At 48.6% G+C, this 72,089-nt stretch overlaps 1 protein-coding gene across 1 annotated transcript; it reads right to left on the bottom strand.

The window, feature by feature from the left end:
* Positions 1 to 44,890: 44,890 nt before the first annotated feature.
* Positions 44,891 to 63,885, bottom strand: LOC128724001 (potassium voltage-gated channel protein Shaw-like). Its single transcript, XM_053817766.1, has 11 exons — positions 63,762 to 63,885; positions 61,354 to 61,503; positions 60,587 to 60,719; positions 59,689 to 59,868; positions 58,299 to 58,730; positions 54,482 to 54,778; positions 51,253 to 51,462; positions 45,722 to 45,890; positions 45,440 to 45,535; positions 45,175 to 45,282; positions 44,891 to 45,006 (listed from the first exon to the last, which is right to left on the bottom strand). Exons 1-11 carry the CDS (start codon positions 63,803 to 63,805, stop codon positions 44,891 to 44,893), a joined length of 1,935 nt encoding a protein of 644 aa, XP_053673741.1. The 5' UTR covers positions 63,806 to 63,885.
* Positions 63,886 to 72,089: the final 8,204 nt, after the last annotated feature.

The raw sequence follows: 72,089 nt of genomic DNA, 5'->3' as shown, positions 1-72,089 counted from the left end.
ACGATGGAAAGAACGCGAGCTACCTTCTAGCACGTTGGATTTGGTTCGTTTAATGAAACAACGATTGACGCCTAGGAATCTGTTAAACGGAAAACTCATACCAACTTTGAAAGAACCGATTTATGTTTGCAGCGCAAATGCTTGCGGTTTCGTGTCGTGTCGCGAAATTACCAACAGTCTACACGCCTCGTTTCTTGGTAATCAAAGCGTGCGAAGCAACTTGGGCTTCTCCGCTTTCCGGAACTACCGCTTGGCCATTAATCGGATAATGGTTACGAGGCTTGACACCAAATTTTGTCATGGGACTGCGACGGAAGCGAGAATGTGGTTTTCATTTCCACCTAAGCGTACCTTCGCAGATTGGCACGTTTTTTCTCACAAAAATAAAAGAACGCTTCATCATAGCCCAGGATGAAGTAAGTTCAGTGTTTTTGGTCGTTGTGGTTGTCATGTTTTCGACTGCGCTTTTGCTCCCTTTGAAGGTGGGGAAATGTCGGTCACAAGCATTTCTATTCGTGGAAAAACGTTTGAAGCTGATAATGCTTACATGAGCAATCGGTCACGGAGTTTTAACGAGATCACGATTCTGTGAAAAATGTTGCTTAAATGATCTCCACCACGATCCTTTGATTCCTTCCGGTGCAAATGTTATTTTTGATGTTACGCATCCAAACAATTACATAATGATCCTTAGTAAATGACGCTCAAGCTTAGCCACTGCTCAGAGGGCATCGTTTTCACTGATAATGAACGCCATCATAATCACTACAGTTGATTATTGCTTTTTACGCAATGAGCAGCGTCGTGTCAGCTTGATGCATAAAACATTATAAAATGCATTAAAAGCGTCAGTCCCAAACAAATTAGTCTTCTCAAAATGTTTTCCTCACGCTATCCAGTGAGCTACCGTCAGGGGTGGGGACAAAATCGGATTGTTTTATGCATTCAACGAACGATGCTGTTCCTCGCGCAAGCACTGAAATGATAAATCCGCTTTCCACTTTGTAAACCTGTTTTCATTTTTCAGACTTCTGTTGGAGCACTTTAGGAAAAAAAATTACTCAGAAACAGAAAGGACTTCTCTTTAGAGCTGAAAGCATAAAACGTGAAACATATACAAACGAAACACAAACAGAAAGCGCAATATTCGGGGCGTCTTTCGAAAGGAATATAAGACCGAAGGGGATTCTGAAAAATAAAACAAAATCATAAAAAGCAGGTTGAAAAGCTTTCGCAAACATTTAGCGGGGAAGGCGAAACCCAAAATCCCTTTCAATCGTTTTTTTTTGTGCGGAACGGCGAAACTAAAAGGGTCAACTTTGCGCGGGGCGCATTTTCCTATTATTTTCCGCAAAACCTTCGCGTGACCTTCGCCGGAAGTCTCGGATTTCCCTTTTTTTTACTCGATGTGCTGCTTCTGTTCATCTTTTCGTTTGTTTCAGCTTGTTAGAGGATTGCTCTATCAAGCCGTCTCTAGTTGAGGACGAATTTCAAATAGGTTCGTGCTCGATTCAGAAAATCAACGAGCAGAAGCAGGTGCAACTGGTATCGCAGTACTGGTGAATATTCGAAATAAAAAGTGCGTGCCTTCTGTTGGCAGTTAATGCTTTCGGTTGATTTCCTCTGATCGCTGAGTACGGATGGAGATAGACAGTTATTGAAGTTTCGAAATTTGATTACGGTGCTTAAACATAGCTAGCACAAAAGTCAATCTAAAACTTTGTACGTCATTTAGCTCAGGTTAAATAGATACCTCCTACATCTCTGCATTTCCAGGAACGCCCGAAACGGAGCAGTTGTATTTGGTAAAGCGCGCCTAATACGAATTAAATTCATTCAATCTGCCAACCGTCCGTCCCACACGGGTTCAGGCAAATCCCTTCGCTTCCCGGGAGGGATGTTTGATTTGGTTTTTGCTCTCAAATTGTGGCTCAAGAAATCGGGTAGCTTATCGGCCAAGGGTATCCGGGCTGAATGCTGACGGACAGCAAAAGCACAAAACCAATTTTGGTTGCTTAAATTCCTACCCTCCGCTCGTTTGCTGAAACATGCGACCCGTGGCACAGTTCAAAGGTATCCTTTTCGTCGTTCCTTCGTCCTGCGGTGGTGCCTGTGTTTGCACCTGTCCGAAGCTCCAAATTCAAAATACGAAAGGCATGGCTTGTTCCGCAAAACTCACCACGACCTAGCTGCAGAGCCGTGTGGCTTCGATTCTTTCCGAGCCGGCTCAGATGCTTTTCTTCTAATCATCCGCTGACCAGCACCAATGATCCGGATCGTTCCTGGGTCGTGCATAAAAAATGGGAATGAACAAAAAAAAACCCACACCGACCGATCCGAACTGCAGGCCGGATTAAGGCTTTAATGGAATCTTGGCCCCACTTTTGGCGCTCGGTTCGAATGGGAAGGCTTTGGGATGCCCGTGCGAGGATCCGGTGCCGGCCTGTTGGTTCGGCATCCGTTGAAAAGATTGAATTATCGACCTTTGGTGCCGTCTCTTCGTTCGTGCTCTTTGTTGCGCCGAAACACTCACCTGCCGGATCCTCCATCCGTGTTAGGACGGGTTTGAGTTCGATCAACCCCACGGTTTGTTGCTTTTCCAGTCCCTCGCACGGTGAATCCGAAGCATTCGTCAGTTTTCGATCTGACTCAGCCTTGGGCGGTCTCCGTCGGAAGCGTCGGATTTGTTTTTCACCTCAAATTAACTCCGGTTTCGGGGTGTTGGGTGCACTTTCTCACGCCCACTGCCGGGGCGTTTAAAAGGGGTTTGAACGTAAATCAATTATTTGAGCTCCTTTTTAGGTCGGGTCTTGGAGGATCACCCTTATGGGCGGATGAGTGGTGCAAAAATTTGCGCTCAAGGGTGAGTTTAGTCAGTAAATTACGGTCTCCCGATGGAGAAGCAGTGAATTAGGAGTTTGCCGACCAACGCTCTTTAATCATCGCTCGCCAAAGCAAATAGGTAGACGAACACATACAAACAAATTTCCAGAGCGACACGTGAAAAGCTCAACAGCATGGTTTACATTTCGATTAAGCTCGTGCATCGATGGGAAACACCCGTTGAGTATTTTCCCGCGGCAAACATTTGCGAACACCCGATACGTGTGCAGGTTGGGTTCAATATGGCTGTTCTTAAGCTACCACCACCAATCGTGTGGAACGTGAATCGTGCAAAACGTGACAAAATGGAGCGCATCAGCTGCGGGTGCATCGAAATATTCCTCCCCGTTTTTCCACCGGAAGCAACGCGCGCTAGCAGGGTGCTTCTGTCACGCTTGCATTTCACCGGTTAACAACAGCATGCCATGAGAAAATGGCTCCCATATCGAATGAATCGATCGATTCAATGCACGTGAGCTTTTTTTTCGCTCGTAAACCAGCGGGAAAACCCGCTTTCGCTGCGTCACGACGATACGGAACGCAGCACACTTTCTTGGCGCACCAAACGAAGTGCACCTTTCCCTAGTCCTCATGTCACCACACCCAAGTGGTTGACCGAGAGGTCCTTCGGCGACGAGAGCCACCATCTCAAGCACCGCATGTTTACCCATCGCGCGAAGAGGAAAAGTGGTTTGACATTAAAGTCCTTTTCGTGTTTTTTTGTTGTGTGCACCCTCAAAGGGAGGACATTCCGCACCGCGCGACACCACAATCGCAATCACTCCTAGCAGCCAGCACATGTCACTTCCGCTCGGTTCCTGCGCTCCATTCAACCGGAAAGCAACCGTGGCACCGAGATCGGGAGCAAACCGCTCGAGTGCCATTCGCGTTCAATAGCCAATCGTGAGGGTGAAACGCGCGTGTGTGTGTTGGTGTTTTTTGTTATCATGTTTTACTTGCGCTTATGACGAGTTTCCTCCGGTGGTGTGGATTTTCTATTACGTCCTCCCATCAGCGTGGTGTTGGAAAAAAAAAGAGAAGAGCTTCCCAATGTCGACCCAAATATCGGTTCGATTGAGCACCACTGGTTCACGCGAGAGGTGAGCTGACGTCCCTTGTGCGCACATTTTCACGGTTATTATCACATGAAGCGCCTTGTTCGATGAGTTGCGGTGCTTTGTGCGGAGCGCATTGTTTCGACGCTGGTGCATCGATCGACCGAGTTGCATCTTCTCGGTGCATCACGTAGCGAAGCAAACGAGCTTGCTGGCAGCTGTGTCATGGGTGTTCGTTCAGGCGCAAATCCGGCGCACTCGATTTGTGTGTCTTCTTTGGTTTCGAAACGACAAGGGAACATCCGCCCATCGGTGCGAGTGGTCCCAGCTGCGGCGATCCAGCACTCCATCCCGATCGGCTCCATTGATTTTAATCGATAAACATGACACTGCGAGCGGAAAATGGGTCCCGCCAACAACACCGTACGATGGGGATGAAGTAATTGAGCCGATATCTCCCACCGGGCCCCTTCGGATGCGCTGGTTGAGTGGCAAAGAAAAAAAAAAGAAAACTAACACGATACTCAACAAAAATCAACCACCAGCTCGAGCACGGAACGACCGATGGGACGAGCAACATGCAGACGAGAATATTGAGCGATGGCTCAGAGTCGGTCCAGGAACGGCACGAAACACGACAGCCCACCAAATCCGGGTCAGTACCGGTAACCCACCGCATATCTCTTCGCAAACCGAGCCATTCGGACGAGAATGTATACCATTGCAGGGTGCGCTCGGTGCAGGCAGCAAATAACTGTGATTTACAATGTTCTTTCGGTTGAACTATCCCACCCCGACGCGCGGCACGGAACTGAAAGAGTGGGCCTTTTCCGGCCGAAAGGGCGCGTGCGAGTGAGATGTGATTTCAATTTAGTCACGCAAGGCCGAACCAGGCCATGCGGGTTGAGTTGCTAGAGCCACTCGAACTGCTGGCGCTGTGGCAACCGGGCCAAATTTAATTGAGTACCATCCTTCGGCCCATTCTGGAGCCGCACTCGGTGGCTTGTGGGTGGAGATGCTTTTGGGGTTGTGATTTCAAATTACGAGTACCCGGTGCGCTCCAACGAGCGTAACGTCAGGCGATAGCTGTGTGTCGAGTTTCCTGCTCTCGATGAGGATATTCGGGATGGCACAGTTTCACAACACAAAAAAAAAGCTCATATTTAGCTTCAGCTGGCCTGGGCATCGGTTCGAATTGCAATGAAACGAAGCCACAATTTTCTACCCAAATACACTCAAATTGACTTTCGAATCCTGTTAGAAGGAAACGAACGTGAAAGGCTTCATCGTTCTAATGATTTTAAGTAATCATCTCTCCATCCTCCCGGGTGGATTGCTTCTTTTGGCCGCATTGATTGATCCCCACGCCCGCTCGCGAAAATGAACGTTTTAATGAGTTTGAAAAATCCTTTAATTAGCAGCTTCGATTCCCGGAGTTTTCCAAGAGCCATCGCGCTGCTCCCAGCTGTTCGTGCTTTCAATCATCACAGCCATTATCGTTCCGATCGTCGCTCAGGTGCGCTGCGAGAGATGCGCGCCAATATCACAAAACGAAACTAGAAGGGAGACGAACCCATAAGGTGAGCCTGCTCGAGCGGCGAAAAGCTTAATGAGTTTATGGTCGTACGATGAAGCTAATCCTTCCTGGGGGTTGGGCCTCGATTGGAAAGTTGTAATTACGGTGAGGCTCGAGTCGCGACCCGCGAACCCTGGGGAAATCGTCCGTGGACTGGCCTTGAATGGTAATGCCTCGTACGACGGCTTTGGGTGTGCCCCGGCCATGGTGTGGCCCACTTTCGGCACCATCGGGGGTCTTTTTTTATTTATTTCCCATCATGCCAACAAAAAGCGAAAACGTACGAGCGAAGCCGCACCATGTGAAGGAAAGTTTTCGGCCGCGTCCGAGGCAAACGACTTCCCCCTTAGGGAGGCCAAACGTCAGCGCAGCGCAACAATTTGCTGATGGGCAACTGATTGCGTGCCGGCTGGAGTTTCATTTTGGTGAGAGCGTTCCCGCTGCAAGGAGCTAATTGGCAAATGATGGGCGCATGCAACAGGAAGCTTAGGGGTACCCCGTTTTCAGGACGATGGTGGAACAATTCAGCGCTCCAGCTTCAGGTTCCGTGCGCGTGAATCCGAAAAAGAAGCGAGAGGAAATACTTTGACAAAACGTGCTAATTGCGAGGTAATTGATTTTGGCTCGCGTTCTCTCGCTCACTCGCTTGCTCGCTGATTTTCACTAATTTCCCGCCGGAATCGCTCATTAATGCTGCTTAAATCCGATGCGTGGAACGTTGCGAATGAACACTTCGTCTTGTGCCGCAAAAGAACGCGAAAAGAATCCTCCCAACTCGACTGGGATACGTGCTTCGCACACATGTGATGCGAAACGTGCGCAACACACGAAAACACGCTCGCTTCGTGGGCGATAATTTGCTGCTGCCTGACGACGCCATTGCTTTGGGCGTCCGGATTGACGGGATCATTGAGCGCGAAGGAAGGTTCTGAAAGTGGGTGAGAAATCCGCGCGAGGATGAGAAAGTTTTAATTGAATTTAGTTCGCAAACGAAATTCGCCGCCAACGGGGTTCATCCGAGCGAAAGCTTATGCTGGTGGTTGCCACGGTTTTTGCCGAAACCAGTTGGTTCACATTTGGATGTCTCGAAGTTTAGATGCACAGACGCAAATGGAGCGAGTGTCCGAGAAAACGCGATTGCCGAACGGTGCCGCAATCAACACGCCAAGCGTTGGTTACAAACTGTCGTAACAAGATTCGTGCAGCGATTTCCAATCGTTTGTGTTCGTTTCGCGGCAGGAAACGTGTCACGTGCAGGCTGCTTTTGGCAGTTGTATCGATGTCGGGAAAAGGATACGGTTTTGGAGCAATTTCAGTGTGAAGAGCACGCGGTATAGATGCAAGAAAAATCATGCACCACGATCAATTTTCGACCGGCTATGTGTGGCTAGCTCTCTATTCGATTTTGTTAAATTGAATCCAAGCAAAACCCGCGATATGCTAGCCCTTTGTGACATACGGTTGTAATCGAAACTAATTTAGTTGTCATAGCTGAATTACAGTCATTGTGATTTGTGTTGGCAAACAAACTTCTCCCTTAGCCAAGCTTTCATTTGATGAATATTCCCTAGCTTAAGACTCCCGGCGAACGGCACTCGTAGGGAAAATCGAAAGAGTTAGCTAATTTGATAATTTCCCTAATGAAAACGATCGCATTAAATTACAACTCGCGCAATGCCGTGCCCTGATTGATGTGTTACATTTTGACTAAAGCCCAGCGATCGTCGGCACAAGCTAATTGATTGTACTTCTGTTTTGTAATATTTTCGTTGCCGTGCAGTCTCCCTTCGATGGCGATTAACATGTTTCTCACATGGTTTGGTTGAGATTGCATCGCCGTAATGTATGCAACCATGGGTGCTGGTGGAAGAATTGGACATATTTACCGTTCGGTCGCTCGCTTCGTTCGTGTTTACATGTCGGGAAGGTCGTTAGGGAAAATAATAAAAATTGCCCCGCTCGTCTGCTATCGAAAGTTTTTCGTTTTATTTTTATCACCCTCGGATTTTAATACCCGTGCATAGTGTGGAGGGATAGAACGGGGTTGAGTACGAGAGAGAAAATTGCCATGTTCTGGCCCGAAACGTCAATAAACATGAATCCTAATTAAGCTTTTTCGGTTGCTGGGCTTCGGAACTTTTCGGACCGGTCGCAGGACCATCGTGAGAGAATGTGAACCGCTTGAGAAGAGAGATGAGAACCGGCCAGTAGTGCCCCGAAATGGGTTTTGGACCACGTGCCCACGCGAGGAGATGGTGTGAAAGTTGGAATGAAAATTTCGCCCATTTTTATGCGCCGCTGGAATGTGGAAGTCAAAACGCGCGGTACGAAAAATGACACGATGTACAAAAAACGTCCCGAAGCACAACACAATATGATCAACATGAATATGATCTGAACGAGAACGAGCATAGCCTGAACGTTGCGCAATACAGCGGGCGTTGTAATAAAATGGAACTGCTCTTAGTAAGGCCAATTTTTTTCACGTTTTATAGAATTCGCCAGCAGCTAGTCCTTTTGTCTAGCGTACGTTTGCGATGTTGTTGTTTCTGCTGCCCAATTTTACGGCCCCTGAGAGAGTGGGTCGCGCATAAGGTTTACATTATTCAAAATGGGCTACATGGGCAGCCATCATGCAGGCGGGCGTATTACTAGCACGAAGGCGATGAATCCTTTGTTTATTTTATCGACATCGACATGAAGTACAGGGATAGCTAACATTAGCCTTTTTAACAGGCAGGATTTCAATTTGTTCGTTCAAGATTGGGTGCAATTTCGTTTTCAAGTTGTTGTTTTTAGCGCGAAGGACACGCGGTACGTTTGTTAGCCATGTTTATTGAGTTTAACTACACGTGTATTAATACATGTCGACCGACTGCAGTTTTTGGATTCGAATTGAGATCTTTACGAATTTTAATTCAATTTCATTTTATGGATAAAATTATCTTTACATGGCTTAATGACTTGGCATGTAAAGATCTTTAGACTCATTCGCATGAGCAAAAATATTTGAATTTAAATTGAGGTAATTTAAAAGACTACTAATATCACACTCCCATTTCTTGTGCTCCGTTTTTATCGTTGAGAATTTTTAAAACTAATCCGTTATTCAAATGTGGTTTTTGATAGTTTTTCACTCAAGGCAAACACTACAATAGCATAATGGAACTATTCTTGTAGGAAAGAGATACGTGTTAACGACGAAATATTGTTTTGGTTGCCTTGGGAACTCTTTTCAAATAAACACCCTTCTTCTCGGGGAGAAACATCTGTCTCCATCGTTTGGATAAAAATCGAACCTACTCTCATGCATGTGCTATGTCCATGTCCACCATGGTGCTTGTTCTATTTAACCACACACGCCAAGAACGAACGCTTTCTTACTAAATCCATCACAATTCGGAATCCGTCTCAAATAGCCCCTGATCCGCCCAGTGGCGCAATGTCACACTATTATTGTGGTCCCGTGCTCCGCTGGGAGAATGCCGTCCTTTGCCGGCGGGTGGCTTCCGATAACCACCCGCTTACCGGCATTGTAACGAAGTCACACCGACGCAGTCACTGCCTCCGTTCTGTCACCGGCAGCCGAGCGGCTTGGACGAGCAATAAATTCAATCTGGTTTTCTGCCCGATTTGAGGATCGACTGTCGTAAATTTTATTTGCGCCACCGCTCCCTTTTCCAGGACATTCAAACGAGAATTCGCTCAGATTGGAACCAGATTTCCCACCGCATGGTAAGGAATGCGATGTGAAAACTGGCAGCTTGAGATGACGTGCCGTACCAGAAATGGCTTCTGCCCGTCGGCGGCAGCGCATGCAGCGACATCGCAGCATAATGCTTCACTCACAACGATCCCGAATACCCGAAATCGAGTCTCGCAACATCGGCTGGCGAAGCGGCAATCCGATTTCATCCATGACGCTTTTGCTCGTCCAGCCAGAAGCTGGCTGTGGTGTAGAACAGCTACCTTCCATAAGACGATACTGACGCAGCGAACATTCACTGGCCCGATTTGAGAGTCTTATCTCCTTGAGAAGCCAGCCAGTTGGAGACGCCAGCAAGAAGCGCAAGAAGCAGCAAGGATCGTACGACTGAGCACATCTCACCCCGACTGTGAACGGTCGGGAGTGCCCTCAGTTCGAATGCTTTCCAGGGGCAAACAAACCCCTTTCTTGTGGATCGATGTTCGATGCACAGTTGCTGGTTTCGAGGCGCTGGGATGGCTCGTAAAACGGGCCCTTAAATACGTTGTCCTTCGTGCTAACCGTACGACAGAAAGCTCTTCGCAAGGAGCTTCACGCGTTGGGCATGTTATTCGAGGAGATTTATCGATTCCCAGCATTCATTTTACAGGCCACCCTGCATCCGAGGTAGTTTGGACACGGGTTACTTAGCTTGTACGGGAAAAGAAAAACATCAACACTTTAAATCTGGGTCCTGGGCGAAATGATGTTGCTCTTGGGGTCGACTTATTTCCCAGAAGGAGCATATCGGGAGGGACATCTCTGACATCCATGATGTATTTTCTTCTTTCTTTTCGAAAACCATTTAATAGGATTTGTGTCGTGCAGCAAATGTTTTGTATAAGTAGATTAGTTTAGTTTTGAGTTAAACCGAATGGCGATTCACTTTTCAAGACAAAATTCTGAATTTTACATTTTGAAAACATATATTATGTCAAAAGCTCATGCGTGTCTTGTGCGTGAATTTAATTTGGAAACGTAGATAGAAAATATGAGCCAATGACTGTTTTAAAAAGAAACAAATTGTCATGAAGCATTGCTGATATGCCACTCTTGGTTTTGAAGTGCATAAATAGTTGGCATTTCCAGCTCTTTTTCAAACAAGCGCTGTTTTTACAAACAAGGAGAATATTCACATTGGCGCCCTCGGTAGAGCAAGCTCAATAACTCACGTCGTGGGTTGTCCCTTTTTATCAGCCCCAACCGTACAAATTCGCTCCCAAACACGCATGGTCCGGAACCGCATGCATGATGTATGATATTTGCCCCCGAGCTTTGCGGCCCCGTCCACAGTCACGACCCATTTTGTGTGATTAGTCCTCGCGGCAGGACCACGGTCTCGGACCAGGCGTTACTCATGCGATTTGAACATTACCCGGTAATTGCAGCGACATTACCGCTGGCGAGCCCCCGAGTCCTTGGAATCGACAGGACAGCACCGTTACCGGCCGGTGGTGGAAAATAATTGTCACTCATTACCCTCCCGGGTTGGTTTCATTATTCATGAGTCTTGTTTGTTTTGGGTTGCGTGCTAGAAGACACGTCGCCCAAGGGTCGCACCGAGCTTAAGACGACCTGCGACCCAAGATGCGTCCCCGAAACGGATCCGATTCCGGTTCACCGACAAATAGCGCCTCTTTTCCCCGGCAAGATCACATAAATCCAGCCGACGGACGCAACAAGCGACACCTCTCGGTGAGCTTAAATCCGGTGAGCAGCGATTAATAGACACCGGTTTCCTGAGATGCGTGACCGTGAGGACGTGCCGGTCGCGCACTGCCCGAATTTAATAAGCTCCAAACCCCTTGGAACGCCTGCCGAAAGTTGTTTAGTTGCGACGCGTTATGATCCTTGTGCACGTGATCGGGAAGTGCCCATCCTGGCGCGGCGGAAATCTCACGCAACGCCGAGTTTTCGGGTCACCAGGCAATACGGCAATATTCCGGGGCTGGCAGGTTCAAGTGCAAAATAAATAACCCACCCACCTTCACGCTCCGGTGAGCGGAAGCTTTTTTGGGCGCCCCCACTTCGACACAAAGGTTCCGCGCGCGAGTTGTTTAAAATTCAACCACTCCACGGTGGTACGGCGGTGTAAGTGGGCTCTTCAACGCACCCGGAGAGGGCTTGACAAATTGGCAATTAAATTACAATAGACTCCCGGAGGGACGGAGCTCGCATCTAATGAGGATACCTTTAGCCGTGTTGGTTGGAAATTCCACGAAGGATAAATATCGACGCAGGTGCCAGAAATGCAGATAAACTTCGGTTTCGAGCGAGCGAGCTCGAATTTCTCGCGGATGGCGAATGGTGGATTCGCGAAACCGTGGAAACTCACACCGATGAACACTCCGGATGCCGGGCAGCTGTCGATAGAATGTGTTGATTTTAATTTTACACCATCCACGCGGCGTCGTCTCGGTGCTTAGCAGCGATGGATGCCTATCAACCGATGGGAACCGCACCATCTGCGAATCCTTGCCATTTAACCTCACTCTGTGCGTATCTCTCTCTTGCTCTCTCTCTCTCTCTCTCTCTCTCTCTCTCTCTCTCTCTCTTCACCATGGGACGGATCTTTACGAGCATTCCAAGGCACGCAGCAGTGACGTGACGTACGGTCGGAGATGGTGCCAAGGGCAAACCTCTCGAAGGTCAATATTGAGTCGATGGTTAGTTTCGGTGTCGATTCCCGACCGAGGTTTGGTTGGGTTGCGCTCCATAAACGCCCGCCACTTGAGCTAACAAATTGTGCGAAATGAAGATGGCATTTTGGGGGGGGCGCAACACCGACCGGGCGAGAAATTGGATCCTTCCGAACTCACTCCCTCCGGAATGCGGGAACCGAGGAGCTTGTTTAGCTGCTGCCCCGTTAGGCACAAACGATTATAAATTATGAACGCCGGCACAGAAGATCAATTTTCACCCACTCGTGCCCGTCGGCGGGTGCGTGATCGTTTGCCCTTCGCAGGGTAGAGATTTTCTTTGCTTAGCCATTTAGCCGCCCTGCGCTGGGATAAAGCGAACGGGAAGCTTATTTTGCGAAAGCTCATTACACCTCTCGCGTCGGTTTGGGTTCGGGTGTGTGCGGATGCTTGAGAAAGTTTCGACGATGGAAGCATACGTTGTGCGCATTGGGTAGGATTTTAATGGATCGAACCAAAAGAGGGTTAAACAGAGGCCAGGCGAGAGCAATATTTACCTCCACCGGGTGGAAGTAGCCGGTTTGTCGTTCGGTTTTCATGAGACCAAATTCAACAGAACGGCAGAGAAAACCTAATGAACAGGAGCCATTTTGAAAGAAATAATTATATACGAAAAGAAAGGACTTGGAATAGGCTCCAAATGGGTCAGCCCTTTGCTGGGACATATTCTTATGGCGTCCTGTAATGGAGCCTTAATATACCGACCAGCAAACAGCACGGGTGGGTTTGCAGCCGGTATTGATTTAAAGAACTAATTAGTTTCTATTACATTTGCCTCCCCCAAATGCTAATGAATATTAGCGCACCCAGAAAGCACTTCCCTGAAAAGCGTTCAGTTTGAACGTGCTGGGCTTAGTGAAGGCTGCTAAGAACACCGAACGATGAGATGTGAGAAAATCCGATTTGCCTACACTGTGTTAAGTTTAAGTAACAGCTGAAGCGGTTGCTCTTCCGATGCCAAGCACACCTAACCTACACCATTTGAGCAGTAAATCGGATCGGCTTTTGCATTCGTCAAGCTTCACCGTTATCGTGGTGCTTAAAACAAACCACAATCGGCTTCTTGTCGGGGTGCTAGATGAAGAAGCAGACGCGATGAAACTAGCTGCCACAGAGCGAAGCAGAAAGCGCTTTGGCAGTTTAATGTGAAATGAAATAGCCGTAAGGATTGGTTGCTGTAAATCATGGCCGTTTACATGCTAGCGCGTAGTGCAAGCCAAGAAACCACCCTCGGGAGCTCATGTGGGAGCCAGCTTCCTGTAGAAAGCTACAGGTTAGGGCTTCGCTCCAGGAAATGCGGTTTCTTTCCGTGCGGTAACGTTCACCGTCTCTCCAGCGACGCCAGCTTACGAAGAAGTCATTCTATTCACTCGTTCTTATAGGAGAAACGTGCAAAGGCATCGCTCCTGCCAAGGCCCGGGGGGGAATAATGAAAATTAAATTGCATTCGTACCTCGTATCGCCGTTTGCGTTGGTGCATGGGAAGCGGTATTTCGCATAATTACAAATACCACCATCATTGGATGGTATTTATCTGGCGGAGGATTTATGCAACCGTTCATGCTCACACTGCACTGTTGTGGCCACCGTCATTATCGTGTCTTTGAGGTACTCTGTTTGGCATCCAAGACGCTACTCGAGAGACTTGTGCATGCAGAGCTAGTACAATGATAATGCCTCAGCTGCGCAAGGTTAGTAAAACACGGCGTTTTTTTCTTGTGGGGCACAATTTTACAGCGTGTTGCATCACCAGCGTGGTCGTAAGCGCCATAAACAGATACAGGAGCACAACTAATGTAAGACGTAATGGGCCGCAAATCGAGCACGTCGCTCCAATGTACGCTCTATTTAATGCGGGTGTCACACGACCTGGCACCGCATCCGGGCTCTGAGCGCTGGGAGTTATCAAACAGACCCGGGGACTTTTTCATCCCGTTCTAAGCCTGTCGAGGCCGTGCACGAGATGGGCCGGCAAAGAAACAGGAGGTTCACTTTAAACGAACCCAGCTCGAATCGAGACCTACGGTTGCCGACGACACAAACCGCCGGCGTCTGTGGAGGGTTCGTATCGATTTTTCCACCCATCGAGCTCATCGTGTGCCATGGTGGAGAAAGTATTTCCATGCTCACGTGCTGGAGCAGAGCAAACTGGGCCAGAGGATGATAGTTTCCGGCCGCGCAAACCGGCAAGGGTTCGTGCGAGATAACACATTTCTGGGCGACTCACCAAATCGACGTCCTTCAGCTAAATGCTCGCCCGCTGTGAGGACCCACGGTATCGAGGCGTTTGGACAGTAAAAAAGAGGAGAAAAGCCCTACGGTCCTCAGTAAGGAGGGCTCGTGGGAAGGATTTGAATCGTTGCATGCGGGCACACCCTTCGGGCCCATGGCCGGCTATCGTTCACCCTCAACACGCGGCCGGTCATTTGGTGATAATGTTTCGCCGTTGTCGTCGCTGATAAGAATGCCGCCCGTGGACCGGTCGTTAGGGTTGGGATCCTCGTCTGAATCGGGCGTCCCAACAGCGGCACGCTGGAGTGAGAACCGCAATTTGGAAACCGACCAAAAAAAAAAAAAAGGATTCCATGGGCCAGCCTGCTCTAGCTTCCCGATCGGCGGCGTAATTCACGACGCAAATGGACCTTGGCAGTGCTGGAAGGTGGCGCAAATGCTCTCCACCTGGTCGAATGACTTACTTTCGCAGGCCCAGTGCAATAAAACCTATTCCCAGCGCGCTAATGACCGTGAGCATTCAGCCTAATTGGGTACGTGGCCACGCGGGATTTAGGTGGAGAATAGCACGGATCTAAGCTGCAGCGTCTGTGGTTCACATTTTCGGCAACTTCCGTTCGATGCCGATCCTTGCGAGAAGAAGGGGTTCATCCTAACCCCCTGGATAATATGAACGGAAAGGAACCGAGCATGTGGCTATAAGCATAACGATAACGGGCTCCATTGAATCGAGCTATCATTGGCATTTTCTGCTAACGGCTGCGTTTCGGAAGAACACAGAGATAGCTGTATTTTATTTCATTTAAAATGTACAATCTTTTTGAGAGTTCTAGCACTATCTGTGCTGAGTATGCAAAGTTAACCGACCATTCAATAGGACCTTTATTTGCTTCACACATGTGACGAGATTTTACCGTGCCTTAAACCAAAGACACAACGATGTCTCTAAATCCACCCATCAGAGCTCCATGCTAGGATCTGCCATTTTCTTGCACCCGTTTAATTTTATCCTGATTTTCATTCACCGCCATTCGGTTGCGGTTGCACATTCAGCACTTAGCGACATGATAAACGACCCACTAACGCTTAATCGTCGTTTGAGACTCGTAAAGACCTCTTCCGCAGCAGCACGCGCGTAACGGAACCCACTCAATTTTAATGACACCACTATTAGTGCCATCGGCTGCTGGCCTCTTGGCCGGCAGCTCATCCACCGAACGGCGGTGGGCCGAGTCAAAGCAAAGCTCAACCTGGAAACCGAGGAAAAGAGCCACCCAGAGCCAGAAAAAGCACCTAGAGCACGGTTGTGGATCGGGGATCGATTTAGGACGATAATAAACTGCCGGAGCAAATCAACTCCCAGGACGGCACGAACCGATATGTTCGCCTACCTACTAATAGACTGCGCTCGCTTTTGCTCACTGATTCGTTATCAGCAACAGGCGGCATCAGGCAGCAGAAGCCGAACACCGAACACGCACGGACGGGAGTGAGCTGGTTAGTGGGAATTAATTTTAATCTCATCGTTTAGAACGGTTTATTTTTCATCGGTTTCATCATTCGCCACTGTCACGTACAATAGAGGGGTGAATTGGAATAACAGGAATGTGATCCTTTAGCATACAAACTGTCTTTTCATATGCTGCGTTTTTATATGCTGCTGATTGTCCATATGTTGTTTCTAAATAAGTATAAGTAGTGCAACAATGAACATACTTTAAAGCGTAATTAAACTATATTAAAATTTTATGATATTCAGTGGGTGGTTTATACATTTTTTGCTAGTAAATATTTATAAGGAGTGATTAACATGCGACAAAGAATCAAAATGCTCCTATAACACATAGAAAAGAAATATTTGCATCCGTTTGATCGTCATTCTCTTTATGCTTCTAAGAGAGAGAGTACTTTCGTGAATTGTATCCATGCATTTGGATCTCTATGCATTTGAAATCCACGTTGAAACAGTTGCATTGCGCAAGGCTCTTTTCTCTGACGGTGTCTGTGGAACAGTTTGACATTCCCAACAGATGCCCGCTTGCATACATTCATTTTTTAATTACCGGATGCACCAACATACCCAAGGTTTCCCTCTCAAAACTTGTGTATAATGGATCGTCCTGATCACATTCTCCGACGCATCGCTGCTTTTGACTCGATCCGATCACCATCTGCTTTACTGCTGCTAAAAACTGCTGTGCCAACGTGGTTTGTGCGAAAATTCCACTCCTGAAAGCTCACATTCACCAGCCGCTTTCCCAGCGGCCGCTTTCACCCAAGACACCACATCTCAGACCTACACACATTTCCGAGCCGGGCTGGACTTCGAAGTAATCTTGCGAGTGCGGGCGTGGCACAAAAATCCCAGCCCCATCGGAAGGATGTTGCGCTTGGGCAGTAGGGCAAAGCAGCAAGCTCCATTCTTCTCCGGCTTTTATGCGCTTTTATGTTTTGTGTGTGTTTCTAATCCCTCTTCGTTTCTTTTTACACTTGCTGGCTCTCTTTTACCGCCGTTTTCCCGGCCTCCTTCTTTATCTCTCACACGGGAACCATCGGCAGCTTCTAGCTACGCGGGGGAATAAAAAGCATAGCGCTTCCTTCGCATCCACTGTCTTGGGAATCCTTGCATACGTCCCGAAACATTCAGATATCAAAATGGACCAGCTTGCGCCTGTTTTGTTGTGCGCTTGAGTGAATGCTTTGTGTGCCTGCAAAAGGGCGGCCGTGGTTGGCATTCCACCTCCCGGGACAGGCCCGCGCCATCGGCGATGGAAAGCTCGCCATCTCAAATCGCTTCCAGCACATTTCCCACAACTGCTTCATTCATTCGACTGCTGCTGCTGCTGCTGCTGCGGGGAGATATTTTTATTTTCATTCCTCATTCCAACGCTTTTTGTTCGTCGCGTTCCGTCGCTATTGTTTCATCGTTTCCAAAGGACACAGCGAGTTCACAGCTCGGTGCGTAAGGAGCACGAACGCTAGGCCATCCGGCTATCTTGTGCAAAAGGCGCTGCCTGGAGCCCCATGAACTGTCTTAAAGGACACCTTCCGTGCCTTTAATTTCTTTTCTGTCCGCATTAACATGTCCAACCCCCCGGCTTACGGCCCATCCGCGGTTGCGTCTCATGGCTCCAACGGTGGTGAGGGTCGAATTGTTTAAGAAAGTAACTAAACTGGGCCGGGACAAAAACTTTCCACCATTACGTGGCTTTACAGGGGATGAACATTCCCTGGCAGGTGGCGATGCCGAAAGCAGGCGCGCCATCGCTTACATTACTTCTTGGAAGTAATTTCCTGGCTCAGGTAAGATTGCGGTGTTTTTCTTTTTGTATCTTTTTTCTGCGAATTCAAACGACAAACAGCAGCTTTGGGAGGGGGGTTTCAAGCAAGAAGCGAGATTCCTGAATGGTCTATTTCGTCTTATCAGCGCCATTGTCATCGGAGGCCGGAAGAGAGCGCCCGGAGCGCTGCGGGTAATGAAGGGAGAAAAAATCAATATCGTTCCGCCCGAATAGCATAATCAAAATCATGCCACAGCAGGTATCGATTTGGGTGGCGAAAAAGGTGGCCGATGACAAAGCACGGCACCAAACAAACGTCCAGACAAAGCCATGAGTAATGGCAAATGCCGTGGAATTTATGAATTCATTTGATGGCTATCGGTCCAGTCGAGTCGGAAGGAAATTTAATTTTGATCAATATCAAGTCCGAAGCGAGTTTTTCCCCCCCAAGGGAAATCGGACCCAATGGACATTGCTCTTTCCTGTTTCAATTAAAAACTTAATGCCAAAACCATAAACCAAACATGCGAAATGAAACCGGACGGCTGGGTTTCGAGAATTTATGAATGAGCAAAGCCACACACCGGCCGGCTTACACACATACAGGATGTTGTTTTAATCGATTATGGACCACGCAATCGATAAACCATCTATGCCAGCTTGTTTGCTGTTGTGGTTGCGGTGTTTTACTTTTTGCTGTGCTGTGTGCGTGTCCACCCTACCCAGCCGTTGTATTAAATTTTGTATTCGTATCGGGAAATTGAATTTGATGAAATATGCAGGTAATTGACAGGGTAAAGCATTCATTGCGGACGAGAGAAGCTTTTGGTTCACCGAAGGGAGTTACGATCGAGGGCCGGGATAATGAAAGCGGATAATGGAATTACTGATGCCGAAGAAAAAGAGTTATGTAGCACTGGGTGGCTCTGTTGGGCACCATTCGACAGACAAATGGTGTAAAATCATTCAAAATACATGTGAGGCTGTTGTATTTCCCGGCCAATCTGTAGCAAAATAACTAATTATTGATCAAACATGAATGCTTTAGTGTTATTATTTCACGAGCAAGTAACAAATGTACACCATCTCACGATATTTTACGAGCTCTTAGCTCTAAACAACCCACCATCCAAAACTTTTCCCAAGAGACGCCAACGAAAGCTATGTTGTGGGACCAAAATGACCGATTTATTGCACCGATTTGTTTCTCCAATCCTCAACCCATCAATTTATCTGTGTTCGCTTTTTTTATCGCTTGAACAATTCAAACTCCTCCGAGTACTGCGGAGTGGTTCGCTGCCCTCGAGCCGTACTCTTCCGGTTTAAAGAGTGGTGAAAAAGCGAACATGAAACCGAGACAGTCGCAGGCCATCTGAGAGATCTGTTGCGCTTCGTTTGTGTCGTTCGTGAGTTCTGTATTTCTGCGAGGGTCCGAGACGTTGCCTGGTGTGGTGTTGTCTTATCGTTAGTTTGCTCATCGGCTCGGAAAAGGATGTGATTAGCTTCGCTCTGGATGGTGACTGTTTCCGTTGCGTCGCCGTCGAGTGCGGAAAGGTTTCTGGAATGTTGGGAAGCAGCCACTTTCAGGGTGCTCCTGGAAAATCCTCAACCACTCCCCAGCTGTTTGGGATAAACCATTTCGTTTTGTCTCTTTCTTTTTTTTCTTTTTTGTGTGTTCGTACATGCCCTCTGCAGGTTCACCTCATATTTTAACGCTCAAGTACTGCAGCACTCCAACGCGACAGCAACCACAACGACACCGTACCCGTGTGGCTCGTGTCTCGAGCTTTAGCGTCCCGAAATCTCCTTGTATCTTCCACCTTTCTGGTCTTGGATCGGCTTCCCTACTGCGGCGTTGCAGATAGCTCACCAGAGATTACGTTGGACACAGGTATCCGACCGCACTGGTGCCGTGAATTGCGGTGAGGCTTCTGCTTGATGAGGTTATTAAAAATGAATTCACCTCTTTGGGTTTGGAAAGAAAAGCGGATCGAAAATATGACCCCGAGACAGCGATCTATTGCCACGTGACGCCTCGTGCCTTAGACGGCGAGCCGTTTACGTAACCAGAGACTAGGGCCTAGCGATATTTTTAGACGCGCGCTGTTGGGCTTGCTTTTTATCGGACCCGCCGCACATCTTTGCAAAAGGGGCTTTTTGGGGGTCGCGGGTGAAGCCGGTTTTCCTATTTTATGGCTCCCGAGAGAACCCCACGCGCGAGAAGAAGGTGAGCGCGGCAGAAAAGTGATTACTGAACGGCAATAAAACCCATGAACTTATCGGAGCGCTTTCGGAAAGGCTCGGCTATTGAAAGGGACGATCCGCTTTTACTATGGGTCGTTAAACATTTTCGAGAGCCATAAAGCCAGTGAATGAATACAGAAAAACGTGTAAAAATCGTGGCGACCAATTTTAAAGCGAGGCTTGCGAAGTAAATTGAGTGCATTAATTACAGATCTCAGCTTAATGTGTAGTGTAGCATTTTAACAACACAACAATTACTAGAAAATTAATTGTTTTTGATCTCGTTTGCTCGTTCAGATTCAAGTTTTAACGAATTTAAACCATTTTTTTTGTTTAGTGCGCTTGTAACAACTTTTTTTCTCAGAGCTTTCCGCTAATTTTAAACAACCATTTGCCAACTAACACAAAATGGAATAATTGGGCTCGCTTATTACTTGATTCGAGTGCAAAGCCAACGTATTGTTCCGCTACAACAACGGTAAGTCAGCGCAATCAAACGCGATTGGTTTCGCCTCAAGGACACCGAACATGGAAAACCCATCAAACCCGTGGGACAATTCCCCGCTGGTGCCCATTTGCACGCCGTTGTGATACTTCTGCTGGTGCCCCGGGAAGGTGAGCCGAAGCATGACAACCCGATCGGTGAAGTACATAAAATTGTTCATGTCCCCTTGTGGGAGGGGGAGATCCTGGGACGTAGAAATTGATTTCTGTGTCGAATTGATGCCTCCACTGAACAAACATGGGTCACGTGAAGGCATGGAAATGAAGGACAAAAAATTGGATTCAGTCAGCGCAATCATCACCGAATAAACGGACACAACGAGCCTAACGGGCAGTGCTTGTCACGCCACCTTCAACTGTGAGGACACCCTCACGGCCATTGCTGGACAAACAAACCATACATGTTCGACGGGGGGTTGTCAAATAATTGTTTCACTTTTTCCCTGCGCTGTCTTGTCGCTGCACTAGATTTGCACGGTCGGGAATCGGTGGCAGAACTGGGCACCCTAGTGATAATCAATTCCGAAGCTCCAACGCTCGTGACCGATTTTCATTCAATTACTCACATTCCCGACGGCCATGACAGGGGTCTGAAATTCGTTTTTCCAATGCAGGCGAGAAGCTTTCCGGAGCTATCCGAAACGACAGCGGCATTTTCCAGCTGATCGAACCGCCCGACGATGGGGCGCATTCCACCCGTGGCAGTGTCATCCAGTTAATTGTCGCTTCACGTTTTCTCCCGGTCATTCGTATTCGGGAGGTTGTGGGTGTTGAAACGAGGTTCCAAAATTATGACGACGCTGATGACGATGATGATGATGTTAATGACGAGGATGGACAGTTTGTCGTTGGAAAACACAGCGCTACATTTGTTTCGCGGTGCAATTTGTTGTACGAACGTGTCATGTTTCCGCATCTCCTTCCGAAAGGCCAATGCCATCGTAAAGTCATCACCCAAGGTATCGGTATGATGTTATTTTCCTACACACAACCTTCTGCTCGTTTTCGCATTCCCCGATCGTTCCGTCCCGGTGAATTTGAGATGTGAAATGTCAGCCTCGATTACTCCCCACCAAGAGCACTCACGACTTGCGACATTTCCGCCGACACCTTCACGCTGATGGACGTTTATTTTAGCGACAGAAGCGAATCTCGATCCGATTCCCCACACCATTGCTGGCTTTCCTCCTTACCGCGGGCGGTTGGTGTGAAAATTGAAATTAAAAACAGCAAATTATGATGCATCCCATCGTTCGTGTCACGCGCTCTCGCTTCCCAAGCAGTTCAGGATGGGTGAAAAAAGAAGAATTCATGCTAGCGAAGCTAAAGAAGCGTTACCGTGGGAAGGCAACCGCGTGATCGTGACCACCGTTTTACACCACCGTACGAGGTGGGGAACTGAAAAACTCAGCAAAAATAACGCAGCACACCACCGTCCGGCGGCAAGGCCACTCCGTCGGACGCTCTCTAAATCTTGCACCCTGGAAATGCGGGTAGCATGGTTCAACCCGCAGTAGAAAACACCATCAAAGCGAGTTGGTTCGCCGGCGTGGAAAACGAAAGCCGCTGCGAACACCTTCGCCACGTAATTGGCCGGGCCCGAGATGGGGACCCGACACCGATGGAGGCGCCTGGTCGGGCGTGTCGGATGCGGAAAATAGATTCTACCGCAACCACGCAACCCGGAGGTTCAAGCGGGATGTGGCCGTCCGGTGTGTGTATGTGTGGGGTTGTCTCTCGTTTTTCCTTCCGCTCGCTGTGACACCTTCTCTCCCTGGCTGGCCCATGGACGGTGCGGACGGTAAAAATAGAGCACGGGAGTATATATTTGTTTATTTGTCCATTTAATGGTCCGAGTATCTTTCCCGCGAGGATGCTGTATCGAAGCACGACCCACGCTGGAGCCGGTTTCCATCCGGTCGCCTCTATATCATCGTGCGGGAAACACACACACACACTCACACACATACACACGTACACGCACGTGTGGACATGCATACGGGGCCGGCAGGCAAGCAACCGTAAAGCGAGTGAAATTAAACATATTTAGAGTCGGCCTCGCCGCGTCCGCCGGACGGTGTTGAAGCGTGTTTACTTCGGTTGCACTTGGAGTGCCGGGAGATGATAGATAGTGCTGCCGGGCGTCTAGCACGGTTCGGTGCATTCGAAATGGACCAAACCAGGACCGTACCGTACCGGGCTGTGGCTGTGAAGAAGTGAACAGAAGCCGTGTCATGAAACCGTTCAAATCGCCTCTAATCTGGGAGCCGTGACGACACACGTTTCGTTTGCGAATGGCTGGTGAGCTGTTGGTTTGAGGCTAAAGATGATGCGAAGGTGGTGTTGCCACCCGCTCGAGACACTGGTGCGTGAAATAATCGACACATGGGTGCACCATTGTTGCCAATGCCAATGCAAGACTGCGCTCTATCGCATCAAAATCGATATGCTCTGTAGAAGCGTGCTATAAGCAATACATAAATCGTTCACTAAGTGTGCCATGGTTGAATTGCATTTCCACCATAAAAAAGCGGGCATTTCAACGGTTGTTTTGATCGGTTCTCATCGCCAGTTTTTATGTAAACGGTACTATTTGCCTCAAAATAAGAGCAGGACCACAAACGACTAAACTCACGCAGCAAAAGGGTCCATCAAGCTCGATCTATAAATCAGCAGTTATAAACTACGTCAGAGCCACTTTGGGCGATTTATATTCCATCAAATTTTTAGCCAACTTCGATCGCAGAATATATGCCCCCGTGAGCATATTTCGGTTCGTTTTCCACACAAAAAGGGCCAACCATCTTCACCACCTATATGGCCCCGCAATCATCGTAACGGGCTCGGAGCATAAAAATATCCATCCCTCGTTCATCTTAAACGCGCGTTCCCTACCGATTGCGACGGTGTTGGATCATTGACAAAAGTCTCCCACCCAAGGAAGGGTGTTTTTTTTTCTTCCATACCCCTAACGGAACACCCCTCCCTCATCCAACCCGCCCGGGTCTATTTTCAGCACCATCATTCGAATCGCGGCAATAGTACGGCCGAACGCCGAGAAAATCATACCCATCCATTTTAGTGCCCCCCCAAAAAACTCCACGCGCGTCGTTTCGCGCGAACAGAAAAAAAAAGACGTAACATTATGTTGTCCCATCGATCGCGGGTTTCGCGAGTGAGCACCCCCCGGGTTTGGTGGTGTCCCATTTTGGGTGAAATAAAAAGAAGAAGCAGAACGAGGGAATCCTCCCTTACACGCACGCAGGCACGCACCCTCGCACCGGTTCGTCGTTTCTTTTCGGGCGTCTGAAACCAGCAAAAAACCCGCCCAAAGCAACGGGCCGTCACGGCCGTAAAATCGTTATCAGAAATAAATTGCGTGCAATGTGGAAACTTTATTTTTTACGGTTATGTTCGCGGGCGGTGCCACGCCATCGGCTGCGAGCAACACTCCTCGTGGTTGGGTTGGAGCCCTGTGCTGTTCGAGTGCGACCGATTATGGTGAAGGCTCCACCGTGGCTCGCGGTGCAGCGCAAGGTTTGGCAGGTCTTGCCAGTTTCCACGAAAGGAGAGCGACCTGGCGTGTGTAAGCCATGGTGTACGTGCTGCTGGCTGGCGCGTCAGTGTGTTTGTGATAGGCTTCTTCGAAAGCGTGGTTCGCTTTTATCCTTTACCGGTTGCGAGTCGTTCCTGCCAACTGCCATGATTCGCCCTTGGCAGGCAGGTCGGAAAATTCAACCCCACGCCACGTTCGCTTTTGCCTCCCACAGTGGGCCAAGTGCGAGTGTATATTTTATAACGCCCGGGCTACGAAACCGACCGTTATGAGTGGCTTGCGATGACTTCCCGGCGCGGTACCAGCAGTGGGTTGACTTTCCATCGCTCACATTTCGCTGGCTGATACTGATAGCTGGCGGGAAAGTTACGTGGAAAAGAAAAGCTACGGACTGTCAACGAGAGGAAAAGCAAAATAATGGCAGAACGAAACCTGACAGACGAGGTTGGTCGTTGGTGGGGCTCGGTTTGGTCGGCGAGTAACTGCCGGCACATTACGACCGGCTCACGGTGGCCGGGTCACGGGATGAGTACCCATCTAACAAGCCGCCCCGGGGTTCGCGCGTGTGGGAAAATCTCATTTTGCCGGAAGCGAAAAGCAACAACATGATGACATAAAATTCCACCGACACGAAATACCGCGCCGTAATTACGCGTTCCGCGCTTGAGCTGGAACCAAGGTGGAGTGGTTCGCGCGTGGAATAAAATATCAGCCGCCACGAGAAAACGCCGCGAACAGGTCGCTTGCCGGGTCGTTTTTGGGTCCGTTTTTTCGCACTAATCGATACGACGTCGTGGGAAGCGCGATAAAAAGCAGCATCCGTGATCGCTCCGCTCCGGGACTGGCTTCGTTTCGCCAGGTCAAGCACACATGTCGTGGTTGGAACCTGTTCGACTTCAGCCACGATCCGACCAATGATGGATAAGCGCTCTGTCAGGACGACAAACGTGTGGGCGCGAGTGAGCGAGTTTTACAGTTAATTTGCTCTCATGCGATCAGCCTGAGATCGTTAATGGTGCGTGGCGAACGTGGCAACCGTGGGAGGAAATAAAATTGATGCCACTCTGGAACACCGCCCATTTACGTGCTCCGAAGCGCGCCAGTCTATCAGAGTCTACAACGTTGTGGGGGTGTACATTTTCCACACACGGTCGTCTTCAAATCTCACTCCCACCCACCTGAGGGTGATCACGTGACAGTGGCGTGATGGTGGCAGTTTTCGGTGGGAACGAATCACCTTGGGGAAATTAAAAACGACGTCCTGCCAAATGGCACACCATGTGCATCGCGCGCTGCGGGAGCTAATTGTTTATGAAACATTGGCACGCAAACTGACGCGTAGCGGAAACAAAGCGAGAAGATGAAAGAGCACGTTTTCGAATTTTCGTACCTACTTCGTGGAAAACTGAACAAAAAGTATTTGGTGCCACCGACAACAGCTTCAAAATGGGCTTAAATCGTTTGTCCTTTGTGTTATTATGAGCAGCCAATGCCAACAGGTGTTGCGGTAATTGAATTCATTTTATTTCAAATTTGCTTGTGAAAGCGGTCTTTTGTTCTTGATTGGCGATTTTACTTATGGTCTATATGAGAGTATTGAGAGAAGTTTGTCATCACTCCCGACCATGGTATCAAAATGTTCGTTAGTTTGGACGAATCTCGTTTGACATTCAAATGTATATCTTTTCAGATCGTTTCCCACATATGCTTCAGCTCATCCTGTTTTTCTCATTCTCAACCTCTAACTCCACGAGACGTGTATGCAAAGTCGTCAACCGATCGGACGAAATGAAGAAACATTCGTGTTTCGGCTCACACCACCGTGTCACGTCTCCGATGATGAACGCTCACAACGTGCCGACGAGTCATCCTGTGCACTGGCGGAAACCACACCCTGGCTCATATTTTCTGCCTCACCATCGCTGCCAGCCAAGCTGGTGTGGCTTTAGGCTTTATTTCGTTTCCATTTTTTTTTTTCTATACCAAACATTCTTTTCCGGTTCCATCCGGCGGTGCAGTGGCGCAGCGTTTATTAAACATTCAGCAAGACAAATCTCTCTCGCTTGGCTCGTCGGCTGTGCCGTCCACTTAGGCACCATCTTTGGCCGGGTTTTGGTGGTTCTGTTTCAAAGGTGCTTCGCTTCTTTTTTTTCCCCCCGTCACTGGGTGACGAGCCCGGGACGAGCCTCTTTTTGTTGGCATTCGCTGGCAAAAACGGAAAAAAGAAAATAAAGAACAACCTCATCATTTTCCTCCGCCCATCGGTGGGCCCTTGGCGCGGTGGAGTCTTTTATTATTCTAACCATGATGGGCTGGGCTCACCGACCACGTGGCTGCTTAGCGACAGTTTTTCATTATGAATCAGTGGCGATATTGCGATGGCGATGCGAGCGTGAGGCCCGGGCAGCTTGAAAGAGGCCATCTCTCGCTCGGTCGGATAAGATTACGCCTAACACGCCTCGGCAACCCACCGATTGGCAGGTGTATTATGCGATGAAGACAGCATAATAAGCCCGCTGTGCCCGCCAGCCACGCCGATGGCCAGTGATGGATTAGATTTCCTACACCCAACCCAGGGATGAAATTAATTCGGGAACCACATGGGGCTTCCCGCAAGCCATCGGTATGCAAATGAGTCGTCCTACGCGAGGGAAATAATTTGACGCGCGACAGTTTTCTTGGGGTGAGATGGAAAACAATCACGCGACAAACGGGAAGGAAAGAACGCGAACCGACCCACTCACCGAAAGCGACGCTTAATTAAAGTAGTAAAGTTGAGAATTAAATTCCATCTCGGCACAATTTTTGATTGAATTTCCAGCAAACTTTGTACGCGAGCGCACGCGCATAACCTTTGCAACCTTCCCTCCGAACGGGCGGAGATGGATTGTGAGCATAATTTAGCCCACCGCCAAACACATGCTGGATTCCGCTCGAATGCGCCTACCACCGACCGCTTGAGCCGCTCGGAAGTTCGCTGACAAATGGTTCCCCTTCGTGCTTCGTGCTGGGGTCGCCGTCTTCAGCGCCCATGCGATGGGGGGATGTAATCATGTTAAAATCACTGCAGCATTTTCCAACTCTTCGAGCGGGAGGGTTGGAATGGCGCTGGTGATGGTGGTTCAAGCTTTCCGCCGTCAATTTTTCGGGTTCCCGCGTCGTGCTCGACGGGTACTGGAGACAATTTGCCGGGCGTGTGCAATTGCAGCGAGCGAGCGCGTTTCCCATTACATTCGTCATTCGGTCCGGCCCGGCGGCAATGCGCACGAACTCGAGCCGGTGTATGGGGCGAAAAAAAAAAGTCTACTCTGATGAAATTGCACATGCAACGAGGCGTGTGCGCGCGGTGCATGTTGGAAAACGCTTTCCACCCTCGGTGTAGGAGTTGAAATAGAGCATACACGGGAGGCGGTAAAAATATGGAATGTTTCATATTTGAGCAAGAATGTTATTAATTATTTCGAAGCGGAACTCTTTCGGCAACATTTTCAGCGTGGAATCGCGGCCATAGCGCACCCAAACATCGTGAGAAATGGATGCTTTTTGTTTTCCCAACACCCCGGTGCATTTCGAGCACGCGTGCATTTCATCCCGCTGCAAAAGTGATAATAAATGTTCATGAATTTATCTCCTCGATGTGATGCATTCATTTTTCCACTTCCTGCGAATGGAACGTTCCGGTTGTGCACGCGAGTTCAACCGTTACTTCCGGCCCTCGGATTTTCCAGCCCGCGTCATCTGAAGCCTAGCTCGAATGCCACTTCTTCATGGTGTTCAGGCTTCGCTCGTGCTTACACACCCATGCTCGACACCAGACACGTACCGCCCTTGGACGGCGCACGCAACGAAAGGCACCATGCATTTGCATCACTCTCGTAACGATCGTGTCGAGAGACGCGAAGCAGCCCACACCAACCCCGGAATCAGCGTCGTGTCCTGGCGCCGGCTGTCGCCACACTAGGGCGGCTGTCCCATTCAGCGTGTTCCCTGATTAATGGGCATTAGAAAGTTGGCGGCATTTGGACGGTGACACACACAGAATGCATCGTAGTTACTTTTCTGTTGGTGGCTATTTTTTTTTTCTGTCGCGTTTGGGCGTTCCTCCGCCTTTCAGATGCAACTCTGTAGTCTTTTGAATTTTCAGACCCATTTCTGATGGGATGGCGTTTGTTTTCGCTACGCCCAGCCACGCCGGGGTTTGGTCGGGGTGCTTTGCAATCACTGGGATGGAGATTTTTTCATCTCTCTTCGCATGTGTTGTGTTTCTGTTTGCACAAAAATGCACCCAGCATGTGAAATTTGGAGTGAATGGAAATGGGAAAACTCGCTTTTGGCATCCGCTGTTTTGGTGGGTGTAAGCACGAAAGAAAAGAACAAGCAAAAAAGGGTTTGCAAAACGACTCTCGACGATGAGATCCGCGTCATGACATGCATGTATAATTTGTGCTATACTATTCACTGGGTGTGTGTGTGTTGAAAACATAACAAATGGTCGTTACTGTTTACGGTATGTTAAGTAATCCGATAGGAAAGAAGTCCCACCAAAAAGGTGTTTAGCTGCAAAAAAGGAAACCAACAAAAGAAACATTCATCAAAACCCGGCTTCCATCAACATCAGTAAATTACCATCATCAAATGCATTGCGACATTATCCTTGCGCTGCTAATTACGGCTACCGGTCCTTCCTTCGACAACGTTTTGTTTTCGAAATCCTACACCACCGTGCGCCGATGGCATTGCTTCTTCGCACACTGTCACTCCTCCTTCGAGGCGTCTGTTTTGTTTCCTCGCACTAACGTGGCATGTGGCGTATTATTTCCAATTTATTCCCCCTAAGCCGTTCGGTTCCGACCCACGCCTGCTGTTAGCGATATCGAGCCGGGATCGCGTTCGTGGTATCCATTCCCTGCCGAGTTGGCGTCCCGTTTTCTTGGACGCGTTTCTGCCTGCTTCGCGATTCGTAAAATCAATACTTCTCCCGAGCTTGTACACCAAATGCCAACGTAGGCGAGCCCCAATACCAAACCGCCGGCAGCATTCGTAAGCGAGACTGGAGGTCAAACTCTTCCCATCCATTCGAAGCGTGGTGCTATAATTTTTTCCCGCCCACCGTTCGTGTTTCGTAAAAAGCAAGTCTTCAGGGCGAAGCGCCCGTTCGGGCGTCCTTCCATGGCCCTCTGCGGTCACCCAACTGACGCGAGCCGTCACGGGGCCGCCCGAGAAACACAGAAAAGCTTTTTCCTGCTCCACGACCCAAGCCACCTTTGGCGTTACGGCCCCCTTTCTGATGTGACTCCATTTTCCATCGCTCCATCTCGCCGTTACAGCGTGGTTCGAGCGTAACAACGCGTGTTGCAGCGTTGAGCGTTGGGACTCAGGGATTTCTTTTCCCTTTTTACCCACGCGTCGTGCCCTTCCGGTGGCGTGTGCGTGGAGTAGTTGATTTGTTTCATCGACACACCATCATCGAGCGAACAAGACCACACGCGCGCAGACGGGCGTTTCACTTACGTGCGATATCAAACAAACGCAAACACACACCGATACCGGTAGCTTGAATGCGTGTGTATGTGCGCATTCGCACACAATGGCGTCCAACATGTGACCCGGTTGGGTGGATTTTCTTCCAAGCCCTACCGAGCTTTCGTCGTTTCATTTCGTCCCACATCCATCGCGTTTCAATCCCGCATCCGGACGCGCGCGTCTTAAAAAAAGAGCAAGCAGAGCTGGCAAAGTACGCGAGACTCAGGCCCCCGGATGCAATAATTCACTTTTGCAGAGCAAATTAAAATGCAATTTGTTCACCCGTTCGACTTCTGGGGGCCACCCCGGCTTGGGCCCGAGCCCGTGAGGCATTGTGACGCCCATTGCGGGTCGAGTGAAGCGAGCCCATTGCGAACCGATTGCGAGCCGGCTCTGGGTTGGAGTGCTTTTCTCGATGCGAGTCCTTGCAAGACGATGCTGGTGCTGACGCTGACGCTCAGTGAATCGGGCCCGAGAGACGCCGGTCTCGTAAGGGCGGATGCACAAGGGTTTCGGATTGGGTCGAATTAGTTTATAAATTGATTTCTTAGATTTACTATCACCGGCTGCAGGCGTGTGCCTTCGTCACTGGTGCTGCAAAGCGGGGATTATCCTTCCGTGCGGTACTTTGAATGACGAGCATGGTTAACTGGCAACCCCAAGGGGAACCGGCTGAGTGGGTGCTCGTATTTCACCCGGAATGGAGCTTTTATGTAGTTCAGTTCACGGTAGAAAATAACGGGTGAACTAAAAGCGCCCCCAAAGCGGGACTGTCCCTCGAAGGTCAACTGGTTTATGATTTGCAACGAGTTTTAATCCTCTATGCATCATGCTAGAGCTTTATGGTATCAAATGTGTGACTTTCGATTTATCAAGGAGCTACAATACTTGAACACTTCTTTGTGTGTTTTAAAGATCAAAGCCCCAGTCTAATGACATTATTTTTGGAAAAAGAACAATTGATCGAACGTCGTAGATTCTGTGTGTTTATTTAATCGTGAGAATGCTGTTCCAATAACAAGCTAAATATAATTGAAAACCATTGCATAGAGGAAAAGCGAATGATGAAAGATTAAAGGCACGTCTTAATGAGTAATTTAACTTCCATCTCCAGTACGGCACTGCGATAAATTGTTAATGAGTTCATTTGAAGGAAGAGTGAGCTTCTTGAGGCCATCATCCCACGAAAGAATGACATGAAACGATATGTCTGACGAATGAGAAATGGGCTGTTTTTAAAGCACCAAACCCCATGATCATTTGAAGATCATTTGGGAAAAAAGCAATAACACTGGTGGTATTATGAAACGCGCGTCGAAATGTATTTTTGTTTTTCTTCTCGGAATTTAACACCAATTTTATATTGCCGCTCCGTGAACATCATTGCCAGCGCTTTTTTTTTGTTGTGTATCTCCATTGGTGTGTAAGAACCACCATAAGCCGGAGAACTGTAAGGACATCTCGCTCGCAAACACATCGCACCGATGGAATGTTCCTTCGGCTTACGACGTCCCCATTATTCCTTCTCCTCGAGGCCACAGAAAATATGCCAATAATCCTGTGCCGTTTGCGAGCCGGGCCGGACAATAAATACCGCCCGAGAACGACCCCTCAGCAACAGGAACGGCCTTCCACTGTGCTGTCGTAAAATCGATTTTATCGACCCGCGAACGTAGGTCCTTGCGTGGGGTCGTCCTTGCGGCCACCGGTCCCACGCTTCGTGGTTGTGGTTGCGCGCACGCTGGCTCGCAGGAATGGCGCGATGGCGCGTTGGTGGTCAGCTAGAGCTTTTGTTCCATTCATCGCAGAAAACCACTGGCCAATGCGTTACCTCGGGCGGCTGAAGTGAATGTTTCCTGAGGCGAGTTCTCGCGGGTTGGTTCATTTCTCGTACACGTATAAGGTGTGGGATTGTGTAATTTATAGGCTGCACAGGAAACCTACCTATTCCATCTTCCAGCCGTTTTGTTAGGCGATTTTGAACGAAGCACAGCCACCGGCGTTTGTTCGCTACGGCGAGGAACACTGATAGCAAGAAGAATCGTAGCAGAACTCGCGCACTACACACTAGCACACACAGTTTAGTGCGTATGGACGATCCACACTTTGCACACTACTCCTGTCACTCCACTCCTAGCCGGTTGCAGCGTAGGTTCCCGCTGGGAAGGCAGCTGTTACATCGCACTTATTTGCACTCGTACAACTCAACGCACACCCTCTGCAAGTCGCCGCTGTCGAGCCGATCGATTATCGACTTTTCACCGCCAATTTTTCCTCCACTCGTGGGGCGCTCGCCGCACTTGGCCACTTGGCCAATTCGATCGTGCGTCGAATTTTAAAGACCAATCTCACATCCTTTTTCAATAATTGCGTCGTCACGGTACACTGTGCCGATGGGGGGGGGGGTGGGATACGAACGCAGGGCGGGAAAGAAAGAAAATGGATCACATGGTAAAAGCCTCACACACTCACTCACCCACATACCCGCGCAAGCACACACACACACACCCATACATCCCCATACAAGGACTACCCACATTAGCAGACCCACATTATTTGCCCACCATAACGACCAGTTGAACATGCTCTCGTGATGGCGCGCCGCGTAAGAGAGGAGAGGCTTTTTTTTTTCTTCTCGGTATCCTTTTTAATCCCGTCTTCACCGTTCGCATTGTGTGTCTGGCTGCTTTCGTGCCGTATCGCCCCGCACGCGCCTCCACATTCGTGGAACAGGCAATTAGGCAAAAAAGGACTCACATTTTGGGGCGTCGGCCCGCTGGGTGCCTTAAAAGAGCCATTACATTTTGCAGAAATAAGATAAGCAAACAGCGAGCCGGGCTCAATCACAGATGAGAAGCTAACGGACAGCCCGAACCGAATCAAAACGGGCTGGGGCTGATGTTTGCGTTCTCGTTGGGTGGGCTTGCCGTGCTTCAAGGCATTGAAGAGAGCGCTTCAAATGGCTCCAGAGGTCACCGGATTTGTCGTCTAAGGCGGGATTTAGTTGGCAATTTCACTGCACGATCCGTGTTTTGGCTTCTTTTTTCTGTTGTTGATGTAGTTAGGAAGAAGCAGGGCAGAAGCAAACCACCAGCATGAATCGCTTTTGTAAAGGCAATTAACATAATAAAGAACCCCACGTAGAATCCGGTTTGTTGGGGACCGGTTTGGGGATTGAGAACCATTGGTTGAAACGCGCCGTCTCAACAATATGTCGCTGAGTGCGGTGCGCGTCTGTTTAATCTATGCTCGAAGAAGCAGCAATTGTTCTCGGACGGAAAATCCGCTTCGGAAGAGCTTTTCCTCGTTCCCTTCGTTCGCTCGTACTTGCGAGCTTTTCCATCGCTTTCACCTGCTGTCAGGACATCTCCACCCACACGCCCACCTCCCTTGCTCACACGTACCAGGCCAACCACTTACAGCAAAGTATCGCACACACATCGACGGTCGGATCCGCACACTAGCGCCACTTCGCACTCAAGCACGTGTGCCGCCTACTACGTTGCCTGCTCGGGCCCCCAACGGCTGTTGTCTACGAGCCCTAACGGCAAACGCACACCCATGCGCACGCACACACCCACACACGCGTGACACTGGCACGAGGATCTCGGCGGTTAAGGAAAGCCGACCCTTCGGCGTACACAGGCGCGGCTTCAAAGCGAGCACGGGAATCGAACGACGTCTCGATGGCTACTGAAAAGCGGGCGCGTTCCTTCGCTCGATCTCGACTCGGCTGAGCGGGTTCGTTCACTATGGGGTGGTCCGAAATGGACCATGGTCATAAATCTTTTATCTTTGCGGTAATTGTGCCATGGGGGAGGCGATTTTCCTTTTAGTCGTAGGTTTATAAGTTTATTGAAAACACATCTTAATCTGGCATTTTCTACATATGCTTTTACTATACATATACTATACTTTTTTAAATGTAATACTAATAATATATGGACTCTCTGGAGAAATATTCTTTTGTTCATTTCGTGCAAGATAGCGCTTTATGCGTTCAACGAAAAGCTTGCATTAGTTATGATTATTAGTAAAAAAAAACTTATTTGTTAGACATTCCTGATTCAAAAAGTTCCACATATTCAATCGCTATCGAATGCATTATTGCATCACACAGCGTTTGAATTTAAACACCGTTTGGGTTTCAATTGGTCTGTTTCCTTCCAAATTCTTCCAAATAATCTAAATTAGTGGATTTCATCAGCCTTCCATTTCATTTCTGACCTCATTTGTCCTTAAAGTGCTCGTCAATTTAGTGCGTCGGTTAAATTTACAGAGTCCTTCCAGAAGGTCCTACCTGAGTCCCACCGTGTTTACTACCGCGCTGAGATTCGTCTCTCTCTCTCGAGAGAGAAAATTACAGAAGCGCACATGCGAGAGAAAATTGATTCTGAGTTAACGCTTCGGAAAGGAGATGAAAGTCGACGTACATCGCGAAAGGTAAAGTCGACAAAGAGAGCACGACCGTTCTTTCGCACCTCGGAGACCTGCTTCGAGCGAGTCGACATAAAGCAGACCGCGTGAGAATGGAAGTAAATAAAAAATAAACCATCACTGAACGCCGAGAGAATGAGCGTGAAAATGCACCGGATAAACGGGAGAACGCCCGTAGTAATAAGCCTCGCCACCGCCATCGCGTATCTTCCGCGTACCCTACACTCGGGAAAAGAAAGAACCACCCAGTAATGTTTGGACCGCTATTAGCATGGAAATACTTTGTTACGAATTGCCACGGTGTGCGTGGGTCTAAATTCACGGCTGCGTGCGGGTGTATGCGTAGGGTGGTTTCGAAGAAAGAGAACAGGACAGGGAGTCCACAATTCCTTCGGCAAAACGGTAGCTCTCCTACGCGGCCGGAAAAGTGGGTGAGAGCGTTCGCTGATGCTTTTGTGGGGGTGGGGGAGGATGCCTTTTTCCCTGCGGATGTTGCCTTGTTTTTTGGTTGGCCCACACGAAACAAAAGACATGCGGTGTTACGGGCGTGTAACTGCGTGGATGCTGCTTCCGTTGTGGCCGTTATTTTATCCAACCTACGCAGGAAGCACAATTGTCGCAAATTTGGCAGCGAGCTGCGAGATTCGATGCAATGACTTTCGAGTCATTTTTGCTTCATCTTCCGAAAGCCTGATTAAAAATGAATATGTGTTTATTTTTTGCCAAAATATTAATTTCCCAGCTCTCGCTGTACATGATATGCGTAAACAATGTACGTCTCTTAGCCCAGCGGTGCTATGCGGTAGGGATAAGCTCCGGTGATTATATTAATTCTACCAAAAGAAACTCGCACAATAGGCGCTTGTTACACATATCACCCTTGACATTGACATCGTACATCTATTCCGTCGAAGGCTGGGCTCGTTTTTCCGGTTTGTTGTAATGAGTTGAGAAAAAAAAAGAGCAACGAAGCAAGAAGGTACAAAACACCTTCCACAAACACCGGCCAAAAGAAGCTAGTAACTAGTTAAGCTACCGCCCAAATAGCTTTCCGGTAATGATTTATTTTTGGCCCACCTTGGCTGTACCTTCCGCCGACCTACACGCCCGGTCGAGACAGGTCGGCTTTTCGCACGGGGTACCACATCCGGCGCCTCAAGGAGGAGGTGGCACACGTTCCGGCACTAGCGCCACCCGGAAATGGTTCATTTCGAGCTGCCATTCTAGGGTTCCCCCTTTCTGGGACATTTCCCGCACGGTGAGAAAAGCGATTGGAGACGAGGTTCGAGCGTCAAACTCGAAGGGGACACCCGGTGCAAGGGCTGATGGCTTTCGGTGAGATTTATTACGGGACCCCGTCGGCGCAAGATTTATTGGGACAGGTCCTGCACTGGGCGACGGCTTCTTTCCCGGGCGCTCGTACACAATATCGCGACAAAAAGTCATGTTGACACAGCCGGTAAGGGCTACAATGTACACACATATCTCGGACGCGCCGTCGGAAGTCAGTAATATTTCCGGCAGCGATCGGTGGTGTTCCCGATAGAACCACCTTCGTGGAAGTGGTGGCAGGAAAATGAGCGAGGAAAATAATAACAGCACGCTCGAGACGTGCAACAATTTTCCACCGTGTGTCTTTTCCGACAGTCCTTCAGCAAAGGGATGGGAAAAATTCGTAAGGCCGTTTGCGTCGAAACGGTTTTTCGGTCGATCTATGGCATTTAATAAAAAGCAAGACGAATGATAATGGAAAGTGGACCCGGTGATGTTGCTTTTCCGAACGTGTCGAAATTATTTTCCCGATTTCATTAAACCACTTATTTCACTCGCACCGCTGCCACGGCCGACAGAAATTCTTTAACAATTTAAGATCCTTCCCCGGAAGGACGGTCCATTTCCGGTCGCTCTCACTAAGCAAGGGGCCAAGTGCGGTGATAAATGGAAACGCTCTTTCCGATATTCATAAAGCACCGATTTGCCCGAGGCGGACGCGGTCGCTTCGTTTTCTTGGACCGGTTTTGTGCGCTATTTTTCGCCCTCATCGCCGTTGACGCAAGAATGGTGTTGGTTGAAAAAAAAAATATTTCCTTCCACGCAGCAACGGCGCTGACCTGCCTCCGGGCTCTTTTAATTTAAATTAAACGAAACGAATCGTCATTGGCGTCCGGGTCGACCGAAATTCCTTCTTTCCAGAAGCGTTACCGTTGTCCCGGTTTTTCTCGCGCATCCGTATCCTTCGTGATCCTGTGTCTTGTTCCTGCTAAAGGCAGCATTAGATATTAATTCCTGTCGGTCGCAAAGGGATCGACCCGATCTCGGTGGCTGCCCTGAAAGAATGGTCAACGGAATGAGCCGGCCATGTTGACCTTGGCCGCAAGAGCGAGATAATGCCCGCGCGTTATCGTCGCGCATCGTGCGAGCATGTTTTGTGGGAAACCTACCAAGCCGCCGAAAGAATAGTGAAACCGGCGGTCGGTGAATAATTTATTCCACCCACCAACTCCCTTTTGTGCAGGACCAAGCCGAGGAGGTGTTCTTCGGTTTGATTCTTCCATAAATACGCCCTCATCTATTGACGTGTGTTGCGTGTGCGTGGTTTACGTGCACGCGTCGGCTTTTTTGTGTGGTTCAAATAAGCTTCTGTAGGAAAATCTCGAACGTGGTTTTCCGAGCGCTTACGAAGGAAAACTTTGACACAACATTGCCTCGGGTGAAAACGATTCCTGTTCCAAGACGTTTGCGAGTGAGAAATCACGACATTGCTACATTTTCTAGGAAGAACGTCATTTGGGATTGGATTTTTTTCTGCTGCGTTTGAGATTCTAGATTTCAAACTTATCAAAAATCAAAAATTGTTTGCTTTTTGCGAAAATTGTCAAAGTTTAATTTACCTTTTTTGTAAAATGATTTATCTATATTACTATACTAAATCGTCCAAAGAAAGATAGAAATGTAATGCTTTTCAGAAATTTATCAATACTTATTATATGTACCGCCATTGCGTCGTGTTTAAGAAATGTTCCAAAATCATTCAGGCGTAAAATACCAGAAGCAATCCTTGGTAATCTTTTGTTACACACATCATTTTGAGCAGCAAAATGTTGTTTCTTTTCTAAGCTTTCACGGAACTCGTGTTTTTTTTACGAAAAAAACAAAACAATTTTTACCCTTCGAAGACTGAAAACATATCCCATGTTTTCCGTTTTACCTACGATTACTTGGTAAAAAAAAACATATCAAGGATCTCACTCATCCACAACACGTTCAGCAGCCATGCAAGATAAATCCGCGCTTTTTTTTTTGTTGCTCGTTCCAGTAAGATGGTTTCACAGAAAAAGGTGTGAAATTTGAAAGGGGCTTCCACTTTTGCGTCGGAATTTTGGCTTCCGTTCCTAACTGGCTCGAGGAATCATCGTTCGATCCGGACGAAAGGAACAACACGGCAGGCCAATTTCTTCACGAGGAAGAAAGTTTCCCAAAAGTAGCGTACGACGCCGATATGTTCCACTGACAAGAGCTCTCGCATCTCCTGCGAGGCAACGAGCAAAACGCGGTGACGCCGAAAAGCTTTATCGTTCCCCAGACAGGTTTAAAAGTTTCAGAGCGCACGATCAACCATTAGCCAGCCCCACTGGTTCGATAGCGCGGTGGCGCGGTTCTTTGTTGTCTCCGGCTGCCAAACCGCACCGGATGAGCTATGGCGTGAGCGAAAGCTGATTTCCAATCAGGCGGTGGAGACAATGGGTTGAAGTGTCATTATATTTTTTTTTGCTCTACCCAACGCGGAGTAACATTAAGATAAATGAAGAAAAAAAAATAGGTTCGTAGCACCCACCAAATGGGAGCTCGAATCGAATCAAGCGATTTACCAAACGGATTCACTCGATCGTCGAAGAAGGCGGCGAATATCTTTGTTGGCGGGCTGTCGGAGGGAAAGGTTATGCATCAAGATTTTGCGCTTGTAACGTCTTCCGCGCATTGTTGTTCGGCTTCTGTTCAGAAATCAATATTATTCAATTTTGAACGGATTAGGAAGCGAGGGATTGTGGCAGCGCACCCTGTCAGAACCGAATTTCGGTTTCCACCCTTTTGCTCATAAGAGATTTACAGCCCGAAATCCGAACGCGAGCCTCGCGAAACCTCGGTTCCTTTTTCATTCCTGCCAAGCGACGGCCGGGTTGCTGTCCCTAGCAGGGCCGCAAAATGTTTCATCTTCTCACGCGCTGTCGGGGGAGTGGTTCATTTCCTTTTGTGTTGTTATTTTTTGGGCCCCACCGAAAACCACCCGCGCGTTGGTGGAGCATCTCGATGGGGCGGGTTTTCTTTTCGCCCTGCGAGCGTGCGTGTGTGTGTATTCCACCACGCAGCAAAAACCCTCCCGTAAGCGGCGAAGAACTGGTGGTTGAAGGAAAAAAAATGGTGGAGCGCAACAGCAGACGTAAGAATGTTGGGACGATATTTCAGATACTTTACATGCCACCCAGGCCGGTGCGTTCGATTCAGCGTTTGGTAAGCAATCGAAGACGGGCGAACAGGAGAAGACTCGACAACCAAACCGAGATAGCTAGTCGATGAGCACGGAAGATAGCAATCTACGTCAGGGCTTAATTTGATCCCGGAAGCACCGGATCCGGCATGTCGAGGCGAGCGCACCGAAAGGCATGCTGATTTAGCTACTCGATAATGCGCTGAGCTCGGGTTGCCGATACCAACACCTGCCCGATGTGGCCTGCTTGCTACAAAGTGTGAGGCTTTTGCCACAAGCGGCTACACGTAGCGAAGATACGCACACCTGGGAGGCGACACATTTTCCTCAAATTACGCTTTACAGCACCCCTAGCACCGGGGTCTCGGGCGTGCTCGAGCGGAGCGTTTACAAAATGGAAAATACCCTTGGGGAAAACAAGCCAATGAAACGGCGATAAGAAGGAAACAGGGCACGCAACGAACATTCCCTGACATCAAACAATTATCCCCATATTGAACACTCACCCGGAAGGTTGCTTTCTTTCAACGAGTGCTCGATCAGCGATGCGTTGCGGGGTGGACAGTAGCACCGTAGCACCAGAGGCGACCATCCTGAAGTGCACAATATCCGTTTGATGCTAGCGAAAAGCGATGAGAACTGGCTCGCAATCTGTTGCGGCGGAGATACTCGAGAAGCAAGGGCAGTAAAATTACATCTTATTTGAATACATTCAAGCGAATCCTTTTCTTTCGCACCTAAGCTAGCAAGTTTATTACGAAACAGTTTACATATTCCTTCGGCACTCCTGGCAGTACTCTTACGCGCCCTGTTAGTTAGTGCGAAGGATGATGAATATTTAAATTTCTTTCCGGAATACTTTCCGAACCAGCAACATTTGCATTCGGCGCGGCAACACCCCAACGTGATGATTTTTTGTGGTCCGCAAACACAGAAAGGCCACAGTTTGGTGAAATTGGTTTTGCAAATTAAAGCCCAAATGCGAAATGCGAAAAAGAACTCACAAATCTGTTGAACGCGCGTGGTCCCCTTCCAAGGAGCGCTGACAATTTTACATTCCTTTGCTGGGGTGATCCGATTCGAATCACCTTTGCCAACGGTGGACTCAAGCAAAACTGGGTTATGTAAATGAACAATTTGAACTGTTACGGTGTTTTCTTCTAACAGCTCAGTGCAAAAGCAACGGAAATAGAAGCGATACACAAGTTTATTTGGCAATGGGCTGGCTTTGTTTCTGCATCATTGCGAGCAGGTGATTCGGATGCTGATTCGATTGGTAACTGATTATGCGGAAATATGAACCTAATTTGAAACACAAATGTGTAAGATTAGGGTACGCAATGAAACACTACGGTACACCATTCACGGCATACCCAAGCGATGAAGCAAAAAAAAAACCGGCTCCTCGAAATGATAGCAATGTTACACAACAAGCGCTACCGTGGTGCCGATAAGGAAAGATTTACCCGCCAGCTAATCTGATGTGTGGATTGACATGTAATGGCTAAACAAATTACGCCACTCCGGGATTGGAGCTTATCGCCTCTCGAATCACCCGCCTCCCGCTTCCAGTGGGTGGGCAAATACAAAGACCGACCCCGAGGATCGATTTTTCTCCCACTTCTCGCGGATGCCCGCGTTGCTCGCGCGAGGTAGCGTGGTGTGTTTTATGGCCTTCATTATCGAGGCTCATAAACATCCACGCACACACCATCGTGGTGGTCGCACGGGTCAAAGTTAGTTCCCGCGGAAAGTTTCCTACCGTGCAAGAAGCAACCCAACCGGAGCACCCTGGCACACATAAAATGCTACCACTCGCACCCGAATTCGTCGAATCGATCAGATGCGCAACAACCGCGTGGCCGAGTGAACGATGAAGAAACGAACTTCTCTAAGCACCACCCCATCACCAGCTGAGGGACGCGCGCTCTCGTGGTGGCATTCTCTCCGATCGATCGACGATTTATGGCGTGTCGCGTTCTTTCCTCCGTATAAGTAGCCCTGAGCGTCGGAAAGGACGCTTCGCCCGAGAGCAGCAGCATCTTTTGCCGATGGGAATTGGCGCGGATCTGACTTTCGCTTTTCGGGCCGCTTTCGTTACGACCGGCTAAAAGAGGGGAAGAATCTCTTCTCTTTTTCTCTCGCCTTGTGCCTTGCCCTGGAGTGGCCGGGCGGTTTCTGCCTTGTCGATTAATTTGCCATCAGTGCCATAAAAGATTCATTACCACCTCGACCGACCAACCGACCGCTCGGTGCCATCAATGCTATAGCTGTGGTGTGGTGGCTTTCGTTTGGAACGGGCTTCTTTCGTGGTAGCTCACGGTGAGCTAACTGTCGCAATGCGTCTTCTTTTGTCATTTTGACCGGCAAGGTGGGCTGAAATGAGCAGACAGGCACGCGACGGCGATGGTGGTGAATCGCTGCATCAAGGTCGGATTAAGGCTGAGGCTTCCACACGGCTCGAGATCAAACGATATCGATCGGCCACGCCGCGTTTGAGAACTTCCAAGCACATGAGCTATTTCGTCGCTTCGATGGAGGCGCCTGGTAGTCTTAATGGTGGAATGATAAGCCTCTGCACAGGTCGAGGGAAGAAGTCGAGTAGCAGAGATAGAGGATAGGGTGTGGATGAACGAAAAGAACCCAAAGAAATCTGCTGGTCGACGTTGCGCTGGCGTAAGTGCGAAGACGATGAAGTTGTAAACAGATTAAATATTAACTCTCCAATGGAGGCGCCTGGTGGTTTGTTGTTTTCGTATCGATAGATATATTTTTGCTAAAAACAATCTCGAGTAAGGATGAACATTATTTTGCATGCTTATTTTTGCTTCATTCTGGTTTCACCAATCTGCCAAAAATGATTTCTTCCTTATAAATAAAAATTAAATATAGATTTTTGAACATTGTAACTCATAACAGTCGTTGTAAAATGAGATTCAATGTCATACGGATAAAAACTTGAAACCCATCACTTTTTGAAGAAAACCATCTCCATCTGAACACATTTTCAACACATTTGTCATAAAACATATTCGACCAGACGCGAGACAGACAATCATGGACAATTCTAATTGCAGATGCAATCAATATCGCTAGCAGCTGTGACTCGATATTTCCCATACGTTGTCTACTCCATCTGCTTTTTGCCGCGAATGAAGACTATCTTAGTACTAGAAAGACTGAGAAAAGCTGGCTTAAAAGAAAATCCTACCACATCCTCCTGGCTACCCACCGCTACGGCAGCAGACGACAAAGCGTCATTTTGGCGAAGGTGAAGGCGCTCATCAACACGGAAGGCACGTTTTGGATGAGTTTCCCAAACGCGCTCGACGTCTCGACGCCATCTCTACAAACACCGGAGCACCACAGCCAGAGCACGGTGGCTTCTGGTCTCGAAACTGCAATGATTGTTTATGACGATGGCTCGGGACTTCATGTTCGTGCTGTGCGCGCTTTGTTCGTTGTGATTTTTGCCCTCGCCTGCCCAAACTCCCCGTGCGCTGCGTGTGATTTGCCGCCACTCCTCGAAACGAACCATTTTCCCGACCATTTACGCCCGACAAATGACTTTTTCCATTCCACTCCGGAAATCCACTGGGGCCGTTTGGGCCGGAAATTGTGTGCTTCTTTGTGTACGACACACGACGACATACGGTTGTCGGACCCAGCGACTTCATCGCTATCGCTACGTCCAGTGCCCAGTTGTGATACGTTTTGGTAACCTTCAGTCCACCCATTTGTTTCCTTGTCCAGTTGCGTGTCATTTTTCGCCGGTGACACAAGAGCAATAACTTTCCGCACTTGCAATCAAAGCTCGTGTGTTGGCTGTGCGTTGGAGTCCTTTTTGGGCTTCCGTTTGGCATAGAGCGTTTCATTCGTCCGGTCGAGCTATCCTTTTCATCGATCGTGCCTTATAATTCTTGCGGTGGGTAGTAAAATGTTTATCGTGAATCGTGAAGAGTTTTCACCCCTTTTTCGCACGAAATGAAAGTTCTTAACAGTGCCTCTTGCAACCAGCAGGCCCATCGAGCGCAGCCGGAAGCAGTGAAATAAAATACACTAACCCTCTTGCCGGCCGGATGTAGATTAAAATCGAAAAATACGTTCGATTTTTATGCGCGAACAAAAGCGATGATTCCACCACGGCATGGCAATGGCAACACAAACACGAAGCCGGTTCTGCTGGTTGCTCTCTTGCGCTCTTTGTGAATCCGTTCCAAACTGCGAAATGGTCTGCGGTTGCTTGAAAATTAAAACCACCGGAAACCGAAAAGAGGGTGCCACCGAAACTGATCGGACACATAAAATTGCACAAAGCATATTAAAGACCCGCCCGGGTGGAAAACGCTCGGCAGCTTCGTGCTGTGTTCACCGACCGGCAACATTGACTGCCTCCAAACGAAGATTGCGAATCCTAACGCGACGAGACTGTCGCGTTTGGACTGCGAATCTTCCAAAAGACCCCCTTGAATGGCTGTTGATTTGATTTCGTTCCCTTTTTGGAGCGCATTCAAGACCCATCCGACTGTTTGCGAAAGCACGAAAGCTCAACGAAAGACCCTGTCGGTGACGGTGCTGCTAGCTACGAAAATGAGCTCCAAATGCTGCGCGCAGAAAACATAATTTCATCCCCCAACGGTGGTCGTGGGAGTTGCTTCCCATTGGCCACGGAACGCAACATGTTTTGCATTAACGAAGGCGCACGCTGTGGGTGCCGCTAGTCTAATTTGATGCCTTTTTTGTCTGCTACAGCACTACCTTTCTAGAACCCACCTCGAATGCACAGTAAGCAGGGCAATAAGCTGACAAAGCGTCCCCGAGCAGCAATCATTCACTGGAGTGGACTGCTTTTTTCGACCATCAAACGGACGGCTCGAATGGACGACCCTCGTGGACGATCCGCGTGCTGCACTTCCTGCGCTACCGTCGTCGTTTGCTTTGTCCAACCACCGGGGCCACTAAACAGTCGTCATTAATTTTCGCTTCCTCCACCGCTTCCATCGCGCGAACGGTTTCATTCGTTCTTATTTGCGAAATTTACGACCAGCAGTAAAAATGTCCACCGAAACCCGAGGCCTGAACGCGCCCGATGGAATCTCGGATGGAAGTATATCTTCTTTATGCCAACTTCAAACACTCGGCACCTGCCGCACACCGGTACGGGGCGCTATTTCGGATGTCGACGGTGTGATATTCGATTTAATTTTATTCGAAAGCCATTCACACGAATTTAATCATCACCAAGGAAGGAAAGCATCACTGAGTTCGTTTAAAAATGCACGAATATATTTCTGTGTGTGTTTTTTTTTATGTCATGGTTGAAATTAACAGGTTAAACGACACTTTGACACTTAGAGTTTGTCGACGTTTGCCGTTCGTTTACGTAGTTTTGCAAAAATTGAGTTGAGTGGTTCCACTTTGCGTTCAATTTTATCATCCAACCGTTTGCATTCGCTCATTCCATATCCTCTGCACCGAACCCTTTGTTGCCCGCCGATGTGAAACCGATCAGAAATTGATTTAATGTTCGCCCCAACTGACTCGTTGAATATGCTGGATGGTTAGTTATGTTCTATAAACCTGCTGGAGTAAGAGCATGAAAGTATTCTTTTTCACCTGCTCCTCCTTTCGGATAGTTAGGATTAGTTAGTACAGACAGAGTTACACTTAAGTCGCGCTAAAATCTTGTTTCACGTACATTCCTTAAAGCTTGTTTGTTTTCCTGTGTTCGATTTGCCACCACTCACTGCCGATTTTCCAAACCAGTTCTACAATGCTAGACTTATCTAGACTTCGTCTCTGCGGAACTAGAACACCACACAGCGGGATATATTTGACACTGATGGGGTAAGAGTTTTGCGTGCGATCGCGCTGCTACACAGACCTCTCACACGGTTTGGCAACATTCAGACACATAATGATCGCTACGGTTCGTAGTAGGTAGATTGTTGAAATTCCACGGTCATTGGTGCGATCGTTCCAGTTAGTGGGTGCTTGCGATGCTCCCATCTAGCCAACGGCCGCCATGGGGCATTATTTTGATTCTATTCTTTGACCTTCTTGCCAGTGTCGTCGAGCTTCCCGACGCAATCCCTACCATTGTCAAGGGTTTATATAAAACTTTTAGCACAACAACGGGTTGCTCTCCAATTAAACAACTATTCGCTAGCTATGCTACTCATACGCTGCTCTTTGAACCGGCTAAATATCAACGAGTGGTTTTAATGCTTCTTTACCGACGCTCGGTCTACAAACGTAACCATACCTGAGCGCCACACCCGCGCCATTCTTGTATGACAAAAACGACCAGCGGCATATAAATTCTTTTCCGAGCTTCCGCAGCTGCCATGGTTGATGTGGCTCTCAACATATTACGTCTTCCAGGAACGTCCTTGCTCTGATGCCACAATTCTTGCACGAGATGGAAACTTCACACTGCAGCGCAAACAATTTTTGTAATTTTCGAAGCTCTCAACAGATCCGGCGATGCTTTGCGTACGTTCCTTCGCTGTTGTATGGCCTTTGCCACGAGCTATGCATTCAAATCCACATCCACACATTTCACGTCGTAATTGCTCCTGGAACGGATGCCTATTCCACAATTGAGTTTATTTGAAATCCTTTCGATTTTTCTGGTTGAACTTCCCGACAAACATGCACTACGGGCGTTCACGATTCGTCCCCAGGTGTGTTGTTGCCCGACGAGGCGTTCGGGTCACTCTGCAACGTAACCTTCGGCTCCAGCGGGATCATTTCTTCCGGTTTGCCCGATTCCCGCCGCTCAACTGCCATCATCGATGAAATGAAAAAGAAAAAAGCGAGTGAGAGAAAAGAGATCGCGATCCCAAAAGGACACACGAGTCAGTTAAATGTCACGCAGCATAACCGGCCACGGTCGAGGCAGCCTCATGCTTTCACAGTTAAAGTGAAATCTTCCGTAAGCGTCATCTTACCCAGCGGAACGAGCAATTTCGGCTGTAATGGCAGCAATAAATCTACATTTCCGGTCGTCGGTTGGCGTGGCTGGAGCGAGCTCAGCTGGGGCACGTTGATGAAATCACCTACCGATGGCGTGGGGTGGCGTGGACGGAGAGACGGAGGCCAAAAAGGGCAAACCGACAGAAGGAAAATTGAGCAAATTTGTCGCCGGCGGGAGACAGATGGATTATGATAAGCATTATAGGCCTGAGGTTTCGTAACGGGTCGCAGTAAGCTTACCTTGCTGTAGCACGGAGGGTGGCTTCAGAACGGCCAGCCCCGGCACGGAAGGTCCTTGCAGCGTGAGTCCTATCACATTCACGCCGTTCACGTGTCCTGCGGAAGAGAAAGAAAACGTACGCAAGCACACAATGGCGCGTATCATTTTGTGCTCGAAATTTCTGCTGTAATTGGACGAGCTTTTGGAAAGCTTCCGTAAAAGCTCGATCCAGCGTACTCCGCAGCTTTTGCTCGCCTAACGGCACCAGCGAAAGCTCGTCCAACGGTGCACCGAAAGCTTACCGATTTTGGCCCCACCGAAAGCGTCCTTAAAGATGGCGGGATGCGTCGGCTGTGTGTGTTGGTGCTTGAGCGCGTTCACCCGCCGGTTGGCCGCGCCCATGTCGCGCTTCCTTCGCGGCTGCTCTACCGGCAACACGCGACGTCGCTTTTTCGGCAGCTTTGACCGAGCCTTGTACGGGAAGCGAGAAAGCGAGTAAAAAGAAAAAAAGCGTTAAAGCGAGAAGACGATGGCAAACACATGGCGGGAGTAAAGGAAAACTCATTGGTAAGGAAAATTGCTTCCCCCGGCGGTGGCCAATCCCGCGGGACACCCGTGTACAGTACGACGAAGTGTGCGGCAGTTGAAGGGAAAAATAATCACCAGATAACAATGGCTTTGTTTGCAATTGCGTTTGCTTCGCCATCTCGCCTCCACCCGTACAGGAGGGAGGCACGCGCGGTGCTTTTGTTGTTGCTCGTGTTCTCCGAAACCAAAAACAAAAGCACGGCATCGAAGGAAAACCGCCGGAAAGTTGTGCCTCAACAGCGTGGGCGGCCACAGGTCGCGTGGGTGCTCGTTTTGGTCGCGCCGAGGGAAAACCTCATCGCTTTGGGCCGAGTGCGGTGCGATGATAAGCTACGGTCTGCGATGTGTAAATTTGTGTTTCTCTTCGCCTGAACGCTGCACGTAAAAACCCGAACAAAGTAGGCTCGGAAGCGAAACTCGGAGCGCGAGATGAATTATCTGATCAGGGAAAACACCTTTTCCGGTGCCGGGCAGGCAGGCCTTACGTTCGGGGTAGACCCGCACGGTGCGCATTATTTCCGGCCCCGGGTAAATTTGCACCTTTCCGCACGCTAATTGTTTGATAAGCAAAAACAAAAACCGGCTCGTGGTACGTGCGAAAGAATGTGACCGGAGGATTGTCTGACCCACGCTTCGGTACGCTTCGGTTCGCACTGGAGTCGCAGGGTCTAACGTGCGTGCGTACGTGCGAATGAAGGGAAGGATCGCCGCAACACCGATACGCATTTATATTAATTACCGCGTGGCTGTAATCCCATGCATAAATTTCTTCCCGCGTTCCAAGCGACATATGCAACACATCCCGACCTGGGCACGACGTCTTCGGATGGTGGGTTTTTCCGTGGAGATCACACGTTCCGAGGTGACCGTGGTAGTTCCGTGGGAGTGAGGTGGAATGTTTTGCATATAAATGACATGTGCCTTTGTAAAGGATCAGTTACGCATTCATATTCATCCGTTCCGACCCGCGGCAAGTGGCACACGCACGCGTAATCGGTGGAAAGGCGATCACCGACGCATTTACGCCAAATTAACATTGTCGTATTTCACCGAGCTTCGGGGTTCGAGAAAACAAATGGTGGTTTGGTGAAGCGGAATCTAGCTGGCTGTGATTATTTCGTTACGCAAGGGCAACGCCTTCACGCGAGCGATCATCGAGGCCAAGGAAAGTTGGATAAATTTCAACCCCTAAATCCTTAGACCCAACCAACCGGTGGGTTGCGCAATGATGGTGTGTTTGTGTGTGAGCGGGTTTTTTTTTGTTGGTTGCTGCTGATCCCCCGCTGGCGAATCCTTTTGCCGCGCGAGAGCAAATGGACCAATTTGAAAAACTGCCAGAGTCGATAAAAATTTAAATGAGAAAATTATGTAAATCGAACAACTCGCCCGCAGTCCCACCACGGCATGGCACCTGAGACCCGGCCCGAGCAGCCGATGATGGGCTTTTGTTGCAGTTTGGCGATCTTTTTCCTCAGTTTAAGAGTACAAACAAAAAAACGCACCACAGTTACGTCATTATTCAGCCCTCTAGTCTAGTCTGGGATGCTTTAGTTGGTGCCACGGTTATTTACAGCAGCGCCAGAACATGGCAAAAACATGCCCAACATGTGCAGATCGGTGCACGTGCTACAGAAACGTTAGCAAGTCGTCCCACGGCTTGTTACTATTATTTTTCTAGCGTGTGACGTGCGACCTTCCCTTTCTCCGTTGAATATCCTGAATGACGGCTTTTGAACTGGCTGCAGAACGCATAATAGCTTGGTGCTTTTTTATTTCTCTCGAGCGCTCGCCTCTTCAAAGGACCTCATCGGAAGCCTGCAGATGCCCGACAGTCTTAAGAGCCACCTTCCAACAGGTAAATGAGCGCACATTAGCCTACGGGGTCGGCTGATGAGCGAGCGAATGAAGCGAAACGTTGCCCGAGGACGGAGTTCTCGAGCATTAACAGTCAATAGTCAGCTGACGCGCGTGGGGTTCTCATCCCCACGGACCCCCACGGCGCAACTTGAAAGGACACGCGGGTCTGGGATCGAGTTATCAAAGGACCTCCACGGATGGTGAGACGACGGTTGTGCTGATGAGCTGGAGCTGTGCTGCGGTCACCACTACGGTACGGTGCTGATTTTATGCTAATGACCTTGGAGACGGGACCCAAACACCTTCCACGTGCACCGACGGGTCACCATTCCATTTTGCAAGCCGTGCTCAACAAGTTCCGAAGCGGGGCATGCAGATGTCAGGACGGCCTTTGTTTGATCAACTTTCGGGGAATGAGACCCAAGGCAGAACGCAATTGGCGAGCCGTGGTGCCTTTTACCATTCGAGCCAGCACCAGGCTTCGGGAAACCTGCCACCATTTCTAGCCGTTTCCATCGAGCCCTTATCGAGGGACGGAAAATTGGAACAATCTGCTGTTGGGTAGACGAGCTGTCAAGTGCAGTTAATTAGGAGAAACATTTGCTTGCCGACTGGTTTATTGGGATGGAAATTATCGCTTGACGGAGGGTGTTTTTTTTTCTTCGTTTTTTGTACTCTTTTATGAACAAACGACTGCACTCGAATGCGGGGTGCTTTTTGTTAGGTTGTTTGAATCTGAATATTTAGCAAAAGTCTCGAGTAATTGAATTTTGCACCAGCATAAATAATGAGCCAACTTTTGCTAACGATAACAAAGCACCATCGCTTGGACACTTCGCTCCGGAAGATACCGTCCATCGAGCAGCGCGTTCCTTCCAATTGTGCACATAAATCATTTAGTCGGACTTTTATGTGTCTGCGTTCGGCGTACAATCTGCCGTTCGCGAATCGCACTCTCAAGCGGCAAACCTCGACAATTACATTGATTTGCTGATGTTACAACTTTTTCCACCAAACATAAGTTGCCGGCACTGCACAAAAAAAAAAGCAAAACCCTTCACTTCGCAACCTTTACGCTGCTGGCACGCCGACGCGCCCTAAGAAGTATGCTCCCGACGCAGCGCGTGCCGAAAATGATCATTTATCAAACGCCAAAAGTAGTCCGATGCTTCCCTGAAGCCACACCATGCGAAGTCGCACCGAAAGCGAAGGTTGAGATAAAATTTAGAACCACAAATTTCTTCGATACCCGCCAGGTACATAAATCATTGCCCGCGGGGGATGAGTGGTACATAAATCCGCAAATTAAGGTCAAGATTACGGCATCGTCGGACTTTTCGGACGCGAAAAAGCGACCATCGCTGGTAATCCTCGGGCATTAGTAAGCTGTTTGATGAATACGCACCGACCGACAAATGGACAGATCCGCTGGGGTTATCAAGTTGTTTCGGGTTGGAGTATTTTGCAATGGAAATAAATTCATTTTCGTCCGTTCTTAAGCAAGTCGGGCCACAACTGACCACATTGGCTGCTGCTCGTGCTCTTCAGACTCCCGTGTTGCTGCAACGACGTCAGTTGAATAGCTTCTTTCCAGCGACGTCTCTCCACAAGACTGTGTTCTTCGACGATTTCCTAGCCTAAAGCAGCCGGAAAGTAGAACGGCAAACTTTCCTCCAACTGGGACTTTCTCGGTCGTTCCTTCGGTTGCGTTTCCCTGCGCTAGGATAATATTTCCGGTCGAGTGAAAGTTCGCCAGAGCGCTCTGCTCTATTGCGCTCTGTTTCCTACCGAGAAGCCCAGAGGCACACCAGGAAGCGAAAATCACTGCACGAGCAGCAGGTCGATGTGAAACTTCGCCACGCCCGTAATCCCACGCCAGTTCACGCCCGCTTTTCATCGACTTGTGCGGCGAACATTATCGCTATGCAGCGCAATTCTTTCGCACTTCTTGCCAAACTTTTGCCCTCAGTTGCTGCACGGTGCTCATGTCCTTCTTGCTGCGAGCATTGCTGCACCGATGGTGCATCGATAGTTTGACAAATTTTCTTGCCGCACACCCGACGCAGGACCTACTCACGGACGGTAGATTAAAGCCGTTAATCATCGCATCGCCAACACGGAACGCATTGTCAACTCGGTCGTACCATCGATATCGTATACTGTGCAGTATGTTTTCATCGTTCCAAAGGGAACGTCTTCATCGAACGCTCTTCAAATTGAGTGGATGATTGGTTGCCGTTAGACGTGCAACCAGTGATGCATTCCGATGGTACAACAAGGACGCTCGGTTTGGGACTTGATCATAATCCACTCCCACGTGAGAAGCGCCGGAAAAGTCCCACAACAAGCTATGTGTTTCTTGAATTGGTACGCTGTGTGATCGTTTCGTTGTGAATGCGGAGTATTTTTCGGAGGACAGTTCGTTAAAATAGCGCACGGTCATAAATCGTACCTAACAAGGTTCGCCTCTCATGCTGCCTTATACCATCCGCTTAGCGTGGTGAATTATAAAAGAGAGATAACTTGCATGATTGACGAGCTCAACAAGAGAAAGTTCTCTGGTTGTTCGAACATTCAAGCACGTAGTTAAAATGCGAGAAAAAAGCTCCATGTATGAAGAAAAGGATGTGAAGTCAGGGAGTTGGATGGGGAACTGTAAAACATGGCCCTTCTCAATCTATTTCTCGCTGTCTCTCTCTCTCTCTCTCATTTTTACAATTTTCTTTACATGGACCTCTGTTTAAGGCAACCAGAAGCTGTTCGTTATGGGTGATTGATGGACAGGCATGTCCAGAGATTTGCCGGAGGCGATAAAAGAAGCAGAACCGGTTGAGCCTATGATGTGTTCATTTGGTCTTACATTGAGCCCAACATACGCACAGCAGCCGACATTGCAAAAAAAAAAGAGGTTTCGATATTCTGAAAGGGCGAAATTTCGGACGTGATAGCACGCCCAGTAGACTTGCTTGCTTGCTTGGGTGTTATATATCAAAGGTGAGCCCAATAACCATCAACTGAATTAAGAAGCAACTGTTTAATATCACTCTGTAATGAAATGTGCGCCATGATCGTACCACGCATAAACGTAATTACTTTCCCACCAAAGTACCTGCATAATCTCGTTATGGTCTTCACATAATATTTATGCACCTTTTATGCACCTCATGAGAAAATTTACACACAATGACAGTCCATGCATAGTTTAAAAGCGATAACTTCCAAAAATGCATAAAAAACAGCCTCATGCCGAAGCTTTGTAATGAAATTTAATCCCGTGTGAAACAAAGCCCATAATTCATAATGACTACTCATAATTAATGTGTCCAAGCCCAAGCCGTGCGGTACCACTCATTAAATTTCGCGCATCCCTGCGGGAATTTTCACTCACCTGCGTGTGCGAGTAGAACATCGAGAAGTTGCTGACGATGACGGGCACCGGGAGGGCGATCGTCAGTACACCTGCGAGGGCACAGAGCGCTCCCACGAACATCCCCACGTAGGTTTTTGGGGCCATGTCACCGTAACCGACCGTGGTCATCGTCACAATCGCCCACCACAGCCCCAGCGGAATGCTTTTGAACTGGTTGTCCGGGTTGTCCTGCAAACGAGAGTGTGAGTGAAGGGAAGCATTAACTGTTCAAACGGCTTCCGACAGCGCTTTCATGTGGGTACATTCGAATGAAAACAAAATGGATGAAAATGATAAAAAAAGAACGGATTTATTTTTATTTCTTTTTTTTTTGCAACCAATGCCAGGGAGAGAAAACCACACAAAAACAAAAGGAACGACGCTCAGTCGTACGCGTGGCCATTAAAGCGCAATCTGGTAGCTGTGTACGTTGCTTTGGCAACGCGTTTCCAAATCCCTTAAAGACAGCCATTATCCATCTCATTTGCTCGATGGAGAAGTGGAAAAAAAAATCGCACAAACAAAAGGCGATAAAAAAACAACCTTCCATCTAATCCTTTTCCGCGTGCAGTGAGAGATTTATTTAGCGTGAAAAGGAGACCCTTCTAACTGAACAGAACAACAAATCACTCACCGTGGCCAGTGGTACGGAAAGGTGGTCGTCTGGGATCGGGCACCGTAATGGATGTAAATTATTTTTATCCAACCGTATCATTAGCCGGCTTTAGGATTTAATCTCCCCTACGCTTCCGGCCGGAAAAGCGCTTCAGCTGGCTGTTTGAACTACGTTTTTTTCCTGAAGTTGTCGAGCGCTTTCACTGGATGAAAGCGAACCGTCACCCAAGGGCGCTGTTTGAGCTTCCCGCAAAACGGCACAAAGATTAACGGTTCGTAAGGTCAGCAGCAAAACAAAAAACCCACCACGTATAAAGCAGGGGATTTTTGTGCGGAAGCTACCCACAAGGGCTAGTGCTTGCCATTAGATTACCGTGCTCCGAGGCGTTCTCCGATTCGCGCGCCGGCAAACTAAAGACACCGTTAATCGCCTGACACGAAATTCAAATTAATTTGCCCTAATCAACGTAATCTCGATCGGATCACGACTCCACGCGCCGATGAGCGGTTCAATGTCAAATGTTTCCCGGTGATTTAAGGGCCGTTTCCCGGTCGGATCATTGTTTGAAGTTACTTCACTATCATGGCTGCCTTCGCTTTTCCATGCAGCGTTGCTTGGCAACGTGAAAGAATTTCCTCGTAGTAGCCGGCTGCGCTTACTTTGCTCCCAGCAACGCGTCGCTATTCGCTGAATAGTAGGGCCGTAGGGTTGCCAGCGTTACGCCAACAATGGCCACCAGCGCGAATAGAAAGCCATTAAGTGGAACATAAAGCAAAAACTTTATCTCATATCGGCATGGTATGTCTCGCGGGCGGATGCTATTTGCTCGTTCGGGACCACATCGCCAGCGCTGCAGTGCTTTTGCTATTTCGCGGCACGGGAAAGAACACTTATCGTCACACGACTAGCTGTTTTCCAGCGCCACAGACACGGCATGAATGGGAATGGTCCTCCGGAACCGAAGACTGAAGTTATGAGCGCCCGGTCGGAATGCTAAAATACATTATGGTGCACTATGACGATGGTGGAAAAGATAATGCAGCGCGCTCGCGTGAAGCCGGTGGCATTTTCGAGCTAGATAGAGAGCTAAGATGTTCAGAGTGGGACACGGATTTTTTTTCTCTCTGGACTTCGCATTTAAAAATTACATCGACAGCACTATGATGATTGTATAATCACTGCAGTGTAATTGCAGAGTTGTTCTTGAGTGATGGCAACCTTGCGCATTCATAAGCAGAAAGAGTAATGCAGTAAAGCAATGAATAATGAAATCACGCTCTTAAACATTACACTCTCTAGTTCTATTTAATTGTAAAGTTACGCAATCAAAGCTTAAATGACAGTCACATTGCAAAAAAAGGAATCTCAGTATAATCTTCTCTAAAAGCTCTAATATCAGTGTCATTGATTCCCTTGTCGAAAGCTCTTTGTTAAGCAAATTAAACTTTTAATTTGTTGTAAGTTAACGATACCCTATCAGTAAAGAGCGATAATTAAATTGTATTAATGCTACTTGAAAAGCATCGTTCCATTATCCTCAAATCAAAGCACATTAACATCCTTCACACAATCTGCTTTAATCGTTCGATCAAAGCCCACTAGAAGTTCGATGGACTAAAACACCTTCCGTTAATGGAAATTGCTGCCACCAAGCTTTCCCCGGTGGAAACCTCGACCAAAGGTATCGATTTCGTCCATTAGCGCGAGGCAAAACAATCGCCTATTAATTTGGACTTTTCATCACCTCATCGCGCTTCTCGCGAGCTGTCCGCTGGGATTCCGTCAGAACCGATAGCGATGGTTGCCATTGAACGGTGTTTACGGTTATTCACCTTTTCCCCGTCACGACACGACAACCACTTAGCGAAGTGACTGTCGGATCCTTTGGTAATCGAAATTACTTAAGAAAGCTGTCAAACTGTGTCCGCGTCCATTGCGTGCTGTTATTGAACGTTTCGTTGTCGGTCGTTGAAGCTCGACCCGGCATACCGGTCATTGACTCATCCCAGACGCAGGGCACACTTCATTAGACTCGCTCCGGTGTTGTTTTCCCAGGGCATTCGAGCATTCCATACAGTGCTGAGTTTTATTTTCGCTCCGTTCCGTGTCACTTGGGTGAAGCCTAGATCCAAGCGCAAACCGGAGCCATCTCCAGGCAGTTTATTGCCTCTCCTTGTTGGCACGGAAAGAGATATGGCTAAACAAGAAAGCAGCCCACTCGGGCAGGCAAATGCCTTCAAAGGGGCTGTCGATAAAGTTACACCACCAGTGCGATATGAAACGGGATATTTGCCCGCTCGCGGAAGGCAACGTTTATATACCGTCTCCATCTTGAGCCGGTCGCTGCTTGCCAGGAATGGTTTACCATAACAACAGGTCATAATCACAAAAGCCCACCGAGCTTTCGATGCCGATTGTACGCCAGCATCTTCGAGCGGTTTGCCATCATCCGCAGTCACCGCAATGGGTGGTGGAATCTGGCCAGCGTCTTGACGCAACCGAAGAGCCGGGAAAACCCGCAGCATTATTACAACCGGTGGCTTTGGATGATTGTTTTTTTTTTCCTTCTTCTTTTGTTTCGCTCCTACCTACCTGCAGCTTTTCCGCGTAGTACACGAGACTGGCGAACACGACGATGCCGAGCACGAGGAAAAACACCAGCAGCGTCAGTTCGCGGGCGGACGCTTTGAACGTGTGGATCAGGATGCGCAGTCCTGGTGAGTGGCGCGTCAGCTTGAACAGCCGCAGGATGCGCACGATCGAGAACGCCTCCAGCAGACCGGTCTGTTCGCCCATCCGTTGGCAGACGTCGGTGTAGAAGCTGAGCGTGGCCGCCAGGTCGATGATGTTGACGGGCGATTTGATGAACTCGACGATGTTCGGAGTCACCTGGGGAGGTTAAGCGCAAAAGGTTACATCGGTGGTGAGCATTTACAATCGAACGGTTGCAAGTGTCAAACGCAATTAACCACACATCGGTGGCAATGTGAACGAAAATAACTGCCCCAGCCAGCAAAATCAGACGCTGGCGTCGGATCGATCGCTGTCATGCACGGATCGGAGCAAAAACACATTCGACGGACCATCGAGCTTGCCTTCAATCACTGTCGGGGTTGGTTTGGACGCTTATGATATGCCAAACGTTGGGATATAACCGAGCGGTCGGAGCTGGATAAATGGGAAAATGGTTTCGTGGCGATCAAATTGATTTCCGAGCGAGGACATAAATAATCCATCGACAGTATACCGTTTGGCGTGGCGAAGGGATGGAATTAAAACGCAGTGACTATAAAACACCGGTCCCATACCCATCGGTGCTATCAATTTCAACTCGCTCGGTCGTTAAATTAAATTTTCATTAGACGCATTACAGCCTCCGCCATGCGTGTGAAAGCACGGTTTCGAGTTGGATCTAAATATTTAACCAACGTCTGACCCACCTCCTAATAGTCCCCATTGCGGAAAGGCTGAATTTATTTGATTTTAATTAGCGTCATTTCGAATTCCAATATCCGCCACCCGCTCATCATCGTACTCCGAGCACGGCTCGCTCTGGTGCGCGCGTCAAAAATTAGACCGAATCCTTGCCCATTCTCGGGTCTCGTGCGATGAATGTTTGATTTGTGTAATAGCCTTAAAGTGCCACCCGGGGAGCCATCAATCTCGCCGGACCCGGGTGATTGAATAAAGAACAATGGCACGCGCACTACACCACCCTAAAAGCGTCCTTTTTTTTTTTTTGTTTTAGCCTCCCCCAGTTTGTTTCGCTGATTCATGAGATTAAGTGACCGGGCTTTGCGGATGCGGATTCGCTCGAACAACGGATCCGCTCGAAGGGGAATATGCGTCACGTCTAGCTTATTAATCCTTCCCCGGTTGACTCCATCTATTTATTTCCTTTTTTTTCGGTCCTCTCGCTTTCAGCCGCACACCCGAAGATCGATGGCGGGCATCGGGTGCAAAACAAACTCCGCCAAAAATGCAAACCAAGTAAAACCCCATGGTAAACGCCCGTGGACATACGCTACATGTTGGTGGATTTATTTCCTTCTTTTTTTTTGGGTTTATGTTCGCCTCACGAAAGCGGCCTACCAAAGAGAAAAGGCCACCCTGCGGAAGGTCGATATTTCATAAGCCTGACAGCAAAAAGCTCCATCCCGTAGCTCACCAAACCCTCACATCTCGTAACCCGTATCCGTTTTCGTTCGGTTCCCACCAACCGGATGGCTTTAACTCGTGAAGGCGAACGCGTAAATGATATTTATTTAAATTTATAGCATTTTCGTACTCTCCCCCCTGTGGGGGTGAAACCCAAGCTCGTAGGGGACGGCGTGTTATTGTAAAATAAATGCACACTAAGAGCCACGCCAACCCAAAATGGTGCCCCGGGCTGGTCAAAACTGGTGGTGCTAAAACTGTCTTCCCTCGTAAAAGGACGCCGTCTTTTGAGGTTGACGTGATGCAAATTGAATGGGCCATCCGAGATATCAGGACACCTCCCGGAGGCGAAGACGAACCAAACGAGGGATAGTTTACCGTACCACGAAGGGACACGAAGGACGTGCGCCGTAAGCAGATGTTAATGCCTGCCCGATCCAACGATCGGGCACGATTACGAGGGTTACGGCGATTACGTGTATTTAATTTGCGCCATCCTGCGGAACCGGAACCGGCAGCAAGGTACGGCCGCAGGAGAAGTAGCTCGGGCTCAAATTACGGTAGCTTGGAGTAGGATTTACCAGCCACCAATGGCACAGTCCGCATCGTTTGAGGTCATTCGATGTCATTTTCTGATGATGCTGAGTGCGCTCATGGGCATGTTAAATAGCGCCACGGCAAGGTGTAATGTGTGACTTTAGCCTAGATTAGCTCGAGGGGATCATTGTGCCGCTATCGGCAGGTTTGCAGCCACTTACGTCATTTTCAACGGCAGATTGATGGGCGCTCTTAATGTCGCCGCTCGAAATGCACACTCCGCTCATTAGTCCTACCGGGAAGCCGGGCCTTGCTTACGCTGACTCACGGAAAACTCATTTATGGGGTGAGAAAGCGAACCGGAGGGATGCGAATCGTGTCAAGTCATGAGGTTGCTTTGGGGAAACAAACCATAAAACCGTGAGACCTCTGGTTGATTGATGGATGAAGAGCCCATGCTCCATTTGGCATTTTGTACTTCCGATGATGGGAGCTTCAGTGCAGTTTATCAGTTCATTAAACTTCAATAGCACCCTCAAATGAGCTCCTTATTCATGCAAAATAAAAAAAAATATGACCGACGGTTTAAGGTCAAAGGCAATTAATTTTTTTCTGGGTTACAAAACTCTTCATATCATTTTTTCCTGGCCGGCAAGTTAAATTCGATGGATTGATTTGAAAAAAAAACATATGAAACATATTGCCTTTGGGTCTTCACGAACCGAAAAAAAACAGCAATGGTAATCCAGCCGTTTGAAAGCAGGCATAGCCCTCCGATTGGACTTTCGCATAACTTTATCAGAACCACCCACATGGATCCATCTCAGCCCCGGGGTCTAGTTTTTGCAATCAAAGATTTGTTTCTCTAGCAGCGAAGAACCCGCCTTCAAAGCAAACAAATCCCACCAGAATGTAAGTTCAAACCACGTTCTTCCTTACGCCAAAAGCGGGTAAGGTTTTGCATTTGAATGTCTCACTCACGACCTCAGCCCACAAGCGCACTACTTTCGATTCTCCATCCACCGGCACCACGGGCCGCAAAACATCCCTTTTGGTAATGAAAGGAAAACATGCCCGACAACACAACGCCCGCCACCGGAACCGAGCCGTGTCGTGGGTGTGAGGGCAGCAACGTGGCACGATGATGAATGTCAATGTTTATCTTATCAAAGGAAGCCCTACATTTGCGCTCGGTGACATTCCCGGGTGCTGTCGCACGAGCCCGCCGGCTCGGTAGTTGATGTTTTCGCTAACCGTGCGGCAGCGAAGGGCGAAGCCTATCATTAATCTTGCGCAGCATCGCCAGGCTTCTGCGGAAGCCCTTCACGGTAAGGGCACTCCCGATGCGATTTGGATCATTTCATGTCACCGCCGGCCATCGTGTCTTTACCGCTCGCGCATGAAATCGCACATTCCTCGTTTCCAATCTACATTTCGAAAGCCCCGCAGCTGAACTTGTGCTTGAAGTTTCCACCATGCGTCGGTGGGGAGTGAAAAAAGCTCTCGGGTGTGGGAAAAAAGCCGCTTTCACGATCCATTGGTCCATTCGAACGCTAGCACGCTGGCACCAGATGGCCACACGCGCACACCACCGGACAATCGCTAATGAGCTGGAAAATGGAATTGTTGCCCGGAAAATTCGCCACCCTCTCGCTGCACGGTTCGTTCGTTCGTCCACATTCTCGACTTGTCCCATCGAGAGAAGCTTACTTACCACGAGCCGAACGGTCAGCTCGATGATGAACCACACGTTGCAGACGAGCTCGACGTAGAAAAATGCCTCATGCGGCTGGCCGTACGTTTCCTGCCAGTTCTCGACGATGCTGGCTCCCTTGCCCGAGTTGATGCGGTACGCGCTCGAGACGATGCGTCCGGTGCGTTGTGTGGTCGGAGTCTCGGGAGTCGTTGGGGTCAGTTGATCGGGCAGCGTGGCACTGGCGGTGGTGGCGTACGGTGCACCGTAGAACGGCCTCGAACCTTCGTCCAGCAGCAGCTCGTCTAGAACGGCGGGTAGTACGCTGCCGCCGGTACCGTTGGTCGTGGCGTTGAAGATGGCCGGAATTTCCACACGCAGCCCCGGGTGCGTCTTTAGGCAGAAGGATATCACAGAAATGCAGATGAAGAACACCGAGATGCCTGCTACGATCTATTCGACGAGAGAGAGAGAAAAGGACGAGAGCAGTGTTAGACGTGCCTGCTGGTGAATGCGTCCGGTGCGTTCGTGACATTGTTAAGTGGAACATGACCATGGAACGGGTTCTCGGAACAAACGTCTAAACGGAATGGTTTAATTTGAAGCGAAATGTTATACGATGGTTTCATTTACTGCAGCTCGAGTGCACTTCAAATAACCTAAAGACCCCGATGGTTTAAAATGCAGCTCACTTTTCATTGCGTACTCAATTTTCCAGCTCGATTGCGTTGAGAGTCAGCTTGACCTAATTACCGTTTTTGCTCTTTCACCTGCGTGATTGATCACTCACAGGTTCTTTGATCATTGCTTGCGATAGTTGCATGATTTCCTTAGCTCTCGACGCTCAAAGGACGCTTTCTTCAGGATGATTTCTTTCGCCTCACTTGATGCACTATCATATTCCATTCGCAACGGAAATAGAAGCAGTACGCCTTGCGGCCATATCCGAGCGGAATTTGCACCTGCAAATCAATTATGTACCCAGCCATCCGTTTGCGTTTCCGCTCGAACGAGTGGAACCATCTTATGAATTCATAATTTCTCCGAAACTCACTCGGTTTGGTTTGCTGCATCTGCACACCATCGAACGCTCGTCGTCGCACATTTCGCCACGTGATTAGAACACGGACCTAACCACCACAGCTCGAACGATGCGATCGGTGGCGTAATGTTTCCAACCTATTTACCACAAAATCAAACCAACCCGTGGTGTGCCCATGCATCGTCGACTCGTTCCGCAGAGGTTGCTCTATAATTTCATGCATAAATTAAGCGCCTAAATCAACCCACGGCGCACGTGTACTGCTTCATGGCACCGAGCGTTTACGCCACATCCCAATGACATCCCCATCGTTATGGAAGAACTAGGGAAATAATGGCGTGGAAAAAACGGCTTCCATTTCCCACTTACCTTGGCGGCGGCCGAACTCGACGGTTCGTCAAACAGGGCCCAGATTTTTGGCTTCGTTCGCTGCCAGCAGGTTAGCTCACCGTTCAATAACGCCTCCTCGAAGCCGAACAACCGTGCGATGGCCTCCTCGGATGGCTGCTCGTCGTCAAGCTCCAATTTGTCCAGTATCGCGAGCGTGCTCTATCCCGGTGAAGAAATAGAAGAAAGTATGCAAAAGTATGAAAAACAGGGAAAATTCAGCGATTCAAATGCATAGCCATCACCGCCTTGAACCGTGTACCGCAGCGGTAATGAACTTTGCCGCGGAAGAATATGCAAATTACGGCTAGCGTCCTCCTCCGCACTGAAGCAGTCGACCGCATGATCGGCTATCGGTTAAGACGGAAATAATCTTGAGCACAGGAGGGAAAACACAATCTTCAGCTAACCAGCCACCGTAAAGCGCCACGGGAGCGCGTGAATGAAGTGTGTTAGTTAATCGAAAATTGACACCGCACGAATACAGCACACTAGAAATAATGAGCAGACGCCTTCAAGCATCCATTGCAACAGCTAAATAGCAGAAGAATCTAATTTTAATCAACGAAGAGGAGTCTGCGGGCTTTTTTGTGGTTATCCCAAAATCGACTTCGCCAGAGGGTGCAAATTCGCCGTTTGGGGGCTTGTTTGATGCACGCTGGATCAGGAGCGTCTGCTCAAACAAACTAGGTGCCGTAGTGATTTTTTCTCGTGATTTAATCCCGCCCATCCATCGTACATTTCTGCTCATCTCGTGCGGGATCTGTCTGTGGCACGGATAGGTGTTTCAATGCCATGCCCCAAAAGCCCTCATCATCATCGATTCCTGCGGGGGAAAAAGCAAGATGAAAGTGCTTCGCACCGGAAGCCTTCAACTCACCTGTGTGTCTCGATGCACGCTGTACGTGGACCAGCAGCACGGCTCGACCTGGTTCGAATCGAGGCCCCAAAATTCTAGCTCCTCCTCGAACAGCGGTCCACAAACGTCGGTCGGATAGTGCAGCTTGCCGGTTCTGTCAAAAGGGTACGCAAGAATCAGTCGCAGAAGGTTGCCAGGCCAAAGCACACCACTTTCTTCCCGCACTGGTCAAAATGCTGGCAAAACTTCATCCCGTAATGGCGCTCGCTTGTCAACGACCGGCCATGGAAAATGGACGTAGGGTGGAAAAACTGACTGGGTGGGGGATAAAATACTACCGGCAGGAAAACATGCGCCATCGAGGAAGGTGGTTACGACCGAAGAAGTTTTCGTAATGGCGACCACATTCCCCTGGAAGCTACGGGTTTTCCTTTTTTTTTCTCTCACTATTTACATCGATAAAACTCTCGGACCTAGTCTCGTTTTTCCGCCGTTACGCGTATCTTGCGCGCGGTTGCTACACGGACGGGTGGGTCCCGTTCCGTACGCAAATTATGTCTTCATTGCTGGAAGATAAGCCAACTACGCTGGTGAATGGACGCCTTTTATTAGCACCCCTATTGTTGCGAATGTGGTGATGGAAACTTGCATGCCGGCAAATTCTCCGCATGGCTACGTGGAACGTCATCTACTGGGCGAACTACTTCTTTTGTCCGTTCTACTCCTTGTATTCAGCTCATTTTCTAATAGAACGACTAAAAAATCACCCAATCGAAGCACCATCTTACCTATAGTAGTTGAGGACTTGCGCAAACACGCCCGGATGGCGATCGAAGAAGAACTCGTTCAGCACGGGATCATAATTCGCTAGGGCCTCCGTCAGTCGCGACAGTCGTGTGGCGGGAATCTTCTTCAGTGTGGCCTTGTACGTCTCATACCTGCGAAAGCAAATCCAAAAGCTTCGGTTAGCTGATCGTTCGTTATCGGTACTTCGTCGATGTTAGGTTTGGGGGAACCGTCTACCCTTTTTTTTGTGCTGCCTCGAAAATGAGGCCAATTTTCATGCCTCGTGAGCGGTTCTGCAGAAGTTCGCTGCTTCAGCCAAACTCGTACGCTACGGGGCTCATCTGCGTGTGGGACCATATAGTAGTGTAAACATCATTACATATTCATAGTTCAAATTACTCCTCCTTCACTGCACCTAAGCTTTGACGAGCCACCTGCTCCATCGACGCCAGCTAAAGGAGAAAACTATCCTCCATACCGTGGCGAAATGTGGTGTGACGAGCGGTAGGCAAAAGTTTGCCACCAGTTTTCTCGCTCCCGAAGGGCAGCTCGTTAGGTAAGGAACAGTTTGGGCTGTTAGATAAACACATTTTCATCTCCAGAGCGAGTGCAATCACTTCACCAACACGCGCATAAAGACGACTCCACGGCTAATGTGCCGTTCCGTTTCGAAAATGGCTTAGCTGGAGAAAAGGGTGCCGTGCGAAATGAATCGTTTCTGTTCAAATAGTGAGCAACAAACGTTTAACTTTCTCGCTCTCGACAGTGATGATAGTGTTTTGGAGGGATTGAGAAGCTTCTGCGTTGCCTTCGCCAAGAAGACGTCAATGTACTGATAAGAAGGTGAAACATCCCAACCACAGGGTGGCGATACACACATTAAGATGTCTTCTACTAGCTAGTTTGGTGGTGACTAACTAAATTCAGCTTGATGCAGGCACCATCACTCAGATGACAAGAAAACCCATAATCAGGTGAAGTTTTTCCACAAAATAGTTTGCTTCCGATGTGCTTTAAATACAATTGTGTCAAATGTATAATTTGAAAGCGAACAAAACCTCTGCAAACACAAACGTAATTAGACCAAAAGTCAATCAAATCCTCGGAAGACTTTGCTTGCGAATGTTTTCGAACAAACTTGCTCTTTGGCCTCACCTTAGCACGCTTCAAAACAAACGGGTAAAACTTTACCGTAGCTCAGCGGAACTTTGCGTAAGCTTTCACTTTGTCAAAGGACTAAAAATGTTTGTCCCACTTGACGCAAACTCTCTCACTCTGGAACCGGGCCCATCTTAAACTATCGCTCTCCGCTTCGCCGAGGACGTCCCATGACACCACTTTTCTTTATATGTCCTTCGTAATAGTTTTAAGGTTGCCATCATGACGTTGCCCTTTCCCAACCATGCTAGGCTAGTGAAAGTCTTTTCTCGCCATCCCTAAAGCCATTATGCCGTGCTCCTTTGCCGACGTCTGACATTTGCCGTACCGATGTCCTTGAAAGTGGCTTGTTAGCTAGTTTTACTTTCCACCCGTCCGACAGCTGGCACCTGCCGGCACACCGTCCGGAACCGGATGCCCACGCTCGTGTGTCCGGCCCGCCTTAGCCGATGTCTTGGGCAATTTATTAGACAACCCGACGGTGTGAACGGCGTGCCTACGCCTTCGCCAGCACAACACCGACGACATGTTGTGTCGTGTCGTGAAACTTCCGTGCCAACGGGCTCGGCGGCACTTCACGCCCCCTAGGGCCAATTAGAATAGTTCTTGCTGCGTAAACTTCTCGCTTTATTGCTTTTAATTATCCGGCAAAGGGCACGCATTCCTGTGTGCGAGGCCACACGGTAGCACTCCTGCCGTGGGCTCAGGTCGCACTCCCTTTCAGTGTTTAAAGTGACAGCAAATAGCGCCCACTCGCGCTCTGGCTTTTGAGCGAGGCCGGGACACAAAAACGACCGCGATGACACCGGAAGGCTTGTTAATATAGTTAGCCATTATTGCCATTAGTCACGGGGTGGATCGCTCGCGTGGTCGACCTCGTCTGTGGAAAGTCATCCCACCAAAAACCACCCTACACGAACCACGTACAAAGATCCTTTAGCAAATCTCATCCCCGCAAACGAACGCCACCCACAACCTGCAAGACAAATTGTCGCATTGTCATTGAGAGAAAGTTTTCGAACTTTCGCTCGGTTCACCCGGGCCAGGGTGTAAGTTGGTCGTGTAAATCATGCACCCGAAGGTGAGAAACTCGCCGTTAAGATAAAACCATGAGCCAAACGACACAATGGGCGAATTACTTAGCGATGGTATGGACGCGCATAATTCCTCGTTGTCCTTTAGCCCGACCCACGGACGGGTGGGAATAAATCTTGCGCACGGCTCATTTGCATTAACGCACACACACACACACCTTATGCCTCCGACGTTGAGTATGATACGGTTTTCTCCATCCATGGTGTCGTTCGGTCGGGTTTGCTTCACGCATGACAGTTCATTAGCGTTGTGCACCAGAAGATCAATTGCACTTTTCGGTCGAGCGCACACGGTTCGAGCTTTCGGTTGGCTAAGCTTGCGCCCACATATTTTCCACCCACTTCTTTATTGTGCTTCTTTTGCGAGCAGCGCCGCACACACGTCCCACAGAGCATACGCTTTTTTTTTCTTTTTGCTTGCGCGATTTGCACGTTTTTGCAAAACGAAACACCACACTTTGGTCACTTTACTGTACACCACACCACACCGGGCGTTCGCGTTGAGCTTTCAATTCCTCTCACAAGTGCATTTGCAGTGGCAACCGCCAAGCCGCCGCCGTGAAGCTGGTGCTGAGCCTCCGTAACGTCCGGTCCGGTTGATTTATGGATTATTATTTATTCGTGAACTTGCTCAACAGTCGCCCCCCGTGCAGGCAAACGTTGTCGTCGTCGTCGTTGACGTCCTACGGTAGCACACTACTCGGTTGGGGCAGTTTTTCGGGAGCCATTCTTTCGCGGCCTCAATCCGACGGTCACGCTTCTCAGGCACGATGCAACGGCTGCTGCCTGGCATGATAGACGGCGGTGGATGGTCGCTAGGGAAAGCGATGGAACATGCGAAATGGCGAACACCCGTCCGGAAGCTGCGGCGACGGCTGTAACGAGAGTGAAAGAAAGAAAAACCGAGAGGAGGGTCGTAAAAATTTCATCTTCAGTTACGAGCGGCCGGTGAAAAATGAATCATAGTTTCATTCGGCACCGACGCGAATGGAACGCGGTCACCACGCGAATGAAGTACGTTCGGCCAACAATGCCGAACTCCTGCCGTCGAGAGTTGGCCAGTGAACGATCAATAAGCAACTAAACTATAAATGCTGTAAATGCATCGCGAGCGAAGCTGTAACGGTGATGGATGTTATTAATCAAACTGGAAACATACAGCACGAGCTTTTTGAGCTGTTTTTTTTTTGTTTAGTCAATCTGAACGAAAAATAAAAAAAACAACCAGCATTGATTTTCACTCCAGTAAATTTTGATGCGTGGAAAAGCTGTAATAAAATCCATCGTTGGCTTAAACATTGATTGGTGTCCCAAGATAGCTCAATGCGCCGGATTGGTATCAATTGATTATGTCGTGCTTGTCTCGCTATCCTTCACATACACACGCTCAAAAAAAACCCAATAAAGCGATGAACGGACACCGGATATTAACATCACCATCGCTAACGCGCCTGTCCGAAGCAACCGCACGAAACCCGCGAAAGCTCCCTCGGCTGCCTCGATCTCGCCAGTGGCTTGCCAAGCTAATAACTTTGCGGTAAACCGACCGAACCGGGTCGGTCACTAAACATCCCTCACGAAAGGACACCCTACAGCGGATCGAACCTCGATAAGGATACTCCGGTCCGGTTTCGGTACGCGGGAGGTGAGCGCTGATTTTTACGATCATCCTTCGAGCGTGCCCGTTGATCGTGATAAGCGGATTAATTACGCCAGTTGCCGGGTGGAAAGCCGGTGCTGGAAAACCGTGCAAACGGATATTTCATTTGGATAGTTAACGACGGGCGCGGACGCGCGTGCCATAAAATCCGGTTTCGGTCCTGATTGAATCGGCATTAAATCGGGCAATCAAAAAAAGTAAACGTTACGCGCGACTAGCGGCGTAACGTTTCATTAAACTGGTGCGGAACGGACGATAATGGCGTGATTGGTGTGTATTTTTGTCCATTTCGTTCATCCGTTCCGTAGTGTGGGCGTTCCTTTTTACACCATCGTTTAGGAACGGAAGGACATTCGTCGATGTGTTCGCGCCGACACGTTGCATGCAATTGTTCGCGTGTGTGTGGTGAATGATTTTATATCCAATTTCAGTTCAATATTTTTCATTAACTCCGTTCGAAGAACGCGTTATGTCGATCAATTTTTTATCAACACTTCTCAAGCGTTCAATATCTAGAATGAAATGAAACAACCACACAGTCATTTGGAGCTTAATTTCGACGAATGTTAGAAGAAAATATGGCTTTTCCCAATATGCTGCAGCAAATGAGCACGTTTTGTTTTCGATTAAACAAGTAATATGTTATTTATCGACGTGATCCAAACCCCAGCTTTGGCTTACATTAATGTTCGCTCGTACAATTAGCAAGCTTGTAAGCTGCCAGAGAATTAAAGCTCAACATGCCACCCATTAGTCGCTCCTCTCGGAACACACCGCGCAACAGACACAATGTCATTCGATGTTGTACAGCTATCGATTCCAAGCAGACCACCGACAAGATGTTCCTACGCTGGCTGGTGCCTAAAATGGTAGGCTTTCCGGTGGCTAATTTCGTTGCGCCCGGTCGTGCTTTTCCGGTGTTGCCTGAACGGGCGGGATTTCCTGTCGTGCTGCGAAGGATGACGAAATTCGCAGCAGCTGCCGTTGGTCCCGACCACCAAGCCACCCCAAATCCGGCGGATACCGCCTGGAAGCGAGCCACTTTCGGCAAAAGGACGCCAATCGAAGGGCGCTACGGCATCGCCAACGAACATGGGAAAGCTTCGCTCCAGCCGGAGAGTTTACTCGGTTCACTGCAAACCACAAAGTTGAGAACGCGTTTGGCGATAAACCGAACCCCGTCCGGACCCGGGTCCTGCTCCGGGAAGGATCAACCGATCTCAAACGGAGCATTCCGTCGGTTTTCTCAAACTTCCCGACATACATCCTGGCTTGGGGACTGAACGTGGTGCTCGGTGCAAGAAGTGGTTGGAAATTCACGAAATACCGCAAAATGGCAAGACCGCCGGCGGACAAGATGAAAAACAAGCAGAAACAACCACAGCGCCGAAAGCATCGCACAGGAACGCAACCAGCGCCAGTTACTACACCCTTCAACTCTCATCCAAAGGTCGCTTCGTTCCTCCATTGAGCCTGGCAGAACGCAAAAGGTGGCGAACGCGTGGCCAAAAGGACAACGAAATACAATGAAAATAAAGCGAAACCGTGCGATCTGCCGAGCACACGCTCCAAAAACAATGGAGACATTTGCAAGCCACCATTTATTTATTCATTTATTTATTAGATTCTTATGCACGCGCGTCTCCGCCAGCGATAGAAGGGTTTGACGAGGAGCGAAAGAATGAGACAGAAAGTGGGCTAAAAATTGGTCGCAGATATCACGACCCAATCGATTGAGTTTCAGGTCAGAAGGGCGCACATCACGAATCGGATCGAAGATGTCATTATTCTCTCGATTGCAGGATACAACGGCATAAGAGAAGATCGTTTGTGGAAAAGGGTTAATAGCGCTAGCTCCTATAAAAAGTAATGTAAAAACATATTTCATGTGTTGTTTGATTCGAAAAACAGAATAAAAAAACAAAACATCTGCGCTGTTAGTGTTCAGAGAAAACGACCGTTATTCACCCCTATAGCGATTGCCATTCGCTGGATTTATCTGAGCCAATATTTTTCCAAGCAATCTGACATGCTTTCGCATGCACACTCAGGAATTCTAAATTGTGCCAGGTGAGCCACTCGAGGCATTCCGAGACAAACGTATCCACTCGACAGCACACCGCGCTTGACAGACAAATAAAACGCTCAACTGACAAATAAACGTCCGCTGGCGTCTAAATGATACTATTTGCACCGGGCCAATCGAATAACGGTGCGCCCTCGCATGCCAGGACAACAAAAGGCATGCCGTTATTTGACTTATCACCCACACTCTCGACCGCGCTGCATTCGGGCACGTTCTGGCGCAATTTTTCACCATTCCTACCAATCCGGCCACCGTCAAACACCAGTCCCATGTGACAATGGCACGGATTTGAGCCGCTCGAAAGCCTCGCGTATTTCAGAGTGCCAAATTTGACAGCACTTGTGACGACGGGTCCTTTGCTGGCGTCTGCTCGATCCTCGATCGAACGGTACCGAGCTGCCAAGCGCATAAACAATTCCGACAACTCTCGAAAGAGTGGCTGATCTGAAGCCCTCGAGGGATCACAGGGTGGTCAGGATCAAAATAAAATCCTTGCACCAGCATCCCTGGTGGAATGGTGGCACTGAGTCATGCATTCTTTCGTTGCGAAAAAAAAAACACCTGTCGGGGCTTCAATCAGAACCCGGATGAAACCGACAAAGCGTTGCTGATCGCATGAATGTTGAATCGAGTGACAACCACATACGGTTGAATTCTCGTCACATTCTGATGAAGGGTTTCCGCTTCTTCCAAGGCGCATCGTCGCGCTCTCAACGGGTGAAAAATCAACCTTAGAAACCTCTAGAGAGTCATCCATTCAGCGTCTGGATTGCGTTTCTGTTTGCGCCATAAAAATACAAACAAACCCATTGAGCTGGGAAATAATCATCGCATTCACTGCAATCGTCCCACACAAGAGAAACCACTGAAAAGCTCCCATTAAAGCTCATCCACTACCGGCACATATGGTACCGTTTTGCTTAAAGGCCCGTACGTGTTTGCAGGGACATGAATCACTGCCGCAGGTCGACCTACAAATAAGTGAAAACAATCCTCATTTTCCGGCTATTCCCTCCAGTGGTCACCTGTGGGGCAAATATTGCCCGGCTTTTTGTGCATGCTGAATTGGCTCCTGCGTCCTCTCGGGGACTAGATTGGCCAGAAAGTGTGGAACTTCCTCTCGTTAGCCGTACCTTTGGGAGCAAAACGAGAGATGAAAACGTAAACCTCGGCGTACCCAGCGGCAGGAGTATCGTGACAGAAAATCCAAACATCTCTGCACCGGTGGAAGGTGTTGGTGAACAATTTGAATAGTAATTCAAATTTGTTTTCCCTTGTGTTTGGCTTCCCAGTCATCTTGCCCCACTGTACGGGAGACAAATCCCGCACGAACGAAGCTGGTCGCTCGAATATTTAGCCCTCTTCACTGAGCGGGGATAAATGAAAGCAAATAAACGCGGAAACAAACGAATATGGTACTGCGTGGCGTGGTTCTGCTAGGCTCGAGTACGACCAACTTTTTGCAACGAGTTTCGCCGGATTAAGACACTCATAAATCATTGCCCAAGCCTCGGAACGCGAGCATGCTGCACAATCCTAGCGGCCTAGCGGGTGCAAAATGAATCGGAATTAAATTATGAAAAATGATGCTCAGCACGAGCGGTGCCCACCCAAACGCTGGCCACACTTTCCATTCAAACCCATTAGCCAGCGGCTCAACGCTCGACCGGTGCCAACCCTCCGGTGATACTTTCGTTTAAATTCAATTTCCAATCAAGCCGAACTTTCACTTTCCGTTCCGTTCGGCACCGGTGGTTATTGAATTCCGACAGCACACAATCGGTCACATATCGATACGGTGCCACTGGCTCCTTTTACGCCCGTGCACCAATATGATGACCGTCTTGCCTCTGGAGACCTTCTACGAAGTTGCCGACGTATTTAAACATTTATGATATGGATACGGTGGGCGCATATTGTGCTTCACCTCGTGCCATCGGGCCACACGCAGCTGCTTGAAGTTGGGCAGAAACTTTATCCTTTTCATGAAAATTGATCTCATTTGATTATGTTTCGATGGTTGTTTCTACGTTTCATCACTACCGCATCACGTGTTGGGTTTGGCTCAAAATGGAGTAAGCAGTAACAAAGTTATTTTTTGTGCTGAACCAATTTGATGAGGTTTAGCAAGTATGTTTTTCAATCAACAAACGGTTCAACAAGTAAAACAAAACAAGCAACATAATGTAAAATGTTTCTGAACCACCAAATTGATTTCAAACAAAGAGCATTTGAGCTTGATTGTTACTCTCGTAAAGCATTCACATTATTTGAGAGCCAATTTAACGCTAAGTGATTACAATTTCGCATTTATGATGGAAAGTGGGGAAACTCACGGGAGCACATGTAAGAGCTTTGTTCTAAAGTTGGTAACCAGATGTTTTACCAGAAACAATCATCCATTTAAGGAGAAAATTGAGTATGGAATATTTATGCCCTTGTAGCATACATTCTCTTTGTTTGGCACAAATAATAGAATCAAATTGTGTATCCTTGATTTCAGGCATCCAAAAAGCGCGGTTTGCTCGCCAGAAGGCCCAATACATCCCAATCTGGAGGTAGCCGGATTCCCAGCATCATGCCTGGGGCTTGGTTTTATTTTCACCGTTTCAAGAAAATGATTGAGATGGCTCACGGAGCAAGAAGGTGTGCCGCACATAATAAGCACGGATCAGCTCGGAAGGTGAATGTTAATGTGGGTACCCGTGCACTCATAAAATATCAATTACCATCGAAAAACGTGCCTTCATGAGGGATTTTTTTCTTCTTTCTTCTCCTCAGCAATGTAGCTGCTATGGCTCAAGGTTTCACCCTCAAAGGTTAACGGTCGCCCTTTTGCGTGATCATCCCGCGTAGTCGAGCATTCGTGCGCTTTAAACAGCGCCCCTCGTGGATTGGTGTGGGATGTGTTCTACGTGGTAAAACCCTGAGGCAGGACCTTTTTAGCAACCGTGACCGTGGCTCATGTACGCATAATTTAATTTATATCAGCATCCGCGCGCGCTGCACGGCCAATTGTCGAGCTCTCGTTGTCTGCTCGCCCAAAACGCTTCGGGATCGTTTCTCGCGGGATGCATGATATGGGTTTTTGGGGCACACAAAAGCGATCTTACAACGCGTTCTCTTTACGCGTCACGTTTGAAAGATTTCTCGCGCAGAGGACGCGGCAAGCGTGAGTATCCGTTGTGAAACCGAACCGCAGGCGGAAACATCGCGAGGCACGTCATGTCACGCAAAGCGACGGAGCTTCTCCGCTGTCGAAAATACCAGGCCTATTTTACATCGTCTGGCAGGAAAGAAAAAAGTATCCATATCCGGTGTTTGCCGCATCGTCGCCATAAGGATTTCAGCGCTGTTTATGCGTCGGTCGTGTTTTACTTCGGTGACGAGGTAAGTAAACGTATCACTTAGAGCCGGGAATTCTAGACAAATATTTTATTATTTTTATCATTCTAGTAACAACGAAAGCATCAACGTAGTACGCTACGCAACACGATGATAGGGAAGCCTGTTTTGCATCTCGTCATGATTGGCGAGATCGGTAACATGGTGCTTGGTGCGTATTGTTGATGTGTACACAGCGAACAAGCTTCTCCTAACAAAAAGATGGTACGTGCGTGGATTAAGCTCAACAAAGCGTGAAAAAGTAAAGCTGGAAAGTCTAACCAGCTGCAACCCGAGTAGATGGAATGCAACCAAACGACTAGCAACGTGTACATTGTTTTTATGAATTTTATTACACGCCCAACTAACTCTTTTCCCTGTATCGGAAAAAGGTTGCATCATTAAAAGTTAGCACAACTTAACACAATCCGGCAACACGTTGTGTAATGAAAATATTTGATTATCTGGTTGAAACTTCCCGCAAAACAGATCCATCGCCTATTTTCCGCAAAGTAGCAAACACTTTCCTTCCACAAACGGTGCTGGGTGCTACCAGCATCCACTTAAACGTTTACCAAATATAAGCAAAAAGGATCACGAATTCACCCGACAGGGCTTTTTTGTGCCATTTCTCTTCTATTGGCAGGGTGTTTATCTTTTCAAGTTAACTTTGTTCTGCGTACGGTGGCTGATTATACAGTCAATATTGTGTAAATGGCATGATTAGCGGAATGAGGCATCATGATGATGATAAATTGCCTCCCTTCCATAAATATTCTGGTTGATTTGGGTACAAGTAGCCCTTTTGCGCCGATTAGGTTCAAGATACCTAGAATCTTCAAACTACCAGGCGTCTCCATCGGCTCTGAAGTGAAGTACCGGGCGTCTCCATCAGTTGCGGCGAAAAGCACCACGGAGTGAGAAGTTCAAACAAACCGCTGTAATTAATGAATTATTCATTTCCTTCGCCAAAACATCAATGCTGGTAACCCGATTTGTCTGTTTAATATAAAAAGCACAATTCATCCGAATTCCGCTAAAATTCTATTCTGACCACGGGTTTGACTAAATTTAGCAAATCGATCGACAATTCTGATCCAAAACATTCTCCAGTTCATATTCAATGCTCTACTGTGTAGCTCTGATATGCTGCCAGCTTCCGAGTATCACCGTGGATAGACGACTGGTCCGAGAGCAAACTCAATCCAATCCGTATCAACAAGTTTATTGCTTTCCGGAGAATTAACACACATCCCACCTTGCGTGCACACCAATCGTCGAACATCGACCGGATGCTCTCGCATCCGACGATAAAACCTGCGGTCAGACCCACTAGGGCTTGGCATCGGAAGGCCG

Source organism: Anopheles nili, chromosome 3 (assembly GCF_943737925.1).
Source record: "Anopheles nili chromosome 3, idAnoNiliSN_F5_01, whole genome shotgun sequence".
NCBI classification, from domain to species: domain Eukaryota; kingdom Metazoa; phylum Arthropoda; class Insecta; order Diptera; family Culicidae; genus Anopheles; species Anopheles nili.
This window is presented reverse-complemented; position numbering and strand designations above follow the sequence as displayed.

What these genes read in the sequence shown, in the direction of transcription:
- LOC128724001 (XM_053817766.1), bottom strand. Translation starts at nt 63,805, where the DNA reads ATGGATGGAGAAAACCGTATCATACTCAACGTCGGAGGCATAAG. An exon ending in GCGTGCATCGAGACACACAG is followed by an intron (nt 59,869 to 60,586) that starts GTGAGTTGAAGG and finishes TCACCGGGATAG; the next exon opens with AGCACGCTCGCGATACTGGA. An exon ending in ACTACGCGGAAAAGCTGCAG is followed by an intron (nt 51,463 to 54,481) that starts GTAGGTAGGAGC and finishes TCTCGTTTGCAG; the next exon opens with GACAACCCGGACAACCAGTT.